Source organism: Choloepus didactylus, chromosome 26, assembly GCF_015220235.1.
Source record: "Choloepus didactylus isolate mChoDid1 chromosome 26, mChoDid1.pri, whole genome shotgun sequence".
In the NCBI taxonomy this organism is placed as follows: domain Eukaryota; kingdom Metazoa; phylum Chordata; class Mammalia; order Pilosa; family Megalonychidae; genus Choloepus; species Choloepus didactylus.
In genome coordinates, this window is record NC_051332.1 from 3,419,617 (window position 1) to 3,491,705 (window position 72,089).

The 72,089-nt window shown below is 38.7% G+C and overlaps 1 protein-coding gene and 2 pseudogenes across 8 annotated transcripts; all 3 read left to right on the plus strand.

Moving 5' to 3' along the window:
* Positions 1-6,311: 6,311 nt before the first annotated feature.
* Positions 6,312-57,775, plus strand: LOC119520810 (zinc finger protein 596-like). Of its 8 annotated transcripts, none has more exons than XM_037818718.1 (6): positions 6,312-6,443; positions 43,095-43,180; positions 45,103-45,229; positions 45,974-46,058; positions 46,585-46,664; positions 47,108-47,845. In XM_037818718.1, the coding sequence occupies exons 3-6, from the start codon at positions 45,191-45,193 to the stop codon at positions 47,756-47,758; spliced, it is 855 nt and encodes a 284-aa protein (XP_037674646.1). In that variant the 5' UTR covers positions 6,312-6,443; positions 43,095-43,180; positions 45,103-45,190; the 3' UTR covers positions 47,759-47,845. The 8 variants fall into 8 exon arrangements, 4 of the variants coding, with proteins under 4 accessions (XP_037674646.1, XP_037674647.1, XP_037674649.1 ...); XM_037818719.1 differs by having other exon boundaries at positions 47,111-47,845; XR_005214218.1 differs by lacking the exon at positions 47,108-47,845 and adding an exon at positions 50,832-57,775 and having other exon boundaries at positions 45,967-46,664.
* On the plus strand, positions 41,168-42,634 carry LOC119520809 (annotated as a pseudogene).
* A 6,616-nt stretch (positions 57,776-64,391) lies between the features above and the next one.
* Positions 64,392-65,441, plus strand: LOC119520689 (annotated as a pseudogene).
* The last annotated feature ends 6,648 nt before the right edge of the window (positions 65,442-72,089 follow it).

Sequence of the window (72,089 nt, forward strand, 5' to 3'; positions counted from 1 at the left end):
AATGGCAGAGAGATTCCAAGAGGAGCCGAGAGGCCACTCTGTTGGGCACTCTTGTACACAATCTAGACAACCCTTTTTAGGTTCTAATGAATTGGAATAGCTAGAAGTAAATGCCTGGAACTGTCAAACTGCAAACCAGAGCCCTTCAGTCTTGAAGACAATTGTATAAAAATGTAGCTTATGAGGGGTGACAATGTGATTGGGAAAGCCATATGGACCACACTCCCCTTTGTCCAGTGTTTGGATGGATGAGTAGAAAAATGGGGGCAAAAAAAGAGACTTCTTACAACTCAACGACAAGAGTTCAAACAGCCCAATTTTAAATGGGCTACAGATATGAAAAGGCATTTTTCTAAAGAGGAAATACAAATGGCTAAAAAACACATGGCAAATGTTCATCTTCACTAATTTTTAGTGAAATGCATATCAAAATCATAATGAGATACCATCTCACACCAATATGAATGGCTGCCATTAAGCAAATAGGAAATAAATGCTGGAGAGGATGTTGAGAAATTGGAACTCTTTTAATTGTTGGTGGGAATATATAAAGGTACAGCTACTATGGAAGACAGTTTGGCAGTTTCTCAGAAAATTATATATTGAATTACCCTGCAATCCAGCAATTCCACTTCTTGGTATATATCCAGAGTTTCTGAAAGCAGTGCCATGAACAGACATTTGCACAGTGATGTTCCTAGTGGCATTGTTCACAATTGCCAAGAGATGGAAACAGTTCAAGTGTCCATGAACATTTGAGTAGATAAACAAAATGTGGTATCTACATATGATGGAATGCTATGCAGCAATAAGAAGGAAAAGGGTCATGAAACAGATGGCAACATGTATGAACCTTGAAGATATAATGCTGAGTGGAATAAGTCAGACACAAAAGCAGAAATATTGTAAGTTACCACTACTATGAACTCCCTGAAAAATGTAAAATCTATGCCTTATAATGTAGAATATTTGGAACCTAGAGACAGACAGAAGTTAGTAAAGGAGAAATAATAACCTAATATGTTCAGATATGTTAGTGAGGGTGAATTTAAAGGTATGGGAATGGATAGGGGTGATGATTGTTTACTAATGGGATTATAAGTATCAGAGCTTCACTTGTAGGCACATGGCAGGCAGGAAGTGGAGTATATTTGAGCTGGGACAGAACAGTCAACAAATGGTGCTGGAAGAACTGGAAATCCATATTCAAAAGAATGAAAGAAGACCCCTACCTCACACCCTATACAAAAATTAACTAGAAGTGGATCAAAGACTTCAATACAAGTGACAGCACAATAAATTTTGTGTTAGAAATTGTAAAAAAATGTAATGTGTGGATCAAACCAATATGAAGCAGATAACTGCCCTGCACATTAGCAGGTGCTGGTCTGTCTATAAGGGACTGAGGACCAAAGATACATATAACAAAGGAAGTCACTGAAGCCTAACAGAGTTTACCCAGTTTTGATAATAGTTAATAGATCACCTGTACCTCCACCAAGTTTAGGCTCCCCCACTGCGGACATGCCGATGAAACTAAGATAAGGAAGACGTTGTAATCATTCTAAGGAATTAGCCCTTTCTTGAGATGTGCAAAGTACTTCTACTTCTGGACAAATTGCCATAAATACTGGCCTGAGTCCCAGGAAAAGTTGGAGGTCTCACCCAGGAGGGGATACTCTGCCTGGGACCATGTGCGAACTAGGACTCTGATTGGCTGAAGATTGGGACCTCCTCAGCCAGTAGTATTGGGTGTGGGGGCTTTCCCTGGTTTGGTGAGTTTTTCTGTTCTTTTCCTTTGTCTGCTGGACAGACTGCTTTACTTTCAACAATCAGTTTGGTGAACTTTTTCTTTTCTTTTCCTTTGCTGGACAGACTGCTTTACTTTCAACTATTGCCTCATTAATGATAAATGCTTGTAGTCTTGGAATTCAATAAATTTTCTTCTGTAAAGTTATACTATATCAGTTTGTGTCTCTTCCCTCCTCCCATGATTTACCTTGCACAACAGACTCTTAAAAGATAATATAAGGAAACATTTTCAAGGCATAGTAATAGGAGTTGGCTTCCTACACCTTACACCCAAAGTACAAGCAACATAAGGAAAAAACAGATATATGGGAACTCCTCAATATTTAAAGCCTCTGTGTCTCAAAAGACTCTGTCAAAAGGGTGAAGAGGCAACCAACTCACTGGGAGAAAATATTTGGAAAACATATATCTGATAAGAGACATATCCTGCATATAAAAAGAAATCCTACAACTCAGTAACAATAGTACAGACAGTGCAATTTTAAAATGGGCAAAAAATATGAAATGACATTTTTCCAAAGAGGAAAAATATGAATGGCAAAAAAAAAAAAACACATGAAAAAAATTTCATCTTCACTAGCTATTAGGGAAATGGAAATCAAAACCACAATGAGATACCATCTCACAACAATAAGAATTGTTGCCATTAAACAAATAGGAAACAACAAGTACTGGAAAGGATGTGGAGAAATTGGAACCCTTTTTCATTGCTGGTGGAACTGTATAATGGTATAGCTGCTGTGAAGACAATTTGGTGGTTTCTCAGAAAACAAGATATTGAATTACCCTATGATCCAGAAATTCCACTTCTTGGTATGTTCCCAGAGGGTCTGAAAACAGTGACATGAACAGATATTAATAAAGGGGGAACAATAACCTAATATGTTCAGATATGTTAGTGAGGGTGAATTTAAAAGTATGGGAATGGATAAGGGTGATGATTGTTAATGGGATTATAAGTATCAGAGCTTCATTGAAGGCAAACAGGATTGAAAGGGATTGTTTGAAGGCATGTATCTCACAGATCAGAACTATAAACATAGATAGATGCTTGCATGATATACTTCTAAGGTATGACACAGGTACAGAGTTGACAACAGCGTGGTATATGGGAAAAATCTACCTATTGCATACTAGGCACTCTAACTGATAGGAATACCTTACTAGTATCACAGAAATACTAGTGATAAATAATTAAGGGTTAAAAAGAGCTATGAGATATTTTGAGTCATGAGATTTGTTTAAAATGGTGAGTGATGAGGATTGTACAACTAAGGAATGATAATGTGAGATACTGATTATTGTGCTCAGAACATATGCCATGTGAAATGAGGAATCCCTTACTTTATAATATAATATAGTCAAGCCCTCAATTTTTAGGCTTGCTCTTTTGATACTTAAGGTTGTAAAGGGGAGGTTAATCCCACCTATAATTATGCCTATGAGTCACCTCCAAAGAACCTCTTTTGTTCTTTTGCTCAAATGCAGACTTTCTCTCTCTAAGCCCAACTCTGCAAATAAATCCATCACCCTGTCCCTGACATGGGACAGGAACTGCCCCCCCCAGGTGAAAGAGTTTCCCTGGTGATGGGGGACCCAGAATCCAGAAATGAGCCTGACTCTGGCATCAAGGGCTTGAGAATGCCTTTCAGACCAAAAGGGGGAAAAGAAAGACAATAAAATAAGGTTTTGGTGGCTAAGAGATTTCAAACATAGTCAAGACGCTGTTCTGGAGGTTACTCCTATGCAAGCTTCAGCTCGATATCCTAAATGTCCACAGTATGGTAAGCCCAAGTCAACAGTAGTCCCACAAACCCTATACAATACCTGGGTCCCTACCTGAGACTAGAAAAGTTTCATTCACTAAATTTATTCTTCAGAAACTTAAATCACCCAGAGCGCTCCTATTCCAGCTAAGTCCCAAAACCTAGAGGCAACAGTTCCTTCAAGAACATCAACCAGTTTTGTCCTTTTCCCATAATGTTGACACCCCTTGCCAACATGAAAGTTAGTCTGGTCACTGCCTAGATATCCCTAAAGTTTGGGAAAGTGATTAAACTAGAGGAAGGGGTAGCAACAGACAAGATGGAATTTAACAAAGGACAATGAATACTGAATCTCTATATAATTTTCTTTTTCTTAGTTACTAGGATATTGGATTAGCTAAAAGGAAAGAATGGAAAAGGTGTAATTATAACCCATAACATTTTTGAAATTTGCTATATAGCTACTTGTTACATTATAATTTGAAAGTTATCACCTTTTTGCATAAATGTTATATTTCACAATAAGTAAATAACTGAAACTGTAGAACTGTAACCCATAACATTCTTTGAAATTTGCTTTCTAACTACTTGTTAAATTGCACTTGGAAAGTAATCACTACTATGTAAATATGTTATATTCTATAATAAAAAATACTATTTAAACAGTGAAGTGCTGAGGTTAAGAGTGTAAGCTTTAGAGTCTGACAGTCATGGGTTCAAAATCTGAGTTGCCACTTAATGGCAGGGAGCTTTAGGAAGTGTTTTAGAATTCACTGGACTGGTTCCCTGATAGTAAAAATACAACAGCAAGCCCAGCTCAAAGGGACAACTAAGGCACTGTTTGTAAAATGAAACATCTTACCTGGGACTTATTGAGAGCACAGTAACACAGAAAAGTAACTTATTTTAAAACAATGAAAATTTAGAATCAGAATTTGTTGAATTACTTTAAGGTTTAATTTAATAGTACACCATATTTTACTTGATATTTTTGACAGGTTGTGTTGCATGTTATAATTTATTAGTGTTTTATGGGTGATCAGGAATATATTCACTGAGCATCTAGTGTGTCCTAAAGGGCCCATGACTGAATTCCCAGAAATGTTTCACTGTAAATGGGAAATTTGCTGCAGCAAATAGATGCTCAAATGCAGACTTAAATTCTCTAATTTCCATTCATTTCTCCCCCTCATCCCAATCGCTCCAGCCTCAGTAGATTTGGTCACCATCACACTAAATCCACCCTATTAACACCTCTGTTTTGTCTTTCCACTCTTTAAAAATAGAACACCTTGAGATTATCAATTAATAAAAATTAAAAAATATGGATAAACACAAAGAAGGAAATTAATATGCCTTATTATTTTATCTATCACTCCAGCAGCAACCAGGGTTGAGTAATGTGGCAACTATCATTTTACCTCTAGCACTCCAGGATGGCTCCTATCTTGGAAAGTGTATTGCAGCATGCCATTCTCCTGTACAATGTATCAGGGACATCCTTCAGGCCTGTGACTGTGCATTTGACCCACCCCTCCCACAGTCCTGGTTTACTTGGCAAATCTTCCATGGGCTGGGCCCCATGGAGTGATTCCAGATGTTTCTTGAACTAATGCTGAAATGTTTATTTTCCTACCAAATTCTTTGGAATAAATTAAGCCATGAAGTCAGAAGTCTTTCTTTCACACTTCAGAAGCCAATGCAAAATCTCCATCTCTCAACCTGAGAACCTCTTCCCTGTTTCCTATGGCTAATAGCCAGCCTTTGATTTGCAACCTGAAACTGCAAGATCCACAAGAGAGGGTGGAATTCACTACTAGGCTCATCATTCACGTATTCACTAGATGTCTCAAGCCAGGATTTGAGCAGTTTGGTAATTACCCAACCATTATTTAACCCTGGTAATGGAAAACCTCCAATGTACCTTCAGGATCCTGGAACCTCACTCCCTTCCTCTCCATTGTGCAGCTTTGCCCAAAGGCCCAGGGTCACGGTGAGGTCGGGACTGCAGGGGGTCAGGGCAAAGGTCAAAAGCTCTAAGGACCATCCTGCAGTTCCCTGGATCAGGAAGTCGATGCCACCTGGCGCCCTCCAACTCCTTGATCAGGGATCACTGGGGTGGAAGAACAAGCATCCCCAGAAGCGTATCTGCTCAGACCCGTCTGGCCCCATCCTTGGGGTCTGGGTTTACGAGGTGTCCCCCGCTCCCCAGTCCTATCCAGGTCCTGGAAGCCAGAGGTGGGGGCGGGGGTAGAGAGCAGTGGATGCCAGGGGCTAAGGTCAGATGGTTACGCACCCCAGGTCCCTCTGCAATCAGCGTCTTCAGAGCCAGCCTCGGCTCCCAGAGTAACTTGGGACCATGGGAGTAGGGGTTGTCCAAGGCTGGGATGGGGTTTCCGGCGCTCCCCGCCCTCCTTACCGCGGGTTAGGATGTCGGCACTTCTGTTCAACTGAGGGCGCTAAGGGCGCAGCTTCCACCCGCAGGATCCTGACCTCGGAGGACTCAGGAGTTCGCAGGGTGGGGACACAGAGAGGGCGCCGTGTCCAGGGGCTCCGGTGGGAAGCGGCCGACCTCTTCCAGACCGAAACCAACTCCACCAGTTCGGCAAACTTCCAAGCCCACCCCTCGCACCTCCGCCCCTCCCAGCACCGGAAGCCCTGGGACCCGAGCCGAGGGGCGGAGCGAGCCCTCTCGCGCGGGGCTGGAGCGCAGGCGCGGCCTATATGGTAAGTGCCAGCGACCCCGCGACCCCGCGACCCCGCTGGTGGCACCACTTTGGCGCCTAGGCCTCCACCGACGGCGCAGATAAAGGCCCCTAGGCTGCGGAAATGGCGGCGGGGAGTAGCCAAGCCCAGGAGACCCCGGTGAGTACGAACACGGGCAGCGGTGTGTTTGTGTGTGTGTGTTGGGGGTCGGCCGACGTAGCACCCAGAGGTGGGAGCGCCCAGGCCGGGTGCAGCAGAGAGTGCACGGGCCTGTTGAGCTGCCGGCGAGCCCCGACAGGTGTTGGGGTGCCGGGCGGGTGGGGGTCTTCTCAGCGAACGTTCCCAGCAAGTTTTCTCTACTTTACCCCCCTCCCCCCATAAATACCCGAGTCAAAACCAGGGCGGCCCCGGATTAATCTATTTCTGATCTTAAATTCCGGGTTCTTGGTCAGACTGCCCACGTGCAGTGTAGGCCTGACCTCCAGCTTTGTCTCCTCATCCCTCCCTCTAGCGGCTCCCAAGTGTATGGTGTGGAGGAGTCTGTGCTGAAGGAAACAGGGTCCTGAGGAGCCCTCCCTGCAGTGGGAGGCCCTGGAAACTTTGCTCCTTTGAGAAGGGGGACCTGGGGTCTTCTGCCCCTTATCTGTAGTCCAGAGCCTTCTGCAGTCGGTGGGACGCTGTTACCAGACCAAGGCAATGGATTCTTTTACCCTATGTGCTCAAATGACCAATTCCTGAGACACTGGGGTTTCAAAGAGAGAAAGACTTTTATTGCCAGGCAGGAAGCAGAACAGATGGCCTGTTGGTCCAAAATCTGACTCCCCAAACTGCAGTAATTCTGATAGTTTTAAGGCATGAAAAGATGGGCAGGTTTTAGGATAATGAGTACAGTGGTCCCCAGATTATGTAATTAGAGGTGATCTAATTATTGAGCTTGTACAGAATTGATTACATGCTTAGTCACAGAACATATGTAAGAAAATGGCACCCTTAATATGATGATGGGTGTGACTTAGTATTATAATGATGTATAGGTGACTTATATTTTAAAGTCTAAGCTACTGTGTATGTCAGGTGGGCCCATTTTGGTTAGATCCACTTCCAATACCAAGATAACTTTGAACTTGTGGTGGGTTAGTTCTTGCTGACCCAAGACCCTTCATTAATAAACACTAGGGGCTGTCTTTTGTGGTCATAAGACTTTCGAGTTAAAAAAAAATAAGTGGGTGCAAGTGAAAGTCACAAGGTTTTTACAATCATAAGGGCACAAGATAAAGGCTATACATTCATTATCAGAGATCAAGGCAGCTGGATTACAATTCTGGTTTCAGGTATTTCCTTCTGTCTAGTCTAGCATACCAGAAAGTAAAGAGCAATATTTATGTAATGATTCAGTAGTCATCATCAGTCCTTAAATCTTAACTTCTCAGTTACAATGTGTGGACCCACATGGCTGCCCAAGGGTGACTGCTAAAAACCCTGAGTCAGGCTCTGGGAACTGTTGGGCCAGTAAAGTTTGGGAAGCAGGGGACCTGGAGACTAGTGAGTCTCCCTTGTGGGGGTGACATAGAGAGAGAAGGAGGAGCAGTGGCAGGGCCTGGAAAGAACCAGCCTGGGAATTCCAAAGGAAGTATGCAGAGACAGCCAGTTTGGAAAGAATGAGAAAGAGCAGACCACCCATGGCAGCAGGACAGACAGAGCCTGCTACCTGCCCTTTTTGGACATGTAGGTTCTTGCTGCCTTTTGGAATGCAGTTTGGCATTATCAATGAAACCTGTTGATGTCCATATTAATTTTGTTAATTCTCCACTTTAATTTCAGTTCTACAGGTCTGTGGAAATAGTTCAGTTTTAAACAGAAGTGTTGTGTTTGAAAAGGCAGGCACCAGGATACCACCTGTGTGTCCATGGTGGGGGACTCACTTCAACCACCTGTAGTCCTCCATTGATGGAACACATGGTGAGACTGTGTTTATGGGCAAAGACTTGTGTGCCATTGTCAGGCAGACTGAAGATGGCACAGGCAATGGCCTGTCTCTGAGGTTAAAATGGGTGTATGTGCACATAGTTAGATTTGTATAAACTGAGGAAAAATTCAGAAATCCTGATAATCTAACCAACCAGGGCTTAGCTCTGAAGGAGCAAGTAGAGGGTCCATGGGGGAGCACACATGACTCCCAAGGTGGCAGAGTAGACTTCTGGGTTTAGATGAGTTCTGTGCTCAGGCATGGAGGCCAACTTGCTGTGGTTACCACCTTGCAAACTTTGGATGTTTCCATGACTTTGAGCTGGATGTCCTCATCTGCCAAGTGGGGAAGCTCTAGGAGTCACCTCACATGCTCCTGTGAAGGAAACTGGATTAAAGCTCCCATGCAGGACCTGTCCCTGCCAGGATCCACAAGCAGCACTGCTAACTTGGCTTTCCTTTCTTGGCCTATTTCATTGGCCAGACCTGGGCAGCTTTTACTTCTTCATGTTGTCTAGTATTTTCAAGTAAAATTTTGTGGTTTCTTTTCCCAAAATCAAAATACTTATATGCAGATGGTGACAGTAGTCTTGCAGCTTTCATTGTTCCTTTGCTGAAATGGAAATGGCATCTTCCAGCCCTAGCCAGGGTGTTTCCTAAGTACATGGGAAGGCATGTGACTTCTGTGGCAGATGCCAGGAAAATCCTGGTGAGGCAGACAGCAGCCCCCATCGAGCTGAGATGCCAGAGGAGTCAGAGAGAAACCCAATTGCAAACTGTAGGATGAGGGTGGAGGACATGAAGTGCAAAGAGTGTCCAGGTGGAGCTGTGTGTTTAGGGCACCAGGGTCAGCATGGCCAACAGGGGCAAAGGAGAGGTTCAGAGACAGAGGTGAGCTGTGGAAGGTGGCCCTGGTCACCTGTGTGGTGCTCAGATAGGGTTCCTAGAGGACTGCGTTCTTTAGAGGATTGGGAGGAAATTCTCCAGGGCATCTGACACCCCTCAACCCTAACTTTTCTCAGGTGGACTCCTGTGACTCTGAGGCAACATGTGGAAATGGTCTGAGGATGGGGAGGGTGTGGCTGGTGCCATGTGCATGGTGTGATGATCTGGCTGGTGCTGCCAAGACAGTCCCCATGTTGGCAGCATGGGACCCTGGCCTGAGATGTTTTGCAGAGCTACTTGGCACTGCCGTGAGAGAGCAGAGATGCCTGCTCACCAGCCATGGAGCTGGTGGCACTTGTAGGAAGGTTGTGCTGGGACCTGCAGGATGACCTGGTCAAGGTGGAGCCCTTGGTGGAGGCTCTGCTAGAGAGCCAAAACTGTCTGCACCTGGTGGATATTGTGGACATTTTGCCAGTGTGCACATGCTTGCTGGCCTGGCAGGAGCAGCCCCAGGCTGCTTGCAAGCTCCTAGAGCTCTGGGCTGGATGGGGGAGGGGCAAATGGAGCAGCGCTGCCCTGAGTGCAGGCCAAAGGGTTGACAATGTGTCTGTGTAGCTCATCCCATGTCCCAAGGCCCTGTCTTCACTTGGCAGCAAACTTGACCTGTGCTGCTGTGACACTATTGATGGTCTCTCTTTACCCACTTATTTGATGATTTGTGACATAAATAAGTGTGGGGTTGACTAAGGGATGCTGACCCAGGTGATGCTGGAGTGATGCAGGTTATATGGTGTATGCCTTGTATACCTTCCTCAAATTCTTCTTAAAACACTTTTTATTGTGAAATATATAAACAAGAAAACTGATAAATTTCAAAATGTAGTTTAACAGGTAGTTGTAGAGCAAATTTCAAAGTATAGGATGGGTTACAGTTCCACAGTTTCAGGTATTTCCTTCTGGCTGTTCTAATACACTAGAAACTAAAAAAGAAATATCTCTATAATGAGTCAGTAGTCATTTAGTAAGCCCTTCTTCCCTCGCATCAGCACCAGCAGACTAAAGTAAAAGCTGCTTTGGCTGTGAGAATAGCAGAAGGGAGAACAAGAAAAATAGGCTATTATTGAGAATGAAGGGATATGTGTTCTGTGTGGATTCACACTGTGGATATGAAGAGGCTTGTGAGCTAGTATGGTGGACAGACTGCAGGAGGCTGGAATGATTCCCTCCTGATGCTTTTCATGACTTTTTAATCCCTTCTCTAGAGTGTGGGTGGGACCTGTGACTTACTTGTAGCCCATAGAATATGACAAAGGTGAAGTAATTTTGCAGATGGAATTAAGGTCCCAGATCAGTAATTTTGCTTTACTCAAAAGTGAGATTGCACTGGGTTAACCAGAGTTAATCAGGTTAAAATCCCTTCAAAGAGGAACTGGTACCTTCCTGAAAGCAGAAACAATTGAAATCCTCTTTCCAGGAGGGTACCTTCATTCTAAACTCAGAATAATTTTTTAGAGGTCAATAATCAGCATACTCTGAATGATAAGCAGGCATACAAAGAAAGATATGCCTTTTAAAGGGTTTTGATATCCTTATTTGAAAATTGATTCTCAAAATTTTGAGGTTTTCAAATGTTTTAACCAGGAAGCATCCTCTTACTTATAATTTAGTTGTGAAATGTTGTTTTTTAAATTCATTTTATTCAGATATATTCACATACCATGCAGTCATACAAAACAAATCATACATTTGATTGTTCACAGTATCATTACATAGTTGTGCATTTATCCCCAAAATCAATCCCTGACACCTTCATTACCACACATGCAAAAATAACAAGAATAATAATTAAAGTGAAAAAGGGCAATTAAAGTAAAAAAGAACACTGGGTGCCTTTGTTTGTTTGTTTTCTTCCCCCATTTTTCTACTCATCCATCCATAAACTAGACAAAGGGAAGTGTGGTCCATATGGCTTTCCCAATCACATTGTCACCTCTCATAAGCTACATTTTTATACAATCATCTTCAGGATTCATGGGTTCTGGGTTGTAGTTTGATAGTTTCAGGTATCTACCACCAGCTAGCTCAATTCATTAGAACCTAAAAAGGGTTGTCTATATTGTGCATAAGAGTGCCCACCAGAGTGACCTCTCAGCTCCTTTTGGAATCTCTCTGCCACTGAAGCTTATTTCATTTCCTTTCACTTCCCTCTTTTGGTCAAGTAGATGTTCTCCATCCAACAACGGTGGGTCTACATTGCTCCCCAGAAGCCATATTCCATGTTGCCAGGGAGATTCATTCCCCTGGGTGTCTGATCCCATGTAGGGGGGAGGGCAGTGACTTCACCTGCCAAGTTGGCTTAGCTAGAGAGAGAGGGCTACATCTCAGCAACAAAGAGACATACAAGAGGAGGCTCTTAGGCACAATTATAGGGAGGCCTAGCCTCTCCTTTGCAGCAACAGTCTTCCCAAGGGCAAGTCCTGTGGTAGATGAGTCCTGGGAATTAACACTGATCAAGGGAAGGGACTTTTACTTCCCCCAACCCATGGGGGATTGGTTGACCTTGACATCTTTCCCATTCAGGTAGATGGCTTCATGCACTGAAAATGGAGGAGGGCATGGGGCTGTGGGACCTGACACACCCACACCTAGTCCCAACTGATTAATCCAAAAGCTGTAGATTACAACTGTGCTAGTGCATTCTATCAGCTTAGCAAATGCATCATTTTATTACAGACAAACAACATCCTGGGAAGGAAACATGAAAGTTGTGATAGTGGTTGGGTGGGAAATGGAGCTTGTTGATTGGTGGAAAAATGATGACAGGAATGGAAAACTTATATGTATACCCTTATTTACTGCTGGAATTTTAACCCTGTGCACCAAGAAGCTTTCAAGAATATGAATAAAAAAAGCATTGAGGAAAGAATAAAAGTCCAAGGAAGGGTATAACAGCAAAATGGGACTGTACTGCCAACCACAGCCCCCACCCTGCATCTGGAGGCAGTTTCACTGTGTGGTCCAGTGCAGTAGGGTGGCTCCTCACAGCAGAAGATGAGTGTGTGATAGAAGGCAAGCCCATGGTTCATCTGGAAAAACTTATATTGCAGTCTGGTCTCCCTATTCTAAGTTCTGTTTGTCATCAGGAGGATTAGGTGAAAAAGGGTCCAGAGAAAGAATAGCACATGCTTTCAGGGAGAGGAGGGTGCAAATCAACCACAGATTTGATTATTTTATTCAAAGCATAGCCCTTTCATTTGAATCATCTCATATATGGTATGTGGTCTTTGTAGGTTGCTGGTCCTGGTTCAGACTGTCCATTATCACATAATTTGTTTAGGTTCAAAAAGTGATTTTGTTGACTGTGCTGGTTTGAATGTATTTTGTCCCCAAAAACACTATGTTCTTTGATGCAATCTTGTATTAGAGTTGATTTGGTTGGAACCTAATAATTGAGTGTTTCAATGGAAATACAACTCAATCAACTGTGGGCCAGACCTTTGATTGGATCATTTTCATGGAGGTATTTACACTTCCCATTCAGGGTGGGTCTTAATTATATCACTGGAGCCATATAAAAGAGCTGACAAACAGAAGGAACTCACTGCCTCTGCAGCCAAGTGATATACTTTGAAGATGTATCTTAAAGAACATACAGGAGCTAAGAGTGGAGCTGGAACACAACCTAGGATCAACAGATGCCAGCCCCATGACTTTTCAGCTAACAAGGTTTTTCCTGATACCATTGACCTTCTTTTGATGAGTGTATACTTGTGTTGATTGCTTCATTTGGACATTTTCATGGCATTTAGACTGTAACTTTGTAACCAAATAATCCCCCTTTATAAAAGCCAGTCCATTTCTGGTATTTTTCATAATGGCAGCATAAGCAAACTGGAACAATGACATTCTTGACTACAGTACTTGGTATTAACCCACCGGGCCTGCCTGGGTTGTCACTGTACAATTATGTACCAATTCAACTTCTATATTCACAGATACTGGTGGAGAACCATTGCTGTCATTAGCTTTTGGATTTAACTAACACCTCAATTTTAAGTTGCTTTGATGTTTAAAACAAGACTGAGACATTGGGCTCCTCCATGCACTAGCATGATAATTGCTGAAGGGGACTTCAGCAAATTCAGGCAGCGTAGCCCTTAATATGACACTGGAGAATGTTTGTAAAGGAAATAATCAAATAAAAGTAAAGTTTTTTTTATGAAGGAATTACTTAGATGAGTGTTTAAAAAAGACAGTGGCTTTTAGTTATTCAAAGTCTTTTGCTTAATAGACAGTTTCAGGCCAAGAGGTTGAGATAGTGTCATTGCCTTGAGCATTAACAGGCTCCATTTCCAGCTTGCTTGCTTGCTTGCTTTCTTTCTTTCTTTCTTTCTTTCTTTCTTTCTTTCTTTCTCTCTCTCTCTCTCTCTTTCTCTCTCTATCTCTATCTCTTTCTTTCTTTCTTTCTTTCTTTCTTTCTTTCTTTCTTTCTTTCTTTCTTTCTTTCTTTCCTTTTGCCTGAGATAATGATTTTTGGTCTGCCTTAAACTCATAGTGATTGTGTTGTCTTAGCACAGTTGAATAAAACTAGAAATCAATGACAGAAATTTAAGTGGCATTTCTGAGAACAGTGGAACAGCTTTTGATTTCCTGGAGCCATCTGGAGCCACTTGTCCATTTGAAATTTCACCTGTGCTCTATTTTATTATGCCAAGGGTTACTTAACCAGGGGTTTTCTCTAGTATCATTGCTTCCATATATTTTAAACTAAAACTAAACAAAGATGACCTGGTTATAAAACAGAATGATTCCTGCCATGGTCTTCATCATCCCAGGTGCCCACTCATCCTTGTCTGCACGTAAAACATGACTGGATCTTTAACAGAAGCCCTGCCTTGCCTCTCCAGTGTAAGAAAAAACAGTATTGTGAGTGTGTTATGTCATCCTCTTCTTCTTTTCCTACTCTTCACCCCCCCACCATGAATCCCCACTTCTCTGCTGCTCTATTTTTTTTTATAAAATTGGAATAGAAAACACTGATGGATGATAGTCAAAAAATGAGACCAATGTATTTTTTACTATTCATTGAATTGAAAAGCTCATTCCCAGAAGTTTTAAGTGAAATGGATAATTGTTAATGAAAGTGCAGACTGACTGGGTGACAGCACTTAGCGAAACCGGTGCCAGCCAAACAGGGAGGGACCAGAGGGCTCTCCTTGCAACAAAAAGTTTCAATAGACAGAATACTAATTTAAATGATTTAAATAATTTAATTATGATGGATTCTGTTTCTCTTAAGAATTGAATATTTTATTATCTATTGATGTTTCATTAATAATTAGAACAAATATCTATCTATTATATTCTCTTTGCTAACTTCTGTGCTATATATTCAAGTGATACAAAGTGAGTAAATGAATCCTTGTCATAAAAATAAAATATGTACATGATCCCCTTAAAATTTGGGCATAAATTCAGTGATTTCTCATAGCATTAATGAAAGAGTATATAAACATATGTTCATGATTCATCCACACACCATATACTTCACATCTGAATATTTTGAAACATTGATTAACTTTATTTTAAATATTATATGGAAGTATGGATAAAAAAATGAACAATTACCATAATGATTCTTCAGTTTGAACATTGTCTTCTTCAATTTTATGCATTAAAGTGAATAAAATTTGATTTTATATTGTATGGGATGAGAGCCCCTATGCAATATTCTAGTTACCCCAGGAAAACTTTACTGTGCAGTGATCCTCCTGCTACCTGCCAAACAGCAAATAAAGAAATGGTGTAAGTTTTATGATACCCATTTAAAACAATTCAGAACATTTCATAATGTCACATTCTTTTATTTTGGCTTCTATAAAGGAGGTTTATTTTGTTACAAAGTTACAGCCTTGAGTCCATAAATTATCCAGAGTAAGGCATCAACAACAGGGTACCTTCACTGAAGGTTGACCATGGTGTCTGAAAACCTTTGTTAGCTGGGAATGCATGTGGCTGGCATCTGCTAGCTCCCAGGTTGCACTTCAATATGGCATTCCCCAAAATGTCGGTGTAAGATCCTAGTGGCCACCTTCAAAATGTGTCTCTTAGATACAGCTAGTATCATGGCCTATGTAGCTCTTCTTTTTCCTTTTTAATTTAATTTTATTAAGATTGTTCACATACCATACAATTATCCAAGGAGCCAAAGTGCACAATCAGTTGCCCATGGTATCATCATACAGCTGTGCATCCATCACCACAATTACATTTTTTTTCAATTTTTAGTACATTTTCATTACTCCAGAAAAGAAATAAAGACACAAAAAAGAAAACTCAAATCCTCCCATACCCCTAAACATCCCCCTCCATTACTGACTCATAGTATTGGAACAGTACATTTGTTACTGTTGATGAAAGAATGTTAAAATACCAGTGTACAAATGTCCATTCATCCCTGCTCTCATCTCCTCTGAGTACACACTCCATAATGAGGCTGCAGGACCTCATGGCCCCCACACACCCAGCTTCCTGTGGAACCACACATTGACCTCCAGAAAGACTACATCATTCCACCTCCCCATCAACATCAAATGAGCACATCCCTCCCTCAGTGTTTTCTCTAGCACTTTTACCCATATTTATATATTTTTCCTATAATTTTATAGAGATACATTCACATACCATACAATTATCCACAGTGTAGAGTCAGTTGTTCATGGTATCTTCATATATTTGTACATTTATCACCACAATCAGTACTTGAACATATTGATTACTAAGAAAAAGCTTTTTTTGGTGAATAATAAAAAGATAGTAAAAAGAAAAATAAAATGTCATACAGTACAATATAATAGTAAGGACAGAAAACAACACCATGACCAAGAATCCCATATACCTTCCCCACATTCTCCTCTCATATACACTCAAACTTGGTACATTGCCTTTGCCACATCCAATGGAAGCACATTACAATGTCACTGCCAACCAGACTCCAGTGTGCTTTGGCTATGATTTTTTCCCAAATACCATCCGTTTTACAACACTCTGCAAGGTTGACCTTCATTTGTTCTACCACAGATAAAAACATTTTTATATTTCTACATTTAGCAACAGTCATTGGTCACTCCAGTTTTTGCCAAGTTACACAGTCCTTCTCTGTCATCCATAATTACCTCTGGTGTCATATACTCCCATATCCCACCTCCTTCAGCTTCACTCACAGATATTTTTGTTCAGTGTACTTCAAAAATTGTGCTATCTTCACACATTATTATGATATCTATTTATGAATCTATGCAATCAATACTGCTGAATATTCTGTGGTCCTTCAGCATCAAATGCCCAATCTCTACCCTCTTTCTAGTCCCTTGTAGCCTGTTATCAGCTTTTAACTCTCAAAATTTTCTCCTTCATGTTAGTTCATATTAGTGACACCATATACTATTTGTTCTTTTGTTTCTGGCTAACTTCACTCAACATAATGTCCTCAACGTTCATCCACCTTATTATATGTTTCATGTCTTTGTTCTATCTTACAGCTGCATGATAGTCCATCATGTGTATGTACCACACTTTGTTTATCCACTTATCTGTTGATGGACATTTGGGCTGTTTCCATCTCTTGCCAATCATGAACAATGCCACAATAAACATCAGTTTACAAATGTCGGTTTGTGTCTTAACTTTCAGTTCCTTTGAGTATATACCTAGCATTAGAATAGCTGCGTCATATGGCAGGTCTATACTTAGCTTCCTGAGGAAACCCCAGACTGTCTTCCAGAGTGGTTGCACCACTCTGCATTTCCAGCAGCAATGAATAAGTGTGCCTCTTTCTCCACATCCTTTCCAGCACTTGTAATTTTCTGTTGTCTTCATAATGGTCACTCTGGTAGGTATGAGGTGATATCTCATTGTGGTTTTGATTTGCATTTCCCTAATAACCAGTGAAGTTGAGCATTTTTTCAGATGTTTTTGAGCCATTTGTATTTCCTCTTTGGAAAAGTGTCTGTTCATGTCTTTTGCCCATTTTTAATTGGGTTGTTTGCCTTTCTGTTGTAGAGTTCTGGATATTAAACTCTTATCTGATGTGTTGTTCTAAATATTGTCTACCATTGGGTAGGCTGCCTTTTTACCTTTCTAACAAAGTCCTTTGATGTACAAAAGTGTTTGATTTTGAGGAGATCGCACTTGCCTATTTGTTCTTGGTTGCTTGCCCTTTAGGTGTAAGGTCCTTTCACAAGATTCTTACGATATTGCCCTACTTTTTGTTCTAAGAGTCTTATGGTCTTAGCACTTAAGTTTTGGTCTTTGATCCAACTGGAGTTAATTTTCATATAATTTCCATTCTTTTGGAAATGGATATCCAGTTCTCCAGACACCATTTATTGAAGAGATGGCCCTGTCCCATTTGCTTTGGCTTGACTGCTTATCAAAGATCAGTTGTCTGTAGATGTGAGAATCTATTTCTGAACACTCAATTTGATTCCATTGGTCAGTATCTCTGTCCTTATGCCAGCACCATGCTCTTTTGAGCACTGTAGCTTTGTAATATGCTTCAAAGTCGGGTAGTGTGACACCTCCCACTTTGTTCCTCTTTCTTGAGATATTTTTGGCTATTCAGGGCACCTTGCCCTTCCAAATAAATTTGGTTATTCATTTTTCTATTTCTGAAAAATAAGTTGTTGAGATTTTAATTGGTATTGCATTGAATCTATAAATCAGTTTACAGTTGACATCTTAATTATATTTAGTCTTCCAATCTATGAACATGGTGGGTTCTTCCATGTTTTTGGGTCCTGTTCAATTTCTTTTAGCAGTTTCTTGTAGTTTTCTTTAAACATGTCTTTTGTGTCCTTGGGTAAGTTTATTCTTAAATGCTTGATTCTCCAACAGGCTGACTGCTCCAGTGTCTGGTCTCAGTCTCTCTATGATTGGAGATTTCTTTTCAGGAGACTGAGCTTTTCAGTCAGAGCTGCAAGTACAGTTCTCCCTCCTGGTTCCCAGAGTCAAAGGCCGCCCCTCCCTTGAGACTGTGCCTGGTCAGGAGGGTTGCAGGCACCCTGGCCACAAGAACTCACAGATTTTGCTGATCTCAGCTGCTCTGCACATGTGAGTGTTGTATGAAGCATGCCCAAGTTCAAATTCATCTGTGGTGTCTGTTCCAGGTAGTTCCTGGCTTTCTACCAACTCTCCTGGAGGAGTAACTAAAACACACCTCACCACTCTGCCATCTTGCCCCTCCTGTATTTGCATATGTTTACAGAAAGGTGTAAGTTGCTGTGATGTGATGGGATGAATACATTTGGTATATGGAAAGATCATGTTTTTCTGGGGTCCACAGTGTGGAATGTCACCATTTGGATACATTATGTCCCCTGAGAAGCCATGTTTAATGCAGTATTGTGGGGGCTGATCTATTATTATTGAGTAAGTGGGAAAATGTGGATTTGGTTGTTTCCATGGAGGTGTGATCCACCCTACTGTAGGTGATAACTATTAGATTATTTCCATGAATGTGTGTTCCCACCCATATAGCACCAGTCTTGATTAGTTTCCTGGAGCCATATAAGAGCTCAGAGAGAAGGAGCTCCATGCTGCAGCTGAGAGAGACATTTTAGAGACAGCTGTTGGCAGCAAATTTTGCTGATGCTTAGAAGATAGCAGCCCAGAGTTTGTGCCAAGAACTTAAGACAGGGACATTTTGGAGAACCCCGTTTTAAGTGGAAAATGGGATCAAGCACATGCCAACCACATGTTTTCTGAGCAAAGAGAGGTTTTATGGATGCCAGCAACCTTTCTTCAGGGAAGGTACACCCTTGGGGATATATTTGCATGGACACTATTATGGCCTTAGAACTGGTAATTTGCAGCCAAATAAACCCCCTTTATGAAAGCCAACCAAGAAACTAAGATGGCAAAAGGTGAGACAGGGCAAAAAAAAGAAAAAAAAAAAAAAAAAAAAACACCTCTGTGAAAAACACTAGATAAATACCAGAAAGTGACCCAGAGTACCAGTTACAGCAATGCACCAGCTGGACAAGTTCTGCTAGTTCCCAGGGGCCATATACTTGGTGAAACCAAGAGTCTGCATTCTGAAATGAGTGAGTAAGCTGGCTGGAAGACCCACAGCCATGTGGCAATCTGGGGAAGCTAGGGTTTGGCATTCGGAGACTGACTGGCTCTTTAAAAAAAAATGGGGAAAACCCAGGAGTGGCTGCAGCTGCAACAGTGGGAACCACACAGTAAAACACAGCAAGAGGGGGCTGGGCCAGCTTCTCGGTGTCTGGCCTGGAAGATAGCCTGCTGCAGATACCCTTGGGGCTGGGGGAACACAGGGGAGAGCCAGAGGCAGAAAGAAACCCTGTGACTAGCAGCTGGCTCCCTGTAGGGCTGGATAAACTCCTGCCTGGGGCTATGCCCACAGCCGAGAGCCCCACCAGTTGTCCCAGAGCTGGGAAGGAGGAACTGTGCCAGGAGAGGGGTGTTGAGATGTCCCATTTGGCCATTTCTGCATCAGGTTGAAAGCACCCCAGCACACCCCAGTGGCATGGGGCTTCCCTTGAGGGACAGCATGCACTGGTGATGTAACATGGCATTCCCTTCACAGAGGTCCTGGAGGATCACAGCTGGTTGGGGGGACATGCTTGGAGAACCCAGGGAAACTATGCCAAGTCTGGTGGTTTGTGGCACAATGAGAGAGAAGGTCTGGGGCTGAAATGAAATGAAGGCTTAGACTCTTGCAGCAGCCTTGAATCTCTGGGAACCTGGGGGATTTGAATATTAAAGCTGTCCTTCCTCCCTGGCCACCCATACACATGCCCCACATTCAGGGTGGACAGCTCTAGCAACACACCCAAACTGAGTTCTCCAACTGAACCCCACAAGAATCATTTTCCCACACACCATGGGGACAAGGTGGAGAGCTGACTTGAGGGGTGTAGGTGACTCACAGACACCATAAGCTAGTTAGTTAGAAAAAGTGTATGCCACCAAACTGTGTTTCTGAAAAATTAGATAGGTATTTTATTTTTACAACTTGAAAGAACCCTATCAAGCAAAGCAAATGCCAAGAGGCCAAAAACAGCAGAAAATCCTAATGCATATGATAAAACCACATGATATGGAGAATCCAACTCCAAACACACAAATCAAGATATCAGAAGAGACACAGTACCTCACACAGTTAATCAAACAACTACAATCAAGGAATGAAAACATGGCAAAGGATTTAAAGGACAACAAGAAGACCTTGGCCCAGGATATAAGCGACAAAAAGAAGACCCTAGAAGAGCATAAAGAAGACATTGCAAGAGTAAATTAAAAAATAGAAGATCTTACGGAAATAAAAGAAACTGTTGGCCAAATTAAAAAGACTCTGGATATTCACAATACAAGACTAGAGGAAGCTGAACAACATCTCAGTGTCCTAGAAGTCCACAGAACAGAAAATGAAAGAACAAAAGAAAGAATGGAGAAAAAAAAAACAGAAAAAATCAAAATGGATCTCAGTGATATGATAGATAAAATAAAACAGCCAAACTTTAGACTCATTGGTGTCCCAGAAGGGGAAGAGAAGGGTAAAGGTCTAGAAAGAGTATTCAAAGACATTGTTGGGGAAAAGTTCCCCAACCTTCTGCACAATATAAATACACAAGGCATAAATGTCCAGTGAACTCCAAATAGAATAAATCCATATAAATCCACTCTGAGACATATTCTGATCAGACTCTCAAATACTGAAGAGAAGGAGCAAGTTCTGAAAGCAGCAAGAGAAAAGTAATTCACCACATACAAAGGAAACAACATAAGACTAAGTTGTGACTACTCAATGACCACCATGGAGGTGAGAAGGCAGTGGCATGACATATTTAAAATTCTCAGAGAGAAAAATTTCCAACCAAGAATACTTTATCCAGCAAAACTCTCCTTCAAATTCGAGGGAGAGCTTAAATTTTTCACAGACAAACAAATGCTGAGAGACTTTGCCAATAAAAGACCTGCCCTACTTCAGATTCTAAAGGGAGCCCTACCAACAAACAAAGAAAGGAGAGAGATAGAGAATTTTGACAGATATATAGTACCTTACATCCCAAATCACCAGGACACTCATTTTTCTCTAGTGGTCATGGATCTTTCTCCAGAAGGGACCATAAGCTGGGACATAAAACAAGCCTTAAGAAATTAAAAAAAAAAACAAACTTTAATATACTCAAAGCACATTCTCCAAACACAATGGAATACAAATAGAAGTCAATAATTTTTGAACTGTAACTCCACTATTTACTTCCTACATGATATAAAATACACAAACTCTAATGACAAATCAGTGGTTTTGAACTCAATGTTAAATATGTAATTTTAGACAACTATATAAAGGTGGTGGAATGGAGGAGTATAGGAACATAGTTTATGTGTCCTACTGAAGTGAAGGTGGTATCAAAGAAAAACAAGATTGATATGGATTTAAGAGGTTAATGTTAAGCCCCACAGTAAACACAAAGAAATTATCAGAGAATGTAACAATAGAGATGAAATGTAGAGTTTGGGTTAAGAGAAATGGAGGAAGGGGCAATAGGGAGTTAAGAAATGAGTGTAAGGTTGCTGTTTTAGGTGAAGGGAAATTTCTAGTAATGGATGGTGGGAAAGAGCATTACAACATTCTAAATATGATTAATCCCACTAATAGAAGGCTAGGAAAGGGGTGGAATGGGAAGATTTAGGCTGTATATATGGTTCCACAACTGAAAAAAAAAGTCTAAATAGATGACAATTGAATACCAAGGATGAACTTGGATGGGATTGGAGGATAGGGGACAGGTGGCTCAAAGGGACACAGTTGAGACATAAGGTAAAGGAAATATAGAATGTAAGCTTTGTATCATTGTTGAATCTCTTGTACTTCTTAGCTGCACTTAATGGGATTGCATAAAAGAATGTTGTTCACAGGAATTGTATACATGAATTACAGTGTATGTTCAAGGATGTGTGCAGCTTGCTCTCGTGTTCAGAAGAGAGCAATAGATGATGGATGACAGATAGTGAGGGAGGGAGGGAGGGAAGGAAATAGCATTGTGATAGCATGTTAAAGTTGGTGGATTGAGCTATCGAGGGAGGGGTTCAGGGTATGATTGAATTCTGTGTATGGGGTTAGTATTGTTTTTACAACTATTCCTATAACTTTGAATCTATTTCAAAATTAAAAAAAGCCAACCCATTTCTGGCATTTTGCATAAAAGCAGCATTAGCAAATGGAAATAAACTTTGTTACCAGAGAAGAGGGGTTATGCTGACTGCAAATACCAAACATTTTGGAATGGCTTTTTACATGGATAAGGGGAAGATTCTGGAAGAATTGTGAGACACTTGATAGAAAAGACCTAGATGGCTTCAAAGAAACTGATGGTAGGAATATAGACTCTGAAGATAGCTCTGATGAGGGTTTGAACAGAAATGTTGAATATGATGTTGCATTCTGGCAGAAAGATGATCCTTGTTTCAAAGTGGCAGAGAATTTGGCAAGATTGAGGCCTGGTGTCAGAAGGAAAGCAGAATTTGAAAGTGGCAACCTGGGATATGTAGCACAAGAGATCTCAAACTACTTTTGTAAGATGTAGCCTGGTTTCTTCTTGCAGTTTATAGTAAAATGCAGGAGGAGAGCAATACAGTTAAAAAATGAACTCTTTGGTACATATAAAGCAGAAACTGATAGCTTGGAATATTCTGGCTTCAAAAAGTTAGATCACGGAAGCTGCAACCCTACATAAGGATTTAACCAAACATGGAACCAAACAACATTTCAGTACAATCCAGGATTGAAGACGTTGTTATCCAGATAAGATTTATGGAAAATCCTATTGTCTGTTTTTCACCCTTGTATACTTCATGTGCAGCCTACATTTTTTGTGTGTGAGAACTGTGTACTGGAATCACTGCCAGTCTGCCCTGGAGAGAATATAATTGGGGCAAATTGAAGGAAAATATTCTTTAAGGAAAATCATGGAAGATGAGGTCTGGAATGAAGAAGTCTCATGCAAGGTGGTGAGTAGGGTAACAAATTCATATGGAATGGGTAAGTGTGCCCAAGAATTAGTGTGTAGGTTTTCCACCTCAGTGCTCAGGAAATGCACTGCCACCTAAGGTCTGAGAGAGGGGGGAGCATATTCCACAGGGATTTGTGAGAAACTGGCCACCACCCCACTATTTGGAGAGGGCAGAATATTTGCCCTGGAGAAGCAGATTACATGCTGCACCCTGATGTTTTTGGAAGGTGGGGCCATGTAGAAGGTGGTCTTTCCAGTGCATGGGTATGTTTGAGCACTCTTCCTTGTGTTTGGAGAAATAAGACATCTGCATAAGTCTTTGGAATAGGTTGGACTCCTGTTCTCTGAAGCCCCAAGGATACAACATCATTACTTAAATGACTCTCAGACTGTGCAATCTAATAAAGATTTCCCTGAGGGTTTTGGAAACTGTTTTTTTTCCTGTGAACCCTGCTTTCCTTTCAGTTTCTACCTATGGCAATGTGAACCTTTTTCCTATGACTGTTCTTCCTTTGTATATTGGCAGCAGATAACTTGTCTAAGTTTCACAGGTCCACAGCTAGAGGGGAATTTTCCTTTAGGACAAGACAATACCTGTGACTGAATTTGATGGGATCTTGTATTTGCTTATTATTACTGAAAGGATTTAAGTTTCTGTGATGTGATGGGATGAATGTGTTTTGTGCATGGATAGATGATGTATTTCTGGGGTCCATGGTGTGGAATGTGAAGGTTTGGATATATTATATCCCCCAGAGAAGCCATGTTCAATGCAATCTTGCTGGGGCTGAACTATTAATGTTGATTCAGTGGGAAAATTTGGCTTTGGTTGTTTCCATGGAAATGTGACCCACCCAGCTCTAGGTGATAACACTCTTTAGATTATTTCCATGGGTGGTGTGGGCCCATCCATACAGTACTGGTCTTGATTAGTTTCCTGGAGCCCTCCCTATAATAAGAGCTCAGACAGAAGGAGCTCAGTATTGCTAATGAGAGAATTTTGGACACAGACACTGAAAACAGATTTTGCTAATTCTTCAGAGATATTAGCCCAGAGTTTGCCATGAGAAGCTAAGCCAAGAGACATTTTGGAGAATCCCATTTTGTAATGCAACCTGGGAGTGAGCAGGTGGCATCCACATGCCTTCAGAGGTAACAGAGTTTTCCCAATGATAACAGCCTTTTTCCAGTGAAGGTACCCACTTGTTGATGTTCTTGCATGGATACATTTTTAACTTTTGAACTGGAAATTCATCACCAAATTAACCTCATTTATAAAAGCCAGTCCATTTCTGGTATTTGCCATAATGACAGCATTAGCAAACAGGAACAAAGAATTTGATTGTTTTTCTTTCCCAATTTGATTTGAATTCTGGTAACTATTGGGGAGAATTTTTGCCCAGATGATCAGACCTCCCTTTTTTCATAAATTAAAATTAAGTCAGAAGATCATCATTTAATCTGACTTAGGTATTTTTGGCAGACATTCTGAAGGTAAGTTAGGAGGTTGTAACTTGATATTTCTCTGTATTTAACATGTATCCCTAGTGGTCTAAATGAATCTTGCCAGATCTTAACATTCAGCATTTTAATTTTTCTGCATTTAGACCAGTAGGGGAGAGAGGCATAGATAGGTAGTTGGATGGAGGTATACACTGATAGACTGCTTTCATACTGGCAAATTGGTGAGTTGCCTGAAGGCATAATAGGATAGGAATTAAGTGGGAGAGAGAGGGCAAAGCTAACTTTGGTAGTTCTTCATTGAAGGAATTTCTGAGGAATTTTCATTTAAACTAAAATTGAAAAGAGATGAGTGTAGTATGAGAAGGTATGCTTGTGGATTGAAGTGAAATTTAGGGTGAAAATAGTCCTCAGTGGAAATAATAGCAATGTTTAATTAGGCTTTGTGATTTCGAGAGGACATGTAAAAGATGAATCACTGAATGCTTTTTGGAGAATTTAACAAAGATTAGAGACAGGGGGAGGGGTAATATTTATATTTGGGCTATTAAGAAGATAATATCTTGTGAGGTATTTCATTTTAGGTGCACACAATTAAGCAAGTAGCCATGATTTCTCTGAAATGGAATCCAGAAAATTGTTTTCTGACTTTCAGTTTAGAAATATCAATGGAAGAAATTAATGAAATTGAATAAATGTGAGAACAGACCAGTAGAGCACAACAAATGAGAGAAGGGGGTTAGGATTTAGTTTCAAGATGTTCTAACAGAATTCTTGGAGGATTTCTTTGCAGCAGACATGGGGAAGTGTCTAGAGTAGTTTGAATACAATCAGGAGATGTGGTAGGAAAAGAAAGGAAAAAGGAAGTCCTAAAAAGAATATTGTGATCCAATAATTTTGTTCCAAGTAAGTATTTATTTATCATTAGATCATTAGTGATTAGTGAGGACACCAGCCTTCATTTTTGTGAATCAAAGAGTGAGGTGATTTTGAGACCATGATAAGTGTACTTTCAGTTTGTCAAGGGAAGGTCTGGAGAGTTAGAACTTGAGAGAAAATGCATACACAGTAGATTTGCCTTGTTTTTATTTTTTTTTCAAAATGGAAGAGTCAGAAAGGAGCTTAAATGAGGAGATTGTGTAAAGAGAAAGAGGTTTCTGATAAAGGCAATTTAATTTATAATCAATAATATAGTGCACAACAAAACATGAGATTGAGATCAGTTGGAGACATTGGACTTGGCCAGAGGTACCATGACTTTTCTATTTAATAGGAGAGATGGAGTAACTAATAATGTGTATACATTCAGGAATATTTGAAAATATTATTGTATTATAGTGTAATTTGGCAAATTACATTTTCCATCTGCTTAGGAGGAGGTAATTTCATCTGTTAAAAATGAGGGTAAATGATACAGTGCATGAGATTCAAAAGGTATGGGAAAGGTTTGGAGTAGTCATGGAGTATGTAGGAATGATCTAATTAACAAGACATAGTACAATTCCCAGGTATATATGAAAACCTCTAGAACTTGTGAATCTGTGCTTATTCCTGGATCAATATCTTACTCATGTATTGTGCAAGATGTAGTCGTGGGTAATTACAGATATTTGAAGTCATTGAATATTGAGGTTTTGGTTGGTAAATGTTGTAAGCAGTCAGAGAGACATAATGTTTGTCTTGGTAGTATCTGTTGAAATTACAAACTCTGGAGTAAACTGGGCAGTAAAAATGAGAGCTAGCAAATGATGTTTGTTGAGAGGAGACAGTGCAATATTCATTTCCATGTAGTATGAGAATCTGGGTATAGGGACTATTTTTGTGGAGAAACTAGGAGAGCACGTTGTAGCCCCAGAGTGGGAACTTGGATGTTTGATGTGAGAGGGACATTCCATGTAAAAACCTATGAGTGATGTGTAAAACCCCAGTAATTTATGCTTGGGAAAAAGCAGAGAAGAATTCTAATTCTAGCTGTGTAATTTTCTACTGTGTAATTTTGCCATAATATTAAAATTTTCTGAAATTTCTGAATTTGTGATCATGCCATTTGTTAACTTTGTAAATAAACTGTAAATAGAATTATTATGAAGATTAAATAGACAAATACAGTTAAACATCAATAGCATCACACATAACACACTTTTTTTCTCTTTTTTTCTGGGCCTTGGATACAAACTGGTGAATTAAGCCTATCATTATTTATGACAAATTATCACCATTTGTCCATGAAATACATTCTTAACAGTGTTTTAGGGAAAAATTTGCTGGCTATAAAGATTAATGCTTTCACACACACACAAACATGCACACATGCAAACACACATACCACATATAAAGAGAGAAAGAGAAGTGCACAGATGTTTCCACAAATGAAGATTAATATGGGGCAGTACTACAGCAACCATTTTATGAAATTATCAGATGGAGCATCTGGATATCCTGACAAACCCATTTGTTCTATATTTTCTGAGCTTCCTCACTTCTGGGGACTGTAGGACATGATGTAAATATTATGACCCTGTGTTCCTCTTACTTCCTTATAAAGAGGTTTTGAAGAATTGATTTGATGTATGGACATCACTTATACTTCCAAATGTAGGTAGCATTTGAATTTATTAACCCCATCATGAAATCATTTTGAAGTTGAATGATAGATATTTGTTTTTCTTAAAATTTACTAAGATTTATTCACATACCATACAATCATACAAAGTATATAATTAATTGATCACACTACCATAATATAGTTGTTTATTCATCATCCTGACCAATTTTTTTAACATTTTACTTGTACCGAAAAAAGTGAAAGCAAGAATAAATAAAACAAGAGTAAAGACAGAACACGCAAATTGTCTCTCCCATTCTTCATTTAGTTTTTTTGCCCCCATTTTCCTACTCATCCATCCATACACTGGACAGAGGGGAGTGTGATCCACATGGCTTTTGCAATCACATTGTCACCCCTCATAAGCTACACTGTTATGCAATCATCTTCAAGATTCAGGGGTGCCTGGTTGTAATTTGATACTTTCAAGTATTTACTTCTAGCTGTTTGAATTCATTAAAACCTAAGAATGGTTATCTACATTGTTCATAAGAGTCCCCACCAGTGTGACCTCAGCTCCTTTTGGAATCTCTCAGTCACTGAAACTTATTGCATTTCATTTCACATCCCCCTTTTGGTCAAGAAGATGTTCTCCATCCCACAATGCTGGGTCTAGATTCCACCCCAGGAGTCAAATTCCATGTTGCCAGGGAGATGTACACCCTGGGTGTCAGATCCCACATAGGGGGTACAGCAGTGATTTCACCTGCCAAGTTGGCTTAGCTAGAGAGAGAGGGCCATATCAGAGCAACAAAGAGGAACTCAGGAGACCTTTAGGCACATTTATAAGCAGGCCTATCCTCTCCTTTGCAGTAACAGTCTTCCCAAGGGCAAGTCCTGTGATAGAGATCTTGGCACATCAAACTGCCAGTCCCCAATGTCTGTGAGCACATCAGCAATCTTCAAGGTGGGGAAGCCCAACAACCCTGCATTCTCCCCCAGCTATTCAGGGGGCTCTGCTTATTTTTTCATTTTTTTTAAAATTAACTATTAACTATATCAAAAAAAATTTTAAATATACAATATAAAAACATTTAAAACAAATCAAAACAAGGGAATAAGAAAAAGACAACTAACCTAAAATAACTACTTTACTTCCAACAGGTTACTATTCTACCCCAAGAAAATATACAGGCTATAACCTGGCAAAGGAATAAGAAAGACAGTTAACCAAAGACAGTAACATTTCCATAAAGTTGTTCCTACCATACCCTCAAGAAATTAACAGTCATTCTTTCACCTTCCCAGAATGTTAAATTTACCCAAAATAACTTATCTGTTCTTATTAGGTTATTGTTGCCCCTTTACTAATTGCTGTCTATCATTAGATCCCCTACATTCTATATTATAAACTGTTTGTTTTATATTTCTCAATGTTCACATTAGTGGTAGCATATAATATTTCTCTTTGTGTCTGGCTTATTTCACTCAGCATTATGTCTTCAAGATTCATCCATGTTGTCATATGATTCATGACATTGTTCTTTCTTACTGCAATGGTTTATTTCATCATGTGTATATATCACATTTTATTTATCCACTCATCTGTTGAAGGACATTTGGGTTGTTTCCATTTCTTGGCAATTGTGAATAATGGTTCTATGAACATTGGCATGCAGATATCTGTTGACATCACTGCTTTCAGATCTTGCAGGTACACACTGAGAAGTACAATTGCTGGATTGAAGGGTAACTGTATATCTAGTTTTGTGAGGAACAACCAAACTGTTTTCCAGAGTAGCTGAACCATTATACAGTCCCACAAACAATGAATAAGAATTCCAATTTCTCCACATCCTCTCCAGCATTTGTAGTTATTTGTTTAATGGCAGCCCTTCCAATTGTGTGTTAGATGGTATCTCATTGTGAAGTTAATTTGCATCTCTCTGATAGCTAGTGAACCTGAACATTTTTTCATGTGTTTTTTTTTCCACCCTTTCACTTTCAAATTATTTGTGTCCCCATGCCTAAGATGAGTCTCTTGTATGCAACATATTGATGGTTCATATGTTTTGATCAATTCTGCCAATCTATATATTTTAATTGGGGAGTTTAATCCATTTACATTCAACATTATTACTGTGAAGCCATTTCTTGAATCAGCCATCCTCTCCTTTGGCTTATGTTGTCAGATATATTTTTCCCTCTCACACTTAATTTACCCATAATGAATCTCTTTATACTGAACGTTTCTCCATATATCTCTCTCTCCTTTCTTTGTTTCTTTGTCAGTATTATATCAAGTAGGGCAGGTCTCTTGTTAGCAAATTCCCTCAGCATTTGTTTGTCTGTCAAAAGTTTAAGCTCTCCCTCAGATTTGAAGGAGAGCTTTTCTGGGTAAAGAATTTTTAGTTGGCAATTTTTCTCTCTCAGAATTTTAAATATGTCATGCCATTGCCTTCTCACCTCCATGGTGCCCACTGAGTGGTCACTACATAGACTTATGCTGTTCCCTTTGTAAGTGGTGAATTGCTTTTCTCTTGCTGCTTTCAAAACTTCCTCTTCTTCAGTAATTAACAATCTCATTAGAATATGTCTGGGAGTGGGTTTACTTGGATTTATTCTGTTTGGAGTTTCCTGGGCATTTATGATTTGTGTATTTATGTTGTTTAAAAGGTTTGGGAAGTTTACCCCCAAATTTTCTTTGAATACTCTTTCCAGACCTTTACTCTTCTCTTCCCCTTCTGGAAAACCAATAACTCTTATATTTGGATGTTTTACATTATCTATCATATCCCTGAAGTCCATTTCAATTTTTTCAATTTTTTCCCCATTCTTTCTTTTGTTCTTTCACTTTCCATTCTGTCTTCTTTGAGGTCACTGATGCTGTTCAGCTTCCTCTAGTCTTGTGCTATGAGTATACAGAATCTTTTTAATTTGGTCAACAGTTTCTTTTATTTCCATAAGATTGTCTATTTATTTATTTACTCTTGCAATTTCTTCTTTATGCTCTTCTAGGGTCTTCTTCATGTCCTTTATATCCTGTGCCATGCTCTCATTGTTTATCTTTAGTTCTTTGTTAATTGCTTCAAGTAATGTTTCTCCTCTGATCTTCTGATTTGGGTATTTGGGTTTGGGTTATCCATATCCTCTGCATCATATGCTTTAAAATTTTCTGCTGTTTTTGGCCTCTTGGCATTTGCTTAACTTGATATGGTTACTTTAGGGTATGTAGGCTTATGCACTTATCCCTAATTTGTCAGATCTACAGCTTGGTGACTTACCCTTTCTCTAACCAGCATGTGGCATCCATGGGCCACCTATTCCCCTCAAGCCAGTTTTCCCTAATTTTGTGTTTATGGTGATTTGTGTTATGAATCTTCTGAGAGTCCAATTGGTTCACCAAGTTTGCATGTGCATTTGTTGCTTCCCACCCTGAATGTGGGCATTGGTCTGAGTGGTTAGGGAAGGAGGGCGGCTTTAATAATCAAACCTCCCAAATGTTTCTTGAGATTTAAAGCTGTTGTAAGAGTGTAAACCTTCAGTTGAGTCTCACCACAGTTTGTCTCTGCCACTGACCCAGAAGTCCTTGGTATTGGTGTATGGTCTCTTTTCCAAGTCATGCCCCCCCAGGGCCTCTGCTGAGGGAAGATTTGCTACATCACAAGTGAGCACCATCCCCCAAGGGAAGTCCTGGGCCACAGGGCCATGTACTTGTTTTCCCAGCCTGCTGAAAGGATGGCTGTATGTGGCATGTTAATTTCCTCCTTTTTGCACACCTCTGCCTTCCTAGCTCTGGGACAATTAGCTGTGGGTGTGCAAAAGCCTATCATCCATGCCAGATATTGTGGCATGTGCATGTGCTGCTTGAAACACTTCCCATTGGGCTTGGTTGTTTGGCACAGCTCTGGGCTGTGGTGCTGGCCAGTGTTCCTAGCCTGCTGGCCAGATGGCTGTATGGGGTGTGATTATTTTCCCCTTTTTGCTAACTTCTGCCTTCCTAGCTCTGAGACAATTAACAATGGGTGACTGAAAAACTATTGTCCACACCAGATATTGATGCATGCCCACAGGTTGTGGGGATGCAGTTCCCACCATGCTTCACTGTGCAGTTCTTGCTGCCATATCTGCAGCTACTTTTGGGTTTTAAAAACTAGTCCAACTCCAAATGCCAACCCCAGTTTCTTGAGACTGCAGCATGGCTGCTGATTATCCAGCAGACTCACTCACTTGTTTCAGAATGCAGATTCCTGGTTTTACCAAGTGCATGGTCCCTGTGGATTTAGAAGAATTTGTCCAGCCAGTGCATCACTGAAACTGGTGTTCTTGGTCACTTTCTGTCTTTTATCTAGTATTTTTCATGGAGCTGTTTTTGCCCTCTCTCCTAACTGCCATCTTCCAGAAGCCTCCCTGGATTGGCTTTTATTTTTTTTTTTAATCTTCATTTTATTGAGATATATTCATATACCATGCAGTCATACAAAACAAACCGTACATTTGATTGTTCACAGTACCATTGCATAGTTGTACATTCATCACCTAAATCAATCCCTGACACCTTCATTAGCACACATGTCCCGGCCCGCGGGACGATCAACTGAGGCTCCAGCTCCTGTGAGGGAAGAATGGTATGGGACAAGAGACACGAAGAACGACAGCAAGACAGGTTTCTGATCAAGCTGCAAAACTTTATTGAAGAGGCAGGGTATATATACTCTAAGGTAGAGGGAGTGGCTAGTACGAACGGGTGGCGGCCTAGGATTGGTGGCTGCAAAGGCGGGTGGCAGTCTAGGATTGGCTGCTGCTGTTGCTAGGGCGGATGGCAGATGTAAGGCTAACACAGGATTGGTGGCTACTGTTTCTGGGGTAGAAGGCAGGTAGTAAAGCTAGCACTCTAGGTGCAAATCTTAGGCGCGAACGGCTATCACTTCCGTAGAAGGCTGAGGGCAACTTAAGCCGCTATTGCATCAGCCCTAGCGGTCATGTTGCATATCTCCGGCATCGCTGAGGGTGGATTTTATACATGCTACCTTAATCGTCCCCAACACACACACACACAAATAACAAGAATAATAATTAAAGTGAAAAAGAGCAATTGAAGTAAAAAAGAACCTTGGGTACCTTTGTCTGTTTGTTTGTTTCCTTCTCCTATTTTTCCACTCATCCATCCATAAACTAGACAACAGGGAGTGTGGTCCTTATGGCTTTCCCAACCCCATTGTCACCCCTCATAAGCTACATTTTTATACAATTGTCTTTGAGATTCATGGGTTCTGGGTTGTAGTTTGATAGTTTCAGGTGACCACCACCAGCTACCCCTATTCTTTAGAACCTAAAAAGGGTTGTCTAAATTGTGTGTGAGAGTGCCCACCAGAGTGACCTCTCGGCCCCTTTTGGAATCTCTCTGCCACTGAAGTTTATTTCATTTCCTTTCACATCCTCCTTTTGGTCAAGAAGATGTTCTCCATCCCATGACGCCAGGTCTACATTCCTCCCCAGGAGTCATATTCCACATTGCCAGGGAGATTCATTCCCCTGGGTGTCTGATCCCATGCAGGGGGGAGGGCAGTGATTTCACCTTTCAAGTTGGCTTAGCTGGAGAGAGAGGGCCCCCTCTGAGCAACAAAGAGGCATTTGGGAGGAAGCTCTTAGGCACAATTATATGGAGGCCTAGCCTCTCCTTTGCAGCAACAATCTTCCCAAGGGTAAAACCTATGGTAGAGGGCTCAACCCATCAAACCACCAGTCCCCTATGTCTGTGGTCTTGTTAGCAACCATCGAGGTGGGGTAGGCCAATATCCCTGCATTCTCCACAGGCTCCTCAAGGGGGCTCTACATATTTTTTCCTTGTTTTTTTTTTTAAATCAACTGTATGAAAAAAAATTAAAAAAAAAAACAAAACATACAATAAAAGAACATTTCAAAGAGACCATAACAAGGGAGTAAGAGAAAGATAACTAACCTAAGATAACTGCTTTACTTCCAACATGGTCCTACTTTACTCCAAGAAAGTTACCTAATATAGCAACATTTCTGTGAACTTGTTCCTACTATCTCCATCAGAAATTAACAGACCGTAGTCATTCCTGGGCATCCCCAGAATGTTAAATAGCTTATCTGTTCTTCTTGGATTATTGTTCCCCCTTCCTTAATTGCTCACTATTGCTAGTTCCCCTACATTCTACATTATAAACCATTTTTTTTTACATTTTTCAAAGTTCACATTAGTGGTAGCATATAATATTTCTCTTTTTGTGCCTGGCTTATTTCGCTCAGCATTATGTCTTCAAGGTTCATCCATGTTGTCATATGTTTCACGAGATCATTCCTTCTTACTGCCTTGTAGTATTCCATCATGTGTATATACCACATTTTATTTATCCATTCATCTGTTGAAGGACATTTGGGTTGTTTCCATTTCTTGGCAATTGTGAATAATGCTGCTATGAACATTCGTGTGCAGATATCTGTTTGTGTCACTGCTTTCCGATCTTCTGGGTATATACCAAGAAGTGCAATCGCTGGACCGAATGGTAACTCTATATCTAGTTTTCTAAGGAACTGCCAGACTGACTTCCAGAGTGGCTGAACCATTATACAGTCCCACCAACAATGAATAAGAGTTCCAGTTTCTCCACATTCCCTCCAGCATTTGTAGCTTCCTGTTTGTTTAATAGCAGCCATTTTAATCGGTGTGAGATGGTATCTCATTGTGGTCTTAATTTGCATCTCTCTAATAGCTAGTGAAGCTGAACATTTTTTCATGTGTTTCTTGGTCATTTATATTTCCTCTTCAGAGAACTGTCTTTTCATATCTTTTGCCCATTTTATAATTGGGCTGTCTGTAGTATAGTCTTTGAGTTGTAGCATTTCTTTATATATGTAAGATATCAGTCTTTTGTCAGATACATGGTTTCCAAAATTTTTTTCCCATTGAGTTGGCTGCCTCTTTATCTTTTTGAGAAATTCCTTTGAGGTGCAGAAACTTCTAAGCTTGAGGAATTCCCATTTATCTATTTTTTCTTTTGTTGCTTGTGCTTTGGGTGTAAAGTCTAGGAAGTGGCCACCTAATACAAGGTCTTGAAGATGTTTTCCTACATTATCTTCTAGGAGTTTTATGGTACTTTCTTTTATATTGAGATCTTTGGTCTATTTTGAGTTAATTTTTGTGTAGGGTGTGAGGTAGGGGTCCTCTTTCATTCTTTTGGCTATGGATATCCAACTCTCCCAGCCCTATTTGTTGAAAAGACCATTATGATTCAGTTCAGTGACTTTGGGGGCCTTATCAAAGATCAGTCGGCCATAGATCTGAGGGTCTATCTCCAAATTCTCAATTCGATTCCATTGATCTATATGTCTATCTTTGTGCCAGTACCATGCTGTTTTGACAACTGTGGTTTTATAATAAGCTTCAGAGTCAGGGAGTGTGAGTCCTCCCACTTCATTTTTCTTTTTTAGAGTGTCTTTAGCAATTCGAGGCATCTTCCCTTTCCAAATAAATTTGATAACTAGCTTTTCCAAGTCTGCAAAGTAGGTTGTTGGGATTTTGATTGGGATTGCATTGAATCTGTAGATGAGTTTGGGTACAATTGACATCTTAATGACATTTAGCCTTCCTATCCATGAACATGGAATATTTTTCCATCTTTTAAGGTCCCCTTCTATTTCTTTTAGTAGAGTTATGTAGTTTTCTTTGTATAGGTCTTTTACATCTTTGGTTAAGTTTATTCCTAGGTACTTGATTTTTTTAGTTGCTATTGAAAATGGTATCTTTTTCTTGAGTGTCTCTTCAGTTTGTTCATTTCTAGCATATAGAAACATTACTGACTTATGTGCATTAATCTTGTATCCTGCTACTTTGCTAAATTTGTTGATTAGCTCTAGTAGCTGTATCGTCGATTTCTCAGGGTTTTCCAGATATAAGATCATATCATCTGCAAACAATGACAGTTTTACTTCTTCTTTTCCAATTTGGATGCCTTTATTTCTTTGTCTTGCCGGATTTCCCTGGCTAGCACTTCCAGCACAGTGTTGAATAACAGTAGTGACAGTGGGCATCCTTTGCTTGTTCCTGATCTTAGAGGGAAGGCTTTCAGTCTCTCATCATTGAGTACTATGCTGGCTGTGGGTTTTTCATATATGCTCTTTATCATATTGAGGAAGTTTCCTTCAATTCCTACCTTTTGAAGTGTTTTTATCAAAAACAGATGTTGGATTTTGTCAAATGCTTTTTCAGCATCTATTGAGATGATCATTTGATTTTTCCCTTTTGAATTTTTAATGTGTTATAATACATTGATTGATTTTCTTATGTTGAACCATCCTTGCATGCCTGGATTGAACCCCACTTGGTCATGGTGTATGATTTTTTTAAAGTGTCTTTGGATTCAATTTGCAAGTATTTTGTTGAGGATTTTTGCATCTATATTCATTAGGGAAATTGGCCGATAGTTTTCCTTTTTTGTAGCATTTTTGCCTGGTTTTGGTATAAGATTGATGTCAGCTTCATAAAATGAGTTAGGTAGTGTTCCATTTTCTTTAATGTTTTGAAAGAGTTTGAGTAAGATTGGTGTCAGTTCTTTCTGGAAAGTTTGGTAGAATTCCCCTGTGAAGCCATCTGGCCCTGGGCATTTATTTGTGGGAAGATTTTTGATGACTGATTGGATCTCTTTGCTTGTGATGGGTTGGTTGAGGTCTTCTATTTCTTCTCTGCTCAGTCTAGGTTGTTCATATGTTTCCAGGAAATTGTCCATTTCCTCTACATTTTCCAGTTTGTTGCCATACAGTTGTTCATAGTATCCTCATAATTTTTTTAATTTCTTCAGGACCTGCAGTTATGTCACCTTTATCATTCATTATTTTGTTTATATGGGTCTTCTCTCTTTTTGATTTTGTTAGTCTAGCTAGGAGCTTGTCAATCTTGTTGATCTTCTAAAAGAACCAACTTTTGGTGATATTTATCCTCTCTATTGTTTTTTTGTTCTCTATGTCATTTATTTTGGCTTTAATGCTTGTTATTTCTTTTCTTCTACTTGGTTTAGGATTGGTTTGCTGTTCATTTTCTAGCTTCTTCAGTTGATCCATTACTTCTTTGATTTTGGCTCTTTCTTCCTTTTTAATATATGCATTTAGTGCTATAAATTTCCCCCTCAGTACTGCTTTTGCTGCATCCCATAGGTTTGGTATGTTGTGTTCTCATTTTCATTCATCTCTATATATTTAGCAATTTCTCTTGCTATTTCTTCTTTAATCCAATGATTGTTTAGGAGTGTGTTGTTTAACCTCAAGGCATTTGTGAATTTTCTAAGTCTCTGATGGTTATTGACTTCTAATTGTATTCCATTGTGGTCAGAGAATGTGCTTTGAGTAATTTCAATCTTTTTAAATTTATTGAGGCTTGTTTTATGTCCCAGCATATGATCTATCCTGGAGAAAGTTCTGTGAGCAGTAGAAAAGTATCTGTATCCTGGTGATTTGGGATGTAAAGTTCTGCATATGTCTGTAAAATCTATTTCATTTATCAGATTGTTTAGGTTTTCAATTTCCTTATTGGTCTTCTGTTTGGTTGATCCATCTATAGGAGAAAGTGATGTGTTGAAGTCTCTCACAATTATTGTGGAAACATCAATTGCTTCCTTTAGTTTTGCCAGTGTTTCTCTCATGTATTTTGTGGCACCTTGATTGGGTGCATAGACATTCATGATTGCTATTTCTTCTTGTTGAATTGCCCCTTTTATTAGTATGTAGTGGCCTTCTTTGTCTCTCAAAACATCCCTGCATTTAAAGTCTATTTTATCTGAGATTAATATTGCTACACCTGCTTTCTTTTGGCTGTAGCTTGCATGAAATATTTTTTCCATCCTTTCACTTTCAATTTCTTTGTGTCCCTGTGTCTAAGATGAGTCTCTTGTATGCAACATATTGATGGTTCATTTTTTTTGATCAATTCTGCAAATCTATATCTTTTAATTGGGTAGTTTAATCCATTTACATTCAATGTTATAACCGTGAAGGCATTTCTTGAATCAGCCATCTTCCTTTGGTTTATGTTTGTCATATATATTTTTCCCCTGTCTCTATTAATATCCTTTATTGTACCCATACCAAATCTCTTTTGTACTGAACCTTTCTCCAAGTCTCTCTGTCCTTTCTTTGTTTCTCTGTCTGTAGGGTTTCCTTTAGTATCTCTAGTAGGGCAGGTCTCTTGTTAGCAAATTCTCTCAGCATTTGTTTGTCTGTGAAAAATTTAAGCTCTCCCTCAAATTTGAAGGAGCGCTTTGCTGGATAAAGTATCCTTGGTTGGAAATTTTTCTCACTCAGAATTTTAAATATATCGTGCCACTGCCTTCTCGCCTCCATGATGGCTGCTGAGTAGTCACTACTTAGTGTTATGCTGTTTCATTTGTATGTGGTGAATTGCTTTTCTCTTCCTGCTTTCAGAACTTGCTCCTTCTCTTCCATGTTTGACACTGTGATCAGAATATGTCTCGGAGTGGATTTATTTGGATTTATTCTATTTGGAGTTCCCTGAGCATTTATGATTTGTGTATTTATGTTGTTTAGAAGATTTGTGAAGTTTTCCCCAACAATTTCTTTCAATACTCTTCCTAGACCTTTACTCTTTTCTTCCCCTTCTGGAACACCAATGAGTCTTATATTCAGATGTTTTATTTTATCTATCATATCCCTGAGGTCCGTTTCAATTTTTTTAATTTTTTCCACATTCTTTCTTTTATGCTTTCATTTTCCATTCTGTCATCTTCCAGGTCACTGATTCGTTGTTCAACTTCCTCTAGTCTTGTACTATGAGTGTCCAGAATCTTTTTAATTTGGTCAACAGTTTCTTTAATTTCCATAAGATCATCTATTTTTTTATTTAGTCTTGCAATGTCTTCTTTATGCTCTTCTAGGGTCTTCTTGATATCCTTTGTATCCTGTACTATCGTCTCATTGTTCATCTTTAGTTCTTTGAGTAGCTGCTCTATGCGCTGTGTCTCTTCTGATCTTTTGATTTGGGTGCTTGGGCTTGGGTTATCCGTATCATCTGGTTTTTTCATATGCTTTATAATTTTCTGTTGTTTTTGGCCGCTTGGCATTTGCTTAACTTGTTATAGTTGTTTTAGGATTTGTACACCAATTGAAGTCCTTATCTCTAATTTATCAGATCTATATCTTTGTGGAGTACACTTTCTCTAACTAACCAGCAGTTGGCATCCACAACCCACCTGTTCTCCACAAGCCAGTTCTCCCCTGCTTTGCCTTTGTGGTTAGTGGGGGAGTGAGTCTTGTGGGGTCCAATTGGTGTACCAAGTTTGCGTGTGTAGTTGGTGTTGCCCGCCCTGTATATGGGGTGTGTTTCTGGGCAGTCAGGGAGGGCGGGTGGCTCTAACAATCAAATCTCCCTGGTGATCCTGGAGTTTTAAAGCTGCTGAAATAGTCTAATCCTTCAGCTCCGTCCTGCCATAGTTTGTCTCTGGTACTGACCCACAAGTCCTTGGTATTGGCGTATGGCTCCTGAGACTTGCAAGTGGGTCCCTTTTCCAGGCCGTGCACTCCCTGGTCCTCTGTTGATAGATGACTGTGCTATGTCACAGGTGAGTGCCATCCCTCTAGGGCAGTTCTGGGCTCCTGGGCTGTGTAGAGAGGCTCCCAGTTTGCTGAAATGATGGCTGAATGGGGCTTTGTTAATTCACACTGCTCCACCTTCCCAACTCTGGGACAATCAACTGAGGTTGCAGGGAAGGCTAATGTCCATGCACAGTTTTGTGGTGTGTGCCTGTTATTTGAAGCACTTCCATCACACTGGGTTGTCTGGGGCAGCTCTGGGCTATGGGGCTGGTGATGGGCAGGAGTGTTTCCTGTCCACCAGGATGATGGCTGTGAGTGGACACCCCCCTTTTCTTGGGAAGTTGTGGTGTTTAGTGAATTTTCTCAGCCACTGGATTATTGCCTTTTGTCTCAGAGCTCTCTTAGTTCTGCTCTTGTCTTGACCTCCCCATATTGCAAGTCTTTGAAGCTTTCTGTATCGGGCTTCTTAGAGTAATTGTTTTAGAAAAAGAAAAAAGGATTAAAAAAAAAAAAAGGCCCTCCTCACAGATCTAATGGGTTATTGAAATGGTAAGAGACAAAGCAATTAGGGCTATTAAGGAAAGGTCCACAGGGCAGAGAGATCAGCTTTTCTTTGGGATTTGCATATGAGCCTCAGGGCCTTAGCTCTGCCCTTCCCCTTTCTATGTTCACCAGAACTCCAAAAATCCTCCGCTTTTATTTTGGAGTTTTTCATGCTGTTTTTTCTATGCCTGTCTCCTCTCTGCTGGGCTGGCTGCTCTCAGATTCTCTGGTGTGTGGTCTCAGTCTATCTATGGTTGGAGTTTGGATCAGTAGAATGAGTTTCCGATAAGAGCTGCCACTGCAGTTCTCCCTTCTCCTTCCTGGAGCTGACAGCCCCTCCTCCCAAGGGACTGAGTCTGGCAGGGAGGGGTGTGGGTCCCCTGGCCACAAAAACTTACAGATTTTCCTGGTCTCAGCAGTTCCATGTTTTCATGAGTGTTGTATGAAGTATGCCCAAAGTCAGATTGCTCTGTGGTGTCCAGTCCATGCAGTTCCTGGCTTTCTACCTACTTTCCTGGAGGAGTAACTAAAACATACAGCTCACCAGTCCACCATCTTGTCCCACCTCCTGGATTGGCTTTTATAATTGGGATTCATTAAGTTACAAATTTACAGTTCTAAGGCCACCAAAGTGTCCAAAGTAAAGCATCAAGAAGAGGATACCTGCACCAAAGAAAAGTGGATGGTATCCAGAACACCTCTGTCAGCTGGAAAGGCACATGGCTGGAGTCTGCTTTTTCTTTGCTCCTTGGTTCTGGTTTCAGAATAGCTTTCTCCAAAATGTCTCTGGGCTTCTCTCTTGTAGTTTCTCTCTCTCCACTCCTGTGCATCCTTGCTTGCTCTTCCTGGGCATTTCTCTTTAAGCATCTGGGGGTGCTCTCTTAGCATCTTTGGTACAAACTCTATGCTTCATCTGTCATTTTAGCATCTTCAAATATACATTTATTTGCATCTCCAACAACTCAAGTTTCTGGGTCTATGTGGGATCTCAGCTATCTAAAGGACTCTGGTGATCTAATTAGGACCTACTCTGAATGGATGTGGTCATGCCTCCAGGAAAAAAAAACAAATATCTCACCCAACAAGACTGGATTAAAGATTGTGGCTCTTCTGGGCTCCAAAACCGTTTCAATCTTGCACAATATCCAAATCCACTAGGGAAAGTTCTGAAAATCAGTGCCAAGGGGGTTGAGAGAGTGGCCTTTCCAGAACCCCAAGGAGTTGAACCAAGATGATTTACAGCAAGTGCATACAAAACGCCAGGGAAGGAGAGAGCAGGAATGGAGTGAGGGTGAAGAGGGCATGGATAGATCTTGGAGGACCTATGCTAGAACATAAATGAAAAATACATAAATCTGAGAATTTGCACAATTTTTATATGCATGAGAAGACCAAAATCCACATGCAGTATGAGTTAGAGATACCTATTTTTTATTATTCAAATTTACATTTATTGCATTAATAAAGCTAATTTTTTTCCATTTCCCATTTGTATTTTTTTCTATTAATCCTTTCTTTATATTATTACCCATTTTTCTATTACAGATTATCATTTTATCCCTCATTGATTTAAAAGAAAACTTTAGGCCTCTGCTACCTCTGCTGTCACCTCCTCCACCAGAGCCATTCACTGCCATGTGGGGAGAGTGAGGCAGGGCTGCTGGGACTACCATTGAATCTGACTCAGTGAATGAGGACAAGACAATTGAGCTCATGTTGCCAGAGTGTATTTTGGCATTTTGTTGAAGATAGCTGGGTACTATAAACAGAAAGAATCTTGGAAGATGCTTGACTGCTGTCTTTTCTCAGACTAGTCTGAAAGGTAATACACCTATTCATTCTGGATTGGTGCATCTGAAGTACAAAATATATTCCAGATAATTAATAGAGCATCATCTTTGATCATCTCCAGAAAGAGGCCATCAGATGGAAACTTTCAAAAAGAAAAAAGGCTTGCTTATTGAATATTTTGACCAGTGCTCTGAATCAGATCAAGTGGAATTTGTGGAACATTTTATTTCATGAATGTGTCACTATCAGCATGGACATATTAATTCTTACCTGAAGCCCATGTTACAGCAGGACTTGATTACTGCTTTACCAGAGCAAGGCTTAGATCACATAGCAGAAAACATTCTTTCCTACCTGGATTTCAGGTCTCTGTGTGCAGCAGAGCTGGTTTGTAAAGAATAGCAATGAGTATCTCAGAAGGAATGCTTTTGAAGAAGATAATTGAATGAATTGGATGCACAGATCCTCTATGGAAGGGACTTACAGAAAAAAGAGGTGGAATCAGTACCTTTATAAAAACAGACTCACAGATGGCCCTCCCAATTCATTTTGTAGGTCATTATACCCAAAGATTATCCAGGGTATAGAGACTGTAGAATCTATTTGGTGGTGTGGATGACACAACTTGCAGAGGATTCAGTGCCACTCTGAAAATAGTAATGGTGTCTACTGTTTACATTATGGTGATAAAAAATTTATCAGTGGCCTATGAGATAATTCTACCAAGATTTCAGATAAAATGAGCTTGGAATATTTGAAAGTGTTAATGGAACACTGTCCTTTGTCTCCAGTATGATGACAATGTCATTGTAACTGGCTCTTCAGTCTTTACAGTGAGAGTCTGGGATGTGAACACAGGTGAAGTTATGAATACACTGATCCACCACAGTGAGGCTGTATTGCACTTACACTTTAGCAATGGACTCATGGTGACCTGTTCCAAGGACCATTCCATCACCATGTGGGACATGGCTTCTGCCACTGATATCACTTTATGCCATGTTCTGGTTGGCACCCACACTACTGTCAATGTGATAGATGATGATAAGTAAATCATGTGTGCCTCTGGTAACAGAATCATCAAAGTGTGAAGCATGAGTACCTGTGAATTTGTACTCTGAATGTGCACAAGTGAGGCATTGCCTACCTTCTGTACAGGGATCAGCTAGTTGTTAGTGGATCATTAAATAATACAATTAGGCTATGGTATATCAAATGTGGCACCTGTTTAAGAGTCCTAGAGGGACATGAAGAATTGGTCCAGTGCATCCACTTTGATAACAAGAGGATTGTCAGCAGGGCCTATGATGGGAAAATTAAAGTTTGGAACTTGCAAGCCACTCGACCCCTGCAGACGACCAAGCATTTTGTGTTTGTACATCTTGGTGGAACATTCTGGTCATGTGTTTCAGCTTCAGTTTGATGTGTTTCAAATCATCAGCAGCTCCCATGATGACACTATTTTGATTTGGTATTTCTTAAATTTGCCTCCCAGTGCCCAGAATGAGATGCATTCTCCCTCCAAAACATAGACTTACACCTCCAGATAACAGTCTGCACTTTTACCCACTTCAGGGATTCCTAGTCTTGAACTACTGGCTACATGGCTACCAATGCCTAAGAGAGTTCATTTGCAGCTGAGTTAAGAAGCTGTAATTGGTTCTAGATACTGGGGAGATGCACAGCAGCCTAACTCTTCAAGTGAGACACCTATTTTTGAATCATGGAGAGTTTGAAAGGCTTTGAGCACCATAATATAATTAACACATGAAACAATGATTTTTATGTTATTATTTATAAGATATCTGTAGTCACACTTTCATTATTAACAACATAATCCATAACCTTCTTATATATGAGCTTAGGAGATGAGGACCTTCCCCTGTTTCTCTTAGAGTAGACTACATGTTTCTCTTGGTTGAACTGTGTGGGGGGGTATTTCCAGGTGAAGGATTGGTTATATGTGATAGGATAAGTTTTGATTCTCATGGCTTCTTGCTCAATCCTCAGCTCAGATACCTAGCATTTGGACTGTCTGAGAGTGAAAACCCAGAGGAAGATAGTTGGTGGCAGAACTACTGACAATGAAACCAGTGGTGAGTAGGGAATTGCTACTTCTACTGAAACAACTCTTTCTAAGATATGCAGATTTCTTGTACTGGCCTTGCACATTCTAAGTACACTCATGGGATACTCACATATTTGAGATCCACTTGTTTCTACACAGGACTCAGCTATAATGATGGTGGGTGAGGGAGTGGGTAAGAAATAACCTTCTCTCCACCATTTACACTAATTTTTCCAGCCTCTATTAAAGCTGTGTATTCACAGAAGAGATATGGGAGGATTTATTTTCTTCATGCATCCTATGGCCTCAGTGTGGAAGTAATTCACTCATTCACTATTTTAGTGGTAGTGCTGTGCTTAGGATTGTGGTGAACATAAGGGATAGAGATGAGAAATTGCACAACTTAGTCCAATAGGGAGGCAGATGGTTCATCAGGTGAGCTCAATGAGTCCAGTGTTATGAATGCTGGGGTCAGGACTATGCCATGTTCAGGAGAGCACAAGAAAGAGGACAGTAAAGGCAATGAAAAGGAATGTATTTATTTTGTCCAATACTTTTTACAGTTTTGAAAGAATATTTTCACATTTTGAAAAGATGTTTGAAATTCTCATTACCATCTTGTCCCCAGTTAACCATTTTCTCTCTTTTAAAAAACATGTGTACAACTTTGTAAGTGGGAGCAACGAACAGGTAATATTGTTTCCTTATTTTAAGCTGTGCACAAAGGAGGGGTATTGTATGTATAGTAAAATTTTAGGATCATTGAAAATATTTGAAGAACTATCAAGAGAACAGAACAAATAACAAGTATATTTGTCACTGAACAGAATCAAGATGAGTATACAAGAGGCACAATGTAAGCTCCAGTTTGGAGGTCCAGGTAATTATTGAGTATGGGAGGACTTCTACCATAGGAAGAGTCACCCTAGGACTGTCCTTTAGTATAGTAGTCTCAGAGGGCCCTGGTTTTTCCTACTTAACAGCTTACCCTCATATCTCATAATAAAAACCTGAGTTTTTTAGAGGTGAAAGAGGAATAATACTGTTCTGAAGTTCTGTATAAAGACTGTACATTTCTGCAGAATTATGTACTTTGCTTCAGTTATATCTTCCATTTCAATGAATAATAGATTTATCATTTTTACTTAACAAGTGTTGGTTACATATGTATCATGAGCTCATTGGACTTCTCAAAATGTTTCATTTTGTTAAACCATTTCTTAGACACGGAAACCGAGGTCATTGCAGATGCCTCAAGTTGATTAAGTTGGATTTTAAATTTATATCTTATTGCACATCAGGTAGTACATAATTGGGGAGTGCAAGAATAAAACATGAAAAAGTAGTTGATTATTCCAAGAACCTAGGGAGAGAGGGTAGCCATGTGGAGCCAGTGAGAAACATGAACAGCCCAGGTTTGGTGTGGGCAGCACACAGCTGAGCAAAAGGGACCCAAAGATTTAGGTTTGAAACCTGGAGAGTTATGTCTGCAGAGATGGAAAATTCTTAGCTAGCCCAAAGGTCAGTGTGAGGCAAGTGTCTTGGCCAAAATAAGATGGATTCTGAGGCATAACACAAAATATCCCTTATGATGAGTCTGAGATTTACTTGAATTTGATGAAAGAGGTTTAGTTATGAATTCTGAAGAGAAAATTTTGTGATCACCATCTGGAAGTTATTATCAGATTTTTTGGCAAATTTTCAGGTTATATGATTCCACCTGTTATGCAATTATGGTGAAGTTTTATGCATTCAGAGTGTATGTGTCTCTGTGAGTGCATCTGATAGATGCTGGGTAAGCAGCAAGAATGATCTAACTGGAATCCCAGACAAAGTTTGAGCATTTTGTACACAACCACCATGCTTCGTCAGGGCTCTCATTTCATCCAATATACTCTGGATATTGGTAGAGATGGCATTGACTGAACCAAAATACCTATGTCATTTTAGGAATCAGTGACATTCAATGATGTAGCTATCAACTGTACCAAGGAAGAGTGGGCCATGCTGGACACAAACCAGAGAAAGATGTTCAGAGATGTTATGCTGGAGAATATCAGTCATCTGGTGTTCATGGGTGAGTTTCTCAAAATATTCTATCTATATACAGCTATCTATCTATTCATCCTTCCATCCATCTATTTAATCTATTATTAAGTTGTTAAAGTATCTAGAAAATGGTCCCATGTGCCACGCTGATCTCTACTCTGATTCTTTCATAGCTTTTATGGGTACTTAAAAGAAACTGTGTTTTTGTTTATCCTTGTGTCTTAGGTGTCCCACCAGTGGCATGTGATTTTCCACTCTAAAATTTCAGGTCTTTCTTGCTGCTCAATCTCCAACATTAATAACACTGGGAGAATGCAATACATTTTATTTCTATGGACAAAATAAATATTCTCTAGATAATTATTATCCACTAGGGACTGTAGTGGAGTTTTGGCACACAGAAGGCATACTATTTTCCACATAGAACATAGATTGTTTTGGTTGAGCTTATGTTTATTGGATGCTTTTATAAAACATACTTCAACCATTTTGGAATCATAATTTCTCCTGGTATGAAAATATTGAAGATACTGTAGTCCATGAATTTAGGCATGGGCATCAATATATCCTTAGTGTTTTTGACTGAACATCAAGTATCATCATTTGCAAGAAAAGGATTTTCAGTATACTGTATTTAAGTTATACTTCCTTGTGCTGTTCATAAGAGCTTACCTTCTGTTCCTCATAGTCTGTCCTGGACTTGATGATCATGCACTTATATCACTATAGATCTCAAAATCTATACTTCTGTTTCTCATAAATAAGATATCAGGTCTGCATATCAGAAGTGCTTTCACAGTTAGACCAAGGAGAACTGTGGAGAGAAGGATTAAGGTTTCTCCAAGTACAGAATCCAGGTGAGTTCTAAGACTCTGTGCTTCACTATGATGAGGGGCATTGTCACTGAATGAGCAGGTCCTTAGACGTATCAACAGAAGATTTCCTGAACTGAATGATATTCTCTGAAATGTAAGATATGAATTTGGGGGAAAATCACCTCCAATGTGTAATTTTTCCATACATGTATCAATTTCTATTCATGAATCCATCTGTGATTGTCTTTCACTTAGGGAAAGGCTATTTGTGTACTTACAGGAGTTAAATTCTCACATAATGGACTGTGTTCTGGTCCTCCTGTTTGAGGATTTCCCTCTCTTTACCACTGAATATCCCATTTTATCTTATTTTCCCTTACTTTAATGCTGAATATATTTTATTTCTCAATTTCCAGAAAAGTGTTTCTATCTCCTAAAGTACACCTTAATTTTACATTGTTGTCCAATCTAAATAACAATATTTGAAAAATAATCACATGATAATTGAGGGTTTTTAAATATTTCATTCTGCTTATGCCACTCTATAATGCTTTCAAAATTGTTCCAGGCAGGGAAAATGACCATAAAAAAGAAGAAATGATAACCATGCAACATATGTTTAAGGACACATCTACCAGCCAGACAAATGTAAGTTTAATGATTGTGAGCATTTGTCTCCCAATTAGAGAGAAAGGATTGAATAATTTAGGAGATCATCACAATTACCTGAGTAACTATAGATGGTATTATTCACTGTCCCATGAAAAAGTTGTGGTTAGTTTCAGTTAAGCAAAAAAAATTAACTTGAGCTCAAAACCTTAACTTGAAGTCTTTTAAAAGGACAAATGCATGAACATGGTTCATATATCTATTCTTTGAAACATAATGAAGTTTTCAAAATTAATTAGACAGCTCTGCAGTTGAGATGACACAAAAGAGAAAATCTGTGCATACAAGAATGTAGTACCCCATGTACATGGAAATATTATAATGTAGGATAGTTGGAGACTCTCTGAATGATTAAACTAGAGATTATGTTAGTAAATACATGTGGACACATCATTAACAGTCTCTCTTACCATTTACACCAGCAGATTTCTCACAATGAAGAGGATCCCCTTGAAAGGAATGATTTCAGAGAATATTTCACTCACTCCACAATGACTGACATGGGAAAGAAACCCAATGTAAACAAACAATTTCAAAGAGTTCTCAATTATCATTCATTCATTGGTCAAAATAAGAAAATTCAAACCAGATGGAAGTCATATAACTGTCATCTATGTAGAAAAGTCTTCATAAGTAGTTCTGGCCTTAGACAACTTGAGAAAATACACACTGGAGAAAAGCCATATGGCTACCATCTATGTGAGAAAGACTTCACTGGTAGTTCTACCCTTAGAGAACATGGAAGAATTCACACTGTGGAGGATCTATATGTCTGTCATCTATGTGGGAATTCCATCAGTCAAAGTTTTAACCTTAGGCAACATGAAAGAATTCACTATGTGGAGATACTATATGTCTGCCACAGATGTGGGAAAGATTTCACAGATAGTACAACCCTCAGACAATGTGAGAAAACTCATACTGAAGTAAAATCATATGTCTGCCATGTATGTGGGAAAGACTTCACTGATAGTTCTACACTCAGACAGTATGAAAGAACTCACACTGGGGAGGAACCCAATATCTGCTATATATGTGGTAAATCCTTCAGTCATTGTGGTAACCTTAGGTGACATGAAAGAATTCACACTGGGGAGAAACCATATGTCTGCACTATGTGTGGGAAATCCTTCAGTCAATGTGGTAACCTTAGGTGACATGAAAGAATTCACACTGGGGAGAAACCATATGTCTGCACTATGTGTGGTAAATCCTTCAGTCAATGTGGTACCCTTAGGCAACATGAAAGAATTCACACTGGGGAGAAACCCAATGTCTGCAATATATGTGGGAAATCCTTCAGTCAATGTGATGCCCTTAGGCAACATGGAAGAATTCACACTGGAGAGAAACCCAATATCTGCAGTATATGTGGGAAATCCTTCAGTCGTTGTGGTGCCCTTAGGCAACATGAAAGAATTCACACTGGGGAGAAACCCAATGTCTGCAATACATGTGGGAAATCCTTCCATCAATGTGGTAACCTTAGGCAACATGAAAGAATTTGCACTGCAGAGCAACCATGTGTCTGCCATCTATGTAGGAAATCCTTCTATGTACATGATAAACTTATGCAACATGAGAAAACTCACACTGGGGAGAAACCATAAGTTGGCCATCCATGTGGGAAATCCTTCTGTCTACATGGAAAACTTAGGCAACATGAAAGAACTCACACTGGGGAGAAAGTATAAGTCTACCATCTATGTGGGAAATCCTTCCATTTATGTGATAAACTTAGGTTACATGAAAGAACTCACAGTGAGAAGAAACTATACACCTGCCATGTATGTGGGAAATGCTTCACTGATAGTCTTAGATGACATAAGGTAATTAACACTGGGGAGAAAACATTTCTCCCATCTAAGTAGGAAAATCTTTAGACATTATTCTGCTATTGGACATCAGAGAATTCATTAAATATGTTTTGCTTATGGAAGAGTCTTCAGCCACAGCTCTAACATTTAAAATAAAAGAATTCACAGAGGAATGTAATAAATATCTCTCAATGTAATAAATGGGTAAATGCATTTATTTACAATCTATCTTTAAATAACATGATTTTACTATTTTAGGATGAACTCAAAGTCTGTAATTACCTATAATAAATTTCAGCTTAGCTCCATCCTTCAGTATACAAGTATAGCTTAGAGTAGGAATAACTCCTAAACCATAAAAATGGACAGAAATATCCTTACTAGGAGGTGAATATTCTAGGAGAGCAAGATATAATATTTGATGGAGTGCATACTCAATGAAAAAATGTGAGAAATTCTTTACTTACAAAGCAATGTATAGAACACATGTGAAGTTTCACATTGTATCATACGTTCTATGTATATATAGAATGAAGAAAAGTCTTTGGTGTTTTCAGTTTATCAATCAATGTTATATTTCTCATACTGAGGAAATGTCAACACTAAAATCAAGGTGAAAAAGTTTTCATCTGGAGTTCACACCAGGAATATCAGAATGGGAAAAATAACTATCAAGAATGCTTTACAACAAAATTCAGACATGAATTCAGAGTTTTTCCTTTTGACATATTAATGAAAAATAAATTGAAATGTAAGATTGTGAGGTGATCTGGAACTGCTGAATGCAGAATTCCGTAATGAGTTGTAGGCAAGGAAATCAGAGTTCTTTTCAACAGATTAGCACATGCACATATTTATGAGGTAAAAACTGTAGCTGAAAATTTTAATTTTCAACTTCTATTTTTTCAATCAACTCTAAACATAATTATGATGACTAGGTTAAATCACAAAATATCCTTAAATGTTAACTGACAAATGTACAACCAAAGATGATCTGTCATAATTCTTATATACTGTAAACAAGTATGTACAGAGCAATAATGAACAGAACATAGATAAATAAAGAGACAACTTGGGATTCATTTCTGGTAATACAGACATTTTCCCTTTTAAATGCTTTTACTGGTCTTTCATCTTAAAATGAAAGTAAAATTAAATCTTAGAATAATAAGACTGTAAGTCCTGGGGTATTTGGGGACATGGGAATGGAAAAGCCCCACAATCCGGATCAGGCATTTGCTCATGCCATGCATTAAAATGTGTTGCCATTATCTGTCTCTGGGAGGGTGGCTCAGGCAGTGGCAATGATGGGACCCATTGAAAGGGGGCTGAGGTGATGGGTGTTTGGGCAGTTATGGGCATGACTTGCCCCATAACATTTCCCAGCCATGAGCTCTGTTCTGGTTTGCCAATGCTGCCAGAATGCAAAATACCGGAAATGGATTGGCTTTTATAAAGTGGGTTTATTTGGTTACAAAGTTACAGTCTTAAGGCTATAAAGTGTCAAAGGTAAGTCATCAACAATCAGTACTTTCACTGGAGGATGGCCAATGGTGTCCAGAAAACCTTGTTAGCTGGGAAGGCATGTGGCTGGCATGTGCTCCAAAGTTCTGGTTTCAAAATGGCTTTCTCCTGGGACATTCCTCTCTAGGCTTCAGTTCCTCAAAAATGTCACTCTTAGTTGCTGTTGGGGTGTTTGTCCTCTTTTAGCTTCTCCAGAGCAAGAGTCTGCTTTCAATGGCTCTCTTCAAACTTTCTCTCATCTGCAGCTACTCTCTCAGCTTCTGTGCATTCTTCAATGTGTCCCTCTTGGCTGTACTAGCTTGCTCCTTCTGTCTGATCTTATATAGTGCTCCAGTAATTTAATTCAGACCCGCCCTGAATGGGTGGGCCCTCACCTCCATGGAACTTATTGAATTACAGTCATCACCCACAGTTGGGCCGGGCACATCTCCATGGAAACACTCAAAGAATTGCAATGTAATTAACACTGATAGATCTGCCCACACAAGATTGCATCAAAAATAATGACATTTGGGGGGACATAATACATTCAAACTGGCGCAGTTGTCTATGTTGAGGAAAAATAAATCAGTAGGAAAAAAGAAATCAAGACAAAAGCAATTATGTGATACCTTCAGCACTTACATTTCTTCCATCCTAAACCCATAGTACTATTGTTTTTAAACACACAAAAAGATGTAAGAGGAAAATCCAGAGCTCTGCATTTGATAATGGTATTTTCTTTTAAAAAGATTATGACATTATAAAGTGTTCTGTAATGATTTGTTTACAGATTTTAAAACTTAGATCATTTCTTTACTTGCAGATTGCCAAGTGGCAGGAGGATCTCTGAACAGCAAAGTTTTCCAGGGGTAATTAGAATACTGCACAGGTGATCCCATCCCACAAATATAAAAGAAAATATCATTTATTTTCATGCATAGGTAAAGAATGCATTTTCAATATAAAGAATTGGCATAATTTTCCATTTATGTTTTTAATCCACATATCCATACAAAACAGTATACTTAAGTCAATATTTCAAAATATTTAGGGGTGAATTATGCACAGAAATGGCTAGAAGCTGTGTTTATGAATTGCAGAAAAATGCTTATATTTTCTTTCAAAACATGGTATTAGCAATCCCTAGAATTACACCTGAAGTATAAGGACTCATGTATATATCTTATTTTCATGACCAGGATTCACTTATTTACTTTGTACTACCTGGATATGTAACATAGAGGTTAGCAAAGAGAAGATAATAGGCAAATATTTGTGGTATTATTAATTAAATAGCAATGACAATAAAATATGCAATTTGTAAGATAAATGTTGCCAAACAAAATTAAATGTATTTAAATATTTAAATTAGTATCCTTCATATTGAAACTTTGGGCAGCAAGAGGAGCCCCCCAATTTTGCTGGCATCATTTCTACTAGGCACTGTAATCCAATCACTCTGAACTTTCATTAACAATTATCAATTGTGTTTAAAATTGCTGGGACTGAGTTTTTCAATTCAATTAATAATAAATTAATACATTGGCTTACTCTAATTCTGTAACATCCCTATCAGCATTTTCTATTCAAATTTTATTAAAAAATAGCAGAGCAGGAGAGAGTTGGAGTGATTCATGAAGAGGGGTAAAGAGGAGGAAAAGAAGAAAACAGTAACATCAAACACTTACAAGTGAATACTGTCTTTTACACTGGAGAGGAAAGGCAGGGTTTCTGGTAAGGATCCAGTCATGTTTCAAGTGCAGGCAATGGTGAGTGGGAACCTGAGATGATTAAGACTGTGGCAGTAATCATTCTGTTTTATAACCAGGCCATCTTTGTTCAGTTTTAGTTAACAATGTAGGGAAGAAATGGAACTAGAGAAAATCTCTTGGTATGTAAACCTTGGCATAAAAATATAGCACTGTTGCAATTTGAAATAGCTAATTGCCTTGAGATGGCTCTAGGAAAGCAAATATCTTCCATGATTCTTAGAAATTCCAATTACATTTCTGTCATTGATTTATAGTTTAATTCAGCTATGCTAAGACAACATAGTCAGTATGATTTTAACAACTGGATCATGTTGATTTTTGGCTTAGTAAATGGTCTTTTTATATATGTCAAAAATGTACTTGAAAAAAATTATGTACCCAGAGAGCAATAATCTGTATGTCCTATTTAAGACAAGTTAGCCCATTGTGTCATTCAAGTTTTGTGTATAATAATTAGATTATATTCATATCTCCAACTATGGTATACAAATTTTAAAAATTTTCCTTTGTGATATGTCATTTCTTGCAATATGTTTGCAGTTATGTCATAAGTGCATACAAATTTGTAATTGTTAAATCATCCTATTAAGGCAACTTCCTTATGAAGAAAAATCTCTTTTTATATGGAGTCATACTTCCTACATCTGGTCTACATTTTTTTACTAGAATTCAGCCGTATAGCTTGAATGACTTGTTTTTTGGTGGGGGGGGGGTTGTTTTGCATTATATATTCTGCCATCTTGTTTAAAATTTTATTTTTGATGTGTATTTTTCTGCTTATTTTAAGTATTGTTACTTATCAAGAGCTTATAGTTGGGTATTTTAGTTTTTCATTTCAATTGACAAACTTTGTGTTATAATTGGGTCATTTAGTTCATTTAAATTTAATGTCATTAGTAGCACATGTTGAATTTCTGTCTACTCCCATGCTTTTGGTTTGCTATTTGTCCCTTTTCTGTGTCCAGTATTTCTTCTATTGAGTTAATGAATTGCATTTTTCCTTTTTTACCATCTAGTAGATTTTCAGTTATAAAATCTTATCTCAATAATTTTAGATTATTACCCTAGAGATTTCAAAATTGATCTTCAGCTTATTACATTCTATTTTGTTTCCATCATTAGTTGACAGATCACTCATATGAACAATTATCCAAATAAATATCTGGATATTGTTCCACATGGCCCTGGATTTATTTTACAGGTGATTGTTTATAAATATGCATTTAGATGACATATAAAAATAAATTTCATGATTGCTATGTCACTGTCACAGTTCTGAGAACTCAAGAGTAATTTTGTTTCATTCTATTCAAACTTACCCACAGAGGGCTTCCCCTCCCTCAACACCCCCATACAGAACATGGCAAATAATTGTGGTTAATCTGGCTGCCTCTAGAGCCAAAAAGCCCATGCTTCTAGGCAGGATCTACAACTTAAGGATTGTGTGCACTTTAGCAAGTTATATTTTCTTGACTTCCTGAACCCACATGTTTACCCTTTCATTGTCCTTCATTCCTTGCTACATCCAGTGTATCCATCTGTAATGATTTCCATCAGTCTGAAAACCATCTGTTAACATTTTTTGTACCATCCAGTTGATGGCCTTGAACTTTCTCTGCTTTAGTTTGTCTGAATATATATTTCTTTGCTCTTTGTTTAATACTTCCATAATTATCCATTTTTTTGATGTCAGACACTAACTATTATGAACACTCATTATCCATATAAATAGAATCATACAGTATGTATTCTTTTATAGTTGACTTCTTTTCAGGTATATATATATAATTTTTGGCTGGGGGTGATTTGTTTTGCCAGGAGTGTTCCACCTGATTTATTGCCCATATTGTAGATATTCATTCTCCCAATATTTGACATTGTGTTTATTACCATGTTTTAGTTATTGCAAAAAATAAATTTCCTTTAAAATTGCTATACTTGAGTTGGTGGACCTAGACACTCATTTTTCTTGAGCATGTAGGAGATGAATTGCTGGATCAAAAATAGATGCATGTTGACAATTGGATAGTGAGAAGCAGAAGAGCAAGCACCAAGACTCAGTCCTCCCAGCATAACAACTATTATGCAGGTAGAACCTGTCTGAAACAGCTATTTTGAATCTCCACAAATGAGAGGAATACTTCACAGCATCCAGGGAAGACCAGGAGTAAGACTCTGACAAATTGCAGTAAAGAACAGAAAATTGCTCTCATTTCAAGGTGTTTACTGTCACACATGTCACACTCTTGCTGCACTCCACAATGGTTCCAACCCTTGAAAAGCTTGCTGGTGACATAAAAGGATGTGAAAATCTGCCAAGACCAAATGAGAGCACATCTAAGCAGTGATCACAGCTTTTGATAAATGGCTTTTGATTGCTGGGGCCCCACTCTAAATGTTGCCATTGATTCAAACCACCCACAAATGCAGTGGTGGCAGCCATTTTTTTCAAACTATCCTGAGTGGTAGAGGTCAACTCAAGACACTTGTCTTCCACAGGTCTGCATGAGATAGATGAAGGAATGAATTTTATGGGCAAGCCAAGAGAGCTCAGCTTTGAAAAGCTGTGCAGAAAGATCTTGATGACTTATCTGGTCCTCTACCTAGGGCATTTTGAAGCCAGTCTGTACAGTTGACATGGTTGACTGGCCCTGATTCAGTAGAAAAGACAGACTTGTAAATGCCCTCTTCATCATATCCCTCAACTCAGAATTTGCCTTTCAGACAATAGCAACTTGAGGCAATTAAAGACATGTAAGAATTATAAAAGCAGTGATATAGGAGCAATGGCTTGTGGGCTTCAAACACCCATGAGCATGATGTCTGTCTCCTAGGAAACAGGGGACAAACTTCTGAAAATAGGTAAACTCAAAAACAGCTAAGAAGAAAAAGCACAGGACCAGATGCAGGCACAGAATGACAAGGGGAAACATGCACACTGCATTCATTTTCTGTAGGCATCCCTGATAGGGGGGATGATGTTCAATAAAATCTCTGTCTTATCATCAGGTGGTTACAAAACCAAGAAACATACATCTTCAGGGAATAAATACTAGAATTAACCTATTAAAATGCACAGTGTGCAATGAGTGCAAGACAAAGAAACAGGAAATTATGGCCCATCCAAAGGAAAAGGATGAAAATTCAACAACAAGGAAGAATGCCAGAATGTGGGCATGACAAATAAATTCTTTAAAAATGATCTTAAAATGCTCAAGATGAAGGACAATACAGAGAAAGAACTAAAGGATATAAGGGAAACAATGAATGAGCAAATGAGAACCTTAGTAAAGATACAGAAATTTTAAAAGGAATTAACAGAACTACTGGAGTTGAAGACCATAACAACAAAAATAAAAAGTGTCCAAAAACGTTTCAAGGACGGATTGGTGCTGGCCAAAGAAAGAATCTGAACATAATAACAAGACAATTGAAATAAATAGGATTGAGCAACAAATAGAAGAATTATGAGAAGTGAGAATAACTTAAGAGATTTTCAAATTTACCAATGTATGCATTACAGGATTTCCAAAAGGAGAAGAAAGAAAGAAGAAGGAATAGTCAAAGAAATGACAGAGAACTTCCCAAGCTTATTAAAATATATGAATATACACACTCAATGAGCTGAGAAACACCAAACATCAGAAGCATTTAGAAAAATAAACCATTTCATTTATTGATCACATTACTGAACACAAAGTACAAGGAGAGACTTCTGAAAGCTCTGAGAAAAAAGTAATGACTTATGTATGAGGAATCCCCAATAATGTTGAGTGCTGATTTCCTATCAGAAATAATGAAGGAAAAAAGACAGTGGGTTGAAATACTTATTGTGCTTTAAGAAAACAGTTGCCAACCAAGAATTATATATCAGGTGAAACTTTCTTTCAAAAATGACAGAGACTTCAGGGTCAAGATGGCAACAGGAACAGGCAAACAAACTGCTGAGTACTGGCTCCACAGAGCTGTGGTCTATCCAGTAGACCCTGTGTTTGGCATCTTCTGTCATGAGGAGTGGAGATCAAAGTTGGGCATCAGTTAACAGAGCAATCAAGCCTTTTGCAGAACCTGGTCACCCTCCAGACTAGTTCTCTCAAAAACATTTGCTTCTAAATACTCAGACTTCAAGAGACCACTGAGACCCCAAAATGGAAATGCAGTGTAAAAGAGGAAGCTGTGGAAATTGTTGATGTCATTGTTCAGAAACTGATGGCTGAACAAGTTGAGAGTTAAAGTAATAAAGGAAACCCAGGAAAAGTATAGATGACTGAAAAGAGATGCAGAACTAATTCAAGTTGGGCACATAGATAGCAGACTGGATGAACTTTGTAATGACATTGCAATGAAAAAGAAATTGGAGGAAGAGGAGGCTGAAGTAAAGAGGAAGGCTACAGATGCTACATATCAGGCTCTTCAAGCAGTAAAGTCACCCCCTTGGAGGTTACTGACTGTGATCATTTGCCTGTAATTTCTGCCTCTCCAGGAGGTGATTATCCACTTGGGGACTTGACTCCCACCCCTATGGAATAGGCCACCTCTGGGGTAAACAATGGGACTTTGCTGAGTACCCAAGTCACCTAATTTCTTGGGATTCCTGACATCCTTCCTCCAAGCTCTCCACTCTTAGAGGTCCCCATGACTCAAGTAACAGATGATTCACCCCAGAAAAATATGCTTGGACAGAAATGAAGTCCACAAATACAATAATTGGTGTCCCAGGAGAAGAAGAGAAAAGTAAAGTGCTAGGAGGAATATTTGAGGATAAAATTGGGAACTCTTCCCACCTTACAAAAGAGATAAATATACAAAGAAGAAACCTAACAAACTCCAAATAGATTAAATCCAAATAGAACCACTCTGAGGCATATACTAATCAGATTGCCAAATGTTGAAGAGAAGAGGAAAGTTCTGAAAACAAGACAGAAGTGGTTCACCACATAAAAGGCAAATCATGTAAAATTAAGTATTGCTACTGAACAGGCACCATGTAGGTGAAAAGGCAAAGGTATGACATATTTAAAATTCTGAAAAAGCAGAAATTGCCAGCAAAGAATACATTATCCAGCAAAGCTGTACTTTAAAAGTGAGGGAGAGTTTAAAATTTTCACAGACAAACACATGCTGAGAGAATTTGTTGACAAGAGACCTGCCCTGCAAGAAATACTAAATAGAGTTCTGCCCACTGAGAAAAAAGTCAGGATAAAGAGATCTGGAGAAAGGTACACAACATAAAAATATTAGAAAGCATAACTTAAAGGAAAAAAAGAGAGAGGAAGGAAAAACAGAACTAAAATAAGGATAAGTTGATTAGTTCAAGAACTGCCTTCACAGTAATGAATTTGAATAGGAATGGATTAAACTCTCCAATTAAAAGATATAGACTGACTAAATGGATTAAAAAGTATGGTCCATTGATGTGCTGTTTACAAGAGACTCATCCTAGTCCTAGTGGCACAAAGAGATTGAATGTGAAAGGAAGGAAAAAATATTCCACAGACTCTGTAACAAAAGAAAATGGGTAGCCATAGAAATATTGGATGAAATAGGTTTTAAATGCAAAATCAATATGATAAATGAATTACACTTAATATATATGTGTGTATATATATATATATATATATATATATATATATATATAAAGAAATATATGATTGCTTTCAAAATAAGAGTATATATTTTCTCTAGTGCTCATGGAATGTTCTCCATGAAATATCAAATGTTGGGTCACAAAACAAGTCTCAATTTAAAATGACTGAAATCATTCAAACCACATTCTCTTACCATAATGGAATGCAGCTTGAAATCAATAACAACCAAAGAACAAGAACTTTCAAACATATATAGAGGTAAGGTGTAAATCTCCCATGCAACATTGGACATGACTCCTAGGGATAAGTCTGGATCTGACAAAAGAGATGAAGCATATAATGAAAACACTGGACATACATAAAGTATAAATTGAAAGTTCAAAAAAGCAAAAGGCAGAATCCATGGAAATGACAGGCACAACCCAAGAGATGAAAGACACAATGGAGACATGCAAAAGCAGATCTCAAGAGGCAGAAAAAAACAATCAGGAACTGGAGAGCCAGAGACCTGAAAGCCTACACACCAAAGAAGAGACAGAGAAAAGAATGGAAAACAATGAGCAACGTCTCTGGGAATTGAATGAAAACACAAAATGCAGGAATTTACATGTCATGGGTGTCCCAGAAGAAAAAGAGAAGGGAATGGGCAGAAGCAATAATAGAGGAAATAATGAAAATTTCCCATCTCTTATGAAAGACATAAAATTATGAACCCAAGAAGAAAAAGAGAAGGGAATGGGCAGAAGCAATAATAGAGGAAATAATGAAAATTTCCCATCTCTTATGAAAGACATAAAATTATGAATCCAAGAAGGACATCTATTCAGAATAGATCTGAATAGGCCTAGGTCAAGACACTTAATAATCAGATTATGAACTGACAAAGATACAGAGAAAATCCTGAAAACACTAAAAGAAAAGTGATACATCACATACAAAGGAAGCTTGATAAGACTATGTGTGGATTTCTTGATAGAAACCATGAAGGCAAGAAGGAAGTGGGGTGTTATATTTAAGATACTGAAAAAGAAAAACTACCAAGCAAGAATCCTATAGCTGGCAAAACTGTCCTTCAAACATGAGGGATCATGAGATTAAGAAATCTTTCTTGATCCAAAAGGGGAAGATAAATGAAGCAAAGTAAAGTTTCCAGGGCTGAAATTTATCAAATGGTGTCAAGAGTTCATACTGGGGATTTTTCTTATGCATTATAGAGATATGACTTTATAGTTTTTAGTGTATTAGAATAGCTAGAGGGAAATACCTGAAACTGTTGAACTACAACCCAGTTGCCTTGTTTCTTGAAGAAAATTGTATAACTTTTGCTTGTATAGTGTGATTGTGTGATTGTAGAAATCCTTGTGGCTCACACTCCGTTTATACACTGTATGGACAGATGAGTAGAAAAATGGGAACCAAAAGTAAATGAATAATAGGAGAGTATGGGGGGCATGGGTTGTTTTGAATGTTCTTTTTACTTTTATTTTCATTCTTATTTTAATTTTAATTTTTACTATTTTTGGAGTAATGAAAATGGTCAAAAATTGATGCTGGTGATGAATACTCAATATATGATGATACTGTGAACAACTGATTGTACACTTTTGATGATAGTATGGTATGTGATTATACCTCAATAAAATTACAAGTAAAAATATATGTTGGGGTTAAACAACACATTCTTAAACAATCAGTGGGTAAAAAAAGAAATTGCAAAAGAAATCAGTAAACAACTGGAAAAATGCAAATGAGAACACAACATATGAAACCTATGGAATGCTGTGAAGGAGGCCCTGAGTGGGATATTTATAACTCCAAATGCATACATGAAAAAGGAAGTTGGAGCTAAAACCAATGGCCTAACTAAACAAAAGAAGAAACTAGGGAATGAAGAGCAATTTAACACTAATGTAAGTAGAAGAAAAGAACAACAAAGATATAAGCAGAAATAAATGATCTGGAGAAAGAAAACAATAGAGGGAATAAATAAAACCAAAAGTTGGTTCTTTGAGATCAATAAGATTGACAAAACTTTACAAAATACACAAAAAAATTTACAAAACACACAAAAAAGAACTGGCACCATTCATGCTTAAATTCTTTCAAAATATTGAAGAAAGATTGGTCCCTAATTAATTTTATGACACTAACATCACTCTATCACCAAAACCAGATAAAGATACTGCAAGAAAAGAAAACAACTGGCCAAGCTCCCTAATGAATATAGATGTAAAAATTCTCAACAAAATATTGCAAGTTAAATCCAAAGGCACATTAAAGGAATTATACACCACAACCAAGTGGGGCTCATTCCAGGTACCCAAAGGTGGTTCAACATAAGAAAATCAGTCAAAGATATACAACACATAAACTGAAAGGGAGAAAACAAATGATAAGTTTATAGATGCTGCAAAAGCAGAAGACAAAATTCAACATCCCTTTTTGATAAAAAAAAAAAAAAAAAACTATTCAAACTGTCACAATTGAAGGGAACTTCTTCAACATGATAAAGGGCATATGTGAAAAACCCAGAGGCAACATGGTCCTCAATGGTGAGAGAATGAAATCCTTCCCCGAAGATTGGGAATGAAATAAGGATGCACAATGTCACCACTTCTATTCAACATTGTGCTAGAAGTTCCAGCCAGAACTATCCAGTAAGTAAAAGAAATAAATGCATCATAATTGGAGAGGAGGAAGTAAAACTTTCATTAATTTTAGATGATATGGATGTATATTTGGAGAATTCTGAGAAATTGACAACATAGATGCTTGAGCTAATAAATTCAGCAGAATGTGAGGGATATAAGATTAATGTACAGTATTGGGGGATGTAAGTAGTGTCATGGAAGTGTAGACTTAAAAATGGTTAAAATGGGAAATTTTGGCTTATATATATATGTTACCACAATAATTTATACACACACACACACCTGTATATATGGCATGAAGATCATGCATTTCAATGTCAGGCTATTATTGTTTTGTTGTATTGGTTTATTGTTCTCCATATGTAGGTCTACTCTTCTCAACTAGATAAGAGGCTCCTTGAAGGTAGGGGCCATGCTCACTTCTCTGACATCCTCCAAAGTGCTGAGCACTCAACAGGCACCCAGTGGAAAGCAAACCAGTAGAAAACATGAACATCTAATGTCTGCATGGAGCAAGCTTTTCCTCCCAGCTTTTCAAATTGCTCTTGGAATCTCTAGGGGAATGAATAAAAATGATTGGGAAAAACATGAAATAACTTATGCAAATAATAATTTTACATTTTATAACTCCACCAATAGGTGGCACCATTAATTTTGAAATTATATTTTATATTGTTATTGCCTAAAATTGTAAGTATTTGTGGAGTTCATTCAATAGATGTTTATTAAGCACCTTCTATGTTAGAGATGCCCAGTTGGCTACCACTAACAGACAGAGTAAAAAATAAAAGTACTACAATTACAAGGGGTGACAGTGTGATTGTGAAGACCTTGTGGATCACACCCCCTTTATCTAGTGTATGGATGAGTGGAGGAATGGGGATAAAAACTAAAGGACAAATGGGGTGGGATGGGGGGATGATTTGGGTGTTCTTTTTTCACTTTTATTTTTTATTCTTTTTCTGGTTCTTTCTGATGTAAGGAAAATGTTCAGAGATAGATTGTGGTGATGAACGCATAATTATGTTATCATAATGTGGACAGTGGATTGTATACCATGGATGATTGTATGGTGTGTGAATGTATTTCAATAAAACTGAATTTAATAAAAAAAAACTAAACAAAAAAACAAATAAAATAAAAGTACTATAGATTAAAAAAAAAGATTAATGTACAAAAATAAGTAATGTTCCTTTATACTAGTAATGATCTAACTAAATAGACAATCAACAGAAAATTCCATTCACAGAAGAATCAAGTACCTAGGAAGAAACTTAACAAAGGATGTAAAGAACCTCTACACAGAAAATTACAAAACTTTCTTAAAAGAAATCAAAGAGGGCCTATATATGTGGGAAGATATCCCATGTTCATGGATAGGAAGGCTAAACATCATTAAGATGTCAATCCTACACAAATTGATTTTCTGATTCAATGTAATCCAATAAAAATTCAAACAACCTAATTTGCAGACTTGGAAAACTAGTTATCAAATTTATTCGGCAGAGAGATTGAACTTGAATTGCAAAAAAAGAAAAATTCTAAAAAAGAAGAATGAAGTGGGAGGACTTATATTTCCTGAATTGAAAGCCACAGTAGTCAAAAGAGCATGGATCTGGCACAAAGATAGACATACTGATAATGGAATAAAATCTTGAAATAAGAAATAGACACCCAGATTTTTGGTCAACTGATTTTTGACTAGGCTGCCAAATCCATTGAACTGGGACAGAGTAGCCTTTTCCCCAAATGAAGCTGGGAGAACTGGATATACATATCCAAAAGAATGAAAGATAACCCCGACCTCACACCCTATACCAAAATTAATTCAAGTTGGATCAAAGACCTAAATATAAGAGCCAGTACAATATAATCCCTAGAAGATAATATAGGGAAACATCCTCAATACAATTATTATAAGAGGTAGCTAATTAGACCTTAAACCCAAAGCACAAGAAACAAAAGAAAAAAAAATTGATATATAGGAACTCCTCAAAATTAAAAGCTTGTGTGCTCAAAGGATTTTCTCAAAAAGGCAATGAGGCAGACAACTCAATGGGAGAAAAGTTTTGGTAATCATATATCTGATAAGAGACTGATATCCAGCATATATAAAGAAATCCTACAACTCAACAGCAAATATACAAACATCCCAATTATGAATAGAAAAGTGATATGAAAATACATTTTTCCAAAGAGGAAACACAAGTGTCTAAAATCACATGAAAAAATAGTCATCTTAAAAGCAATTAGGGAAATGCAAATCAAAACCACAATGAGGTATCATCTCACATGAAAAAGAATGGCTGCCATTAAATGAACAGGGAACTACAATTGATTGAAAGGATGTGGAGAATTTGGAATTCTTATCCACTTCTGGTGGGAATGTATAATTTTACAGATGTGGAAGACAGTTCTCAGAAAACTAAATCTTAAGTTACCCTATGATCCTTCAATTCCAGTACTCTGCATATACCTAGAAGATCTGAAACAAGTGATACAAACAGACATTTTCACACTGATGTTTTAGTGGCCTTTTCACAATTGACAAAAGATAGAAACAATCCAAGTTCCTTCAACAGGTGAGTGGATAAATGAAAGGTGTATACATATGATGGAATACTATGCAGAAGTAAGAAGGAATTAAGTCCTGTAATATGTGACAAAATGAAGCATGACAACATAATGCTGACACAAAGGGAGAGACATTGCATACTATCACTAATATGAAATTTTCTATAATGTAAAATCAGTGTCTTCAAATGTAGAATATAGAGGACCCAGATATAGACAGAAGCTAGAGAATGGGAATGATTACCTAATATATACAGACCTGTTAATGTGGTTGAACTTAAAGGAATGGGAAAGGACAGGGGTGACAAAATCTCATTAATGGGGTTAAAGGTATCAGTGCTGTATTGAAGATGAGCATGATTGAAAGGAGTTGTTTAATGTCATGTATCCCACAGATAAGCACTACAAAAATAAATAAGTGATTGCATGATGTGCTTATAAGTTATGACACTGGTACAGAGTTAACAACATACTGATATATGAGGAAAACTAGCCATGGCATGCCATGTACTATATTTAATTGGAATACCTTACTAGAATTACAATAATACTAGGAATAAATAATTAGGGCATAATAAGAGCTTTCGGGTGTTTTGGGTTATTATAATTTTTTAAAAGTGAGAGTGATGATTGAACAAAAAAGTGAAGATAATGTGAGACATTGCTTATCTTGGACAGAATATATTCTGTGTGGAATTAGGAACCCCCTATTTAATAAGTCAAACCTTTGATCTTGAGGCTTGCTGTTGTGAAACTTATGGCTGTAAAGTGAAGGCTAATTCTACCTATAAATATTTCTAACAGTCACTTCCAGAGAGCCTCTTTTGTTGCTTATGTGTGGCCTTTCTCTCTCTAAGCCCAATTCTGCAAAGAAATTCATTACCCACCCTGCTACATGAGACATGACTCCCAGGGGAGTGAATCTTCCTGGAAATATGGGATATGACTCCCAAGAAGGAGGCTGACCCAGACATCAAGACACTGAGAATGCCTTCTTGCCAAAATGGGGAAAAAAGTTTACAGAACAGGGGTTCAGTGGCTAAGATATTTAAAATAGAGTCAGGAGTTTGTTCTTAGAGGTTACTATGGTGAATGTATCAGCTAAATATTTCAAATGGCTGCAGTATGCCAAGCCCAAATCAACATTAGTCCCAAAAATTCTAATGAATACACAGGTCCCTATCTGAGACTCTAAAATTTCACTCACTAGGTTTATTTCTCGGAAATTTAAATCCTCCAGAGTATTCATATGCCAGATATGTCCCCACACCCAGAGGTAACAGCCTCTTCAAAAACATCAACCTGATGCACCCCCTTCCCCATACTATTGACACCCCTTTACAATATGAAAAAAAATTAGGGTGGTCAGTGCCCACATATCCCTGAAGATTGAAATAGTGGTACAATGAGAGGGAGACGTAGCAACAGACAAGATAGGATTTAACAAAGGACCATGGATACTGGATCATATAAATATATTTTTTAGTCTCTAGTGTGTTAGAACAGCTAGAAGGAAATAACTGAAATTGTAGAACTGTAGCCCATACAATTCTTTGAAATTTGATCTTTAAATTCCTGTTTAATTTTACTGTGAAAGTTATCATTTTCCAGTATATTTCAGAATAAAAATGCAAAAAAAAAAAATCAGTTGGCCATAAAAAATTGACTCAAGTATATGCTATCTGCAAGAGACTCACCGTAGATTTGAAGATAAAAGTAGGTTGAAAGTGAAGGGATAAAAAAATGTAACATGCAAGTATTAGCTAAAAGAGATCCAGGGTAGTTACAGTAATACCATAAAAATTAGGCATTAGGGTCTTTACCTGGGTAGTGCTATAATGCTAGTGTGTCACTGGGAGCTCCAGGATCACCATGGATGTGGACTAGATGTGACTTTGCCTGAAATATCTCAATTTATTTAGAAGTATCAGCACACACATGAGGTTGCACTTTATGTAAAGGAATCTCTGGTATGTTTGTACAAGAGCCAGAACCACAGAAAAGTGTGAAAGAAACCAAACAAGTGGATGGTGAAGACCCTGAGACGATCTTTGTTGGGGTGGAAAATGTAAATGAAGATGCTGAGCTGATATTTTTGGACTGACTTCAAATTCAAAACCAGTTGTTTCAAACATTTTTAACAGAGTCACCCCAGGTCTAATTCAAGGAGAAAATAGTATGGTCACGTCTGACCAGGTACTTGTCATGCATTACAGGCTATAAGTCTTGTGACCCTTACATCAAGAGTGGCCATCTTGCCAGTTTCTCAGTCTGGATCAAGAGCAACAGGTAGTCCCATTATTATTGAGACTTTGAACCTGATTATAGAATTAATTCACCACAAGTCATGCCTAATAGTTCAGAGCTATTTTCTCCTGTGAGTTCATTGCAGCATCCAGGAAGAGCAGCACTTTCTGTTGGATGTATAGATGAAAATCCTTATATATCAAAGTTACTTTCCACTTCTGAAGTAAATATCATTAATCCCAAAAGGCCTAAACTCAATGATACACATTCTTTACCTTTGTCCCCCTTGGTTATATCTCATACAGGAAAGAGTCAGCAAAATATACCCTCCAAAAATTGTCATACCTTGTTAAACCATGTTCAGAATGGAGCACTTTTTACAGTGTTTTACAAAGGACAATTTCAAGCCTGTAAATCCAGTCAGGGAAAATGGGGGACTGGCAAAATAGATTTTTCAAATATAGCAGGACAAGAAACTGCTGATTCCAAGAAAGGAAGCATGATTGTGTTACATCATGACTTTTATTATGAACAACATAAAGAAAATGCAAACCTTAAATGCCTAAGCTGCTTTAAAGTTCTAAAAATATTAATTTTATGAACAACATGAAGCAAAGGGGTGACAGCTGAGAAAGGCACAGCACCTGCCAACATGGCCATTGGCAATTCCCCTCTCCTTTCCAGCTACAGTGCCATATTGAAAGTGTGCAAACCCTCAGGAACCCTCCACTCTCTGTAAAGTCTGTGAATTGTCATTTGAAACAGACCAGGTTCTCTCACAACAGATAAAGGACAGTCACAAACTTTGTGAAAAACCTTACATTTGACACGCTTGCAATTATAGATCATCAGCCTTTGCTGATGTGGAAACACATTTTAGAATATGTCATGAAATTCTAAAAATTTGCTTTTTCCTTTTTTTCTAAAACTTTAAAAAAATGACCTCACCATACATTTGTCACTGTATAGGGCACTGAGAAAAGAATGTTCACCAGTGTCCCAAATGCTGTCTACAGCTTTAACTTTGAAGGAGAAACTGTAGCACAAGACAAAGTGTCATCAAATGTTTAAAAAGACTAAGCAACTGGAAGCATCGTCTTCTGAAACAAAAGTTGATATTCAAGTGTCCCTGGGACCTCTTCAACCAGGATCAGTGGAAGTAGCATCCATTACTGTGAGCATGTGACTTGGAACCATCACCTCTCTAAAAATAGAATTCAAAAGCCCCTCATTAAATTCTTATTTTGGTAAATTTTCTAAAGCAGATATTTTAATCCAAATCAAAACCCCCCACAGAAACAAAATGTTCAAACAATGTATTTGTCAATAGCACCAAAAAGAGTGACATAAATGGATCATTCATGAATTTCTTTTAATTCATGATGTACAATATGGTTTGCTTTGAAATATGAGATGTTACTTTAAAATACATTCATTAGCTTTCATGTAATTATCGAGTTTAACTTATAAAAGGTGTTTGTGTGTGGGCAAGAGAGAAAGCAGGAGGCAAAAAAGAGAATACATTTTTAATATTTTGTTATTTATTCTGTTTGGAAGTTTGTCCATCTGTATATAGAATGTCTAAGGTTTTGAAGTACTTAATTTTATTTTCATCTTTTTCCATACATTCATGATTTCAAAATTGACTCTTTTCCAACTGAAATGGCTTTGTTATGGATGAAACCTGACCCTGTTCACTGCTGAACTCCCAATAACAGATGGAGAAATTTAAAATCCACATATATGTGGAAATTAAAAACATACTCTTAACCAGTGAGTTAAAGAGTGTATTAGCCAACATTCTTTAGGGAAACAGAAACAATAGGAGTTATCTGCAAATATTAGGAGATTTTGTCAAAGTGTTTCACACAATTGTGGGGATGCACATGTCCAAATTCCATAAGGCAGACTGCAGACTGACAACTACAATGAGTTTTCAATGAATTCCCCAGAAGAAGTTGGCTGGCTGAAGTAGATATGAAAATTCTCCCTTCTATCTGCTGAAGACATCACTTCTCTTTTTAAAGCCTGCAACTGATTGGATGAAAATATCTTTCTTCACTGAAGAGACCCTCCTTAGTTTGTTGGAAATATAATCAACCTAAATGCAATCAACTTGATTTAAGTCCATGAAATATCTTCACAGTAACAGGCTTGTGCTTGTTTGACCAGACCACTGAGGACCAATATCTGGCCGAGTTGACATATGAAACCTAATGATCAAAGTCTACCCCTTGTCAACTATATGTATCACCTTAAAACATATTTGATCTCTAAATAAAAAACAGACATATTTTTGCCTAATACCTAACTGTCCTGTGTACAACAGGGAATGCACTGTATCTCTTCAGAGTAGGGTGCACATCCTTGGGTAATATACACTCTTAAACGTGATATCCTACACCTCAATCACTATAAAATGAACTGTACAACTTGTGCCAGATAAGGGGATACAATAGAGAAGAAAAGAAAGATATTTGTTTTATGTACATATACAAATATACTTATAACAAAACAAGAAAGAAATACTCATATCATTACAATTCACATTTCTGTAACTGGTCACATGGTTGTGGTTCATATTTATCACTACCTTCTTCCAATATACATCCCATGTCCCTTTTACCCTCAGTGAGCACCTCAATAGGCTGTTGTTCTATGCCTGGTAGGGTAATCCAAATCTTCATTCCTGAACTTTCTGGGCCAGTGGTAGCCCTGGCTAGATTGGGTTGTTGCAGCTTTTCATTGATGTAATCACAGGGCATGGCGGTACTAAGTGATGTCCTAGGGGATCAACTGTATTTCAGGCAAACCCTTCTTTACCTCAATTGTGTAGTTCCAGCACTATTTCTCCTTGAGAGTCAGGATCAATCACCCAATCCAGTACAGCAATCCCCTTCTTTGCTTGGTGATTCAGAGGCATAAGAAGCCCAACATGGGTATGTGGCCATCTTAACTTCCAGTTCAATGGAATTATTGTGTTTCCTGGTGGAAGCCCTCCTCCTTTTGGAACTAAAACTTGTAGACCAGCAGAGCAGAAAACAAAAGTTTTCTACTGGATCACTAGGGGTAATAATCCCATTTTCACCCCTTGATTCCTGGACCCATGAATCCCAGTATGGGTGAGACAGCTCCTTATATTGGATGTTTATTTAGAACATACACTAGCTTCCTGGAGATAATTTCCCCAGCCATGCAAGGTATTATCACCTAGTTTGTGGTATAATTGAGGTTTAATCATGATTATGAGGCTTAATCATTCTATCAATCCAGCTATTTCAGGATGATGAGGAATGCTGTAGGACAAGACTTCCATGAGTGTATGCCCATTCCCACAGTACATTTGCTATGAAGTGGGACCCTTGATCAGAAGCAATACCATGTGGGATACCAAAATGGTGGATAAGACATTCTATAAGACTGAGGATGGCAGTATTTTCAGAAGCATTGTGTGCAGGGAGGGCAAACCCACATCTGTAGTATGTGCCTATTCCAGTTAGAAGATGTTGCTGCACCTTCCATGATGGAAGTGATGCAGCATAATCAACCTTTCAACAGGTAGCAGGCTGTTTACCTTGGGGAATGATGCCATATTGGGGACTTAGTGTGTGTCTCCCTGCTGGCACATTGGGCACTCAACAGTGGCTTGAGTCAACCTTGGTGAGTGGAAATCCATGTTGCTGAGCCCATGCAAAACCTTCATCCCTACCACAATGATCATTTTTTTATGAACCCATTGAGCAGTGGCAGGATGGGCTAAGGAAAGAGGCTGACTTGTATCCATAAAGTGTGTCATCATATCCACTTGATTATTGAAATCTTCCTCTGCTGAAATCATCTTCTGGTGCGCATTCTCATGGGATGCAAACATCTTCATGTTTTCTGCCCAATCATAAAGGTCTATCCACAGACCTCTTTGTCATCTATTATCAATCATGTTCCTTCCAATCCCTGACTATCTAGCCAAACCATTAGCAACAGCTCTTCAATCAGTATGCAAATGCACCTCTGGCCAGTTCTCCTTCTAAGAAAAATGAACAACCAGGTGCACTGCTCAAATTTCTGCCCACTTGGAGGATTGTCCTTCAGAGACGTCCCAGAAAATGTTTGCAGTGTTGTAGCTATCCACTATCAGGTGATACCTGCATATCATGCAGAACCATCTAAAAATCAGGTCCAAGTTTTCTACTCTTCAGTAAATTGCTTGTAATGAACTCTACAAGAGGCCATAGTTTTGGTCTGGGAAAGAAAAGATAATGTGGCAGGAGTGGAGGCTATGATGAAGGTCATTTCTTCATTTAACTTACTTGTGCCTTCAAGACCTGCTTGAGTCCTATCTTGAATACCACTTCCATTTTATGGTGAAGCACTTCTGTGCCTGCCCAACATTATAGCTTGGTTGTCAGACAACACCCAGCTCATGATAGGAAAATCTGGTCTCCTGGTAACTTGGTGGCCCATGGTTAAGCATTCAGTCTCTATCAAGGCAAAGTAACAGGCCAAAAATAATTATCTGTAGAGGGTAGTAAGCCTTTGCTCCAAAATCCTAAGGACCTGCATTGTGATTATCCTATAGGGCCCTGCCAAAGTCTTCAGACAGTGTCTCTACTTGCCACTGACACTTTCAACACCATTGGATCTGGTGGATCACATGAGTGAAGTGGCAGAGCATCTTGCACATCATGCTGGGCCAGTTGTAAACCCTCCTCTTGTTCCAGTTCCCACTCAAGTTAGAAATGTTTCTGTGAATAAGTACATGGGCCAGAGTAGCACAACTAAATGAGGAATATGTCTCCAAAATCCAAAGAGGCCAACTAGGCATTGTGCCTGCTTTTGGTATTAGGAGAGGCCAGATGTTGCCACTTATCCTTCACACTGACATGTCCACTACCAATGAATACCTAGAAATTTCACTGAGATGGAAGGCCCTCGTATTTTCTTGGATTTATCTCCCATCCTCTGACCCACAAATGTCTTACAAATAAGACTAGAGTAGTTGCTACTTCTTGCTTACTAGGTTAAATCAACCTGATATCATCAATATAATGAACCAGGTTTATGTCCTGTGGGAGAATGATCAAATTTCCTGCAGAAAAGATTATGACATAGGGTTGGAGAGTTGATAAATCCCTGAGGTAGTACAGTGAAGGTATATTTGCTGGCTCTGCCAGGTGAAAGCAAACAGTTTCTTCTGGCCCTTACTAACAGCAATTAAGTAAAACATTTACAAGACCAATAGCTGAATACCAGGTTCCAGGAGCTGCATTTGTAGTCATCACCTGATTAAGTTTATTATAACCCACTGTATTTCTCCAAGACCCATCTGTTTTCTACACAGGCCAAAGGAGAGTTGAAGGATGATGTGGTGAGAATAAATAGCCCTGAATCCTTCAAGTCCTAAAGAATTACACTAATATATGAATTACCTCCAGGAATGTACTACTGCTTCTGATTTAGTATTTTGCTCAGTAGGTGTCATTCTAGAGGCTTTCACTTGGCCTTTCCTACCATAATATCCTTCACTCCATAAGCCAGGGAACCAATATGGGGATTCTGGCAGTGACTGAGTATGTTTATCCTAAATATACATTCTAGAACTGGGGAAATAACCACAGAATGGGTCTGGAGACCCTCTGGACCCAATGTGAGATGGACCTGAGATAAAACTCCATGAATCTCCTGACCCCTATAATCCCCTACTCTGACAGGTGGGTAACAGTCACATTGCAACTGGCTCCTTCCCCAAGGAGACACAACTTTCCCCTCATTCAAGGGGCTATGATTCTGAGAGTAAACTGTCTCAAGTCTGAGAGCTGATTAAGGGACCACAATTCTCTCATTTTGTAATTCAAATTAGACTTAATTCACTTGACCTAGATATCTTCTGCTAATACAGATCAAGTAAGAATTTAGTAGACTATCCAACTATTTTCCTTCTATGTAACCCATGATCTACTAGCCAACACCACATGTCTCTGCAAGTCAGACTATTTGATTGCTGCTTTGAGACTTCTGTCCATTATGGTGGTCAAGACCTCATCTTTGGAAATTAGGGGCTTCCATGTGGCTTTGCCAACTTGGAATCTGATCATCCCCATTGTGTTTAATGATTCCAGTTCAGTGACAGAAATTCCCACAGTAATATCTGCCCTTCAGAAAAGAGTGACTACAGAGATCTTCAGAGATGATGGAGGTAATCTCACAACTTTATTCCTCACAGTTCTGGTGAAAGTTGTGCCCTCTGCACATTCCTGGGGCAGGTGAGTAGGTCTTACATGATAAATCCATCCTGGCATTTCAATCTCTGTAGGCCATTGGATCCCCTTATCTAAAGTATACCATTGCAGTTCTGGCATATTGACCTCAGGTAACTTAAGCCACCCTTGGATCCATATTTCAGCCAACCACCCAGATAAAGCCCTTTCTAACCTCTCAAGCTACAATATTGAATCCAGAATCTCTGCTTGTTGGGCCCATATCTACAAATGTCCATTCCAGCATTATCCCACATTCTTGATATCCTTCCCACATATATTCCCCAAATTGCTGTCTATATAAACTGGAGAACTCATGCAGTTCCTTTAGAGTATAGTGTTCCTCTTCATGGGTCACAATTTGTACCTCACTTTTGGGGTCTGTTGGGACTTATTCTAGTTATAGGTCTGGAAGATGTGGTGATGGTTAATTCCATGTGTCAACTTGGCTATATGATGGCACTCACTTGTCTGGGCAAGTATGCACTGGCCTGTTCCTGCAAGGACATTTCATGGCTGGTTAATAAAACAGAAGTGTGGTTTATTAAATCATCAATTGATTGCATCTGTGTCTTATTACAATGGTCAACTAAGGTAATGTCTTCTGCAATGAGAGAATCCAATCAGTTGGATTTAATCCAGTCAGTTGAATATTTTATGGGAGAAGAAAGAACTTTCACTAGTTCAGCCAGTCAACCTCTCCTGCAGATTTCATTAAGGACTTCATCAGAGTAGCCAGCTACCTGCCCTATAGAATTTGGACACATTTTAGACACTTTTATAGAACCACATAAATTCAGCTATCCTCTGTTGGTTCTGTTTTCCTGGAGGACCCTGACTAATGCAGAGGGGTAGTGGGAGTAGGTCATGAAAAGAGTTAGAAGTGTCTTTCAAGCCAATTAACTCAGGGCATTATGTTGAAGATTCAAATGCTGAAACAGGATTAATCTCTCCTTTTTCATCAGGAGAGGTGGTAACAGGTATATCAAGCACTG

What these genes read in the sequence shown, in the direction of transcription:
- LOC119520810 (XM_037818718.1), top strand. Translation starts at nt 45,191, where the DNA reads ATGTTATGCTGGAGAATATCAGTCATCTGGTGTTCATGG. An exon ending in CAGTCATCTGGTGTTCATGG is followed by an intron (nt 45,230 to 45,973) that starts GTGAGTTTCTCA and finishes ATAAGATATCAG; the next exon opens with GTCTGCATATCAGAAGTGCT. An exon ending in CATCTACCAGCCAGACAAAT is followed by an intron (nt 46,665 to 47,107) that starts GTAAGTTTAATG and finishes CATTTACACCAG; the next exon opens with CAGATTTCTCACAATGAAGA.